The 67,598-nt window shown below is 43.3% G+C and overlaps 1 protein-coding gene and 1 pseudogene across 2 annotated transcripts; one reads left to right on the plus strand and one right to left on the minus strand.

The window, feature by feature from the left end:
• Positions 1-29,788: 29,788 nt before the first annotated feature.
• Positions 29,789-41,390, minus strand: dnajc15 (DnaJ (Hsp40) homolog, subfamily C, member 15). The gene is made up of 6 exons (XM_084309975.1): positions 41,252-41,390; positions 40,808-40,859; positions 39,241-39,314; positions 38,875-38,951; positions 34,188-34,258; positions 29,789-30,693 (listed from the first exon to the last, which is right to left on the minus strand). Exons 1-6 carry the CDS (start codon positions 41,342-41,344, stop codon positions 30,623-30,625), a joined length of 438 nt encoding a protein of 145 aa, XP_084166101.1. The 5' UTR covers positions 41,345-41,390; the 3' UTR covers positions 29,789-30,622.
• Positions 41,391-43,683: 2,293 nt separating this feature from the next.
• On the plus strand, positions 43,684-57,437 carry LOC311225976 (annotated as a pseudogene). The gene is made up of 7 exons: positions 43,684-43,694; positions 49,134-49,248; positions 49,754-50,245; positions 53,056-53,110; positions 55,023-55,194; positions 55,500-55,544; positions 57,305-57,437. The product of its transcript is annotated as an uncharacterized misc_RNA (transcript).
• The last annotated feature ends 10,161 nt before the right edge of the window (positions 57,438-67,598 follow it).

The following is a 67,598-nucleotide window of genomic DNA, read 5'->3' on the forward strand; positions in this document are numbered from 1 at the left end:
CCAGTAGTAGGCCTACAGCCAGTTCAGTAGTAGGCTACAGCCAGTCCAGTAGTAGGCTACAGCCAGTTCCCTTTATAAACAAGCATTCAAGTGCATAAATCAATGCTTAAGCATCAATGCAATGCAATGGGTCACAGGTCACTCCAGAGCTGAGCGACCAGACCACATTTATGGGAGCTGACGGCATTGAAGGTGGAGACTTGTTTTTTCAAAATTGTGTTCATTGTCATGGCCAATAGTCAATGTATTTATACATGCATTATAAATACAACAATTAGGTTGCTCAACACGTGGGATGTCCATTGGCAAGGCGTACCTCTAGGTGCTGACACCTCAAAGGCTCGATCTCCTCTGCTGACCATTTTTGAATTTATATAAATGTTTACACTACAGTTCAAATACAATATCATCTATTGCTCCATCTTTTTTCAGCTGTTTTAGCCAGAGAGAGGTATCGGTCCCAATTGGAGGAGTTCAAAGAGGAGTTCCACGAAATGCTGACCAATGAGGAATTTCAAGGGGGAGCGTCAGCCATGATAAAGATCTTCAATCAGCTGAAGGGGAATCCCTCCAAGCTGCTGTCAGCTCTACACATCTTCGGCCGCTGGGGTATCAGCCATGCATCAAAACGTGCACACGCGCTCAGGCGAGTCGCTAACCGTGCTGGGCCAAGCATAGCGGCTCAACCCACCTCTGTTGCCCGTCGTAAAATGAAGCTCGGGGGTCGACGCCGGCTCACTGCGGGGAGGCAGAAGAAAAGTGTGGTGAGCACAGACCATCGCTAGTTTCCCAACAGGAGTAAAGTCTGGAACGCGCCACAGCCTGTCACAAGCAGTAGAGATGTGTCGTAGCAATCCAAAGTGACATTGACCACCAATATAGCATGTACATAAAGACCCAGTGCCTCATCCGGAGCTAACAGTGTATTGCACTATCACAGGACCTAGCATGTCCTACCATGCTCTGTAAATAACTCATGTACATATACCGATATGCATGCCCTACTTTGTTTACTTGTTTTATTACCGATATGCATGCCCTACTCTGTTTACTTGTTTTATTGCACAATGTCGTTCTATTGACAGGACCTAAATAACTTATGTACATATACCGATATGCCCTACTCTGTTTACTTGTTTTATTGCACAATGTCGTTCTATTGGATTCTATTATATGTTATTACTATTGTATTATGCACATCGTTGCATAATCATTGTAAACTTGTATGCAAATAAACAACTTGTGACAAATAAAACTCTTGACTTGACTTGACCACCAGCCTCTCTCTCTTAAGGCATTAACTGGGTTAATTAATCTAAATGTTATATTGTAACTGTCTAGTTATTGATTGATTGAATTGATTGAAAACTGTATTAACAGATTGCAGAATGGGTACAGTAGTACAGCTCAATACATACAATTGTTAAGGCCAGGGGATGCAGACCAGAGAAAGACTTTCGTCTTGTTTACATCAGGGTCTCCCATTTTCAATTCATCGTAACATATGACATACAGATATACAGTACAGTTAGGCATTAACTGTGTTAATCTAAATGTTACATTGTAACTGTCTAAAGTATTAACTGGGTTAATCTAAATGTTACATTGTAACTGTCTAAAGCATTAACTGGGTTAATCTAAATGTTACATTGTACAGTAAGTGGGGAGTGTAAACAAGTTGAACGCTGGCTGTGTTGTGAAATGTGCATAACGTTATGAATAAACCGCGAAGTCGAAGCTATACAAACCAATTACATAATCCTATCCAACATATGTGTAAAGGCACACACAACATATTCCAGTTAACGGTATATTTTTTTAATGATTCGTTATGGCGTAATCAATACTTCCATGCGTATAAATTGCGTTCGAGACCTCCATGTTTTGGGGCTATTCATCAGAAAACTGGGATCCGGGATTCGGAGAGGGGCCAATCAGAGAGGGGCTTCGCTCAACCAATCAGAGAGGGGTCTGCAGAAATGGCCTCAACCAATCAGAGAGGGGTCTGCAGAAATGGCATCAACCAATCAGAGAGGGGTCTGCAGAAATGCGGCTACGAATTGTAGAGACGCACACACGAATCCCCGCCGGGGAAAACAGTGGAATATTTGTCTCAAAATTCTGTCCGTAACTTTTAATTCTGTCCGTAACTTTTAGAATTCCGTACGTAAATATAAACAAATCAAGCATGTTTTTATGATTTATGAAACACAAATTGAGAGGTGTGTTTGTGTGGATCATTTTTATGATTGTGGAATCTACTTCTGCGTTTGTTTATTTTTGATGGACCTCTAAGAAGAAGAAGCGTCACACACGAATCCCCACGGGGAAAACAGCGAAATATTTGTCTCAAAATTCCGTACGTAACTCCAAGTTGATCAAGTGTGTCCTTATAATTCCGTACGTAAATCTAAGCAGATCAAGCTGTTTTTAGAATTCCGTACGTAAATATAAACAAATCAAGCGTGTTTTTATGATTTATGAAACACAAATTGAGAGGTATGTTTGTGTGGATCGTTTTTATGATTGTGTGGATCGTTTTTACGATTGTGGATTCTACTTTACGATTGTGGATTCTACTTTTGCGTTTGTTTATTTTTGATAGAAATTTACCCCCATATTTGGTTGTCTCTGATCCCGGCCATATCCCTGGCCAGGGGAATCAACTTCTTCCGAATTAGATTCAGACAGTACCAGATCCAACAGTTGACGGAGCCCAAGCCGAGCAGCATGACAATTAGAAGATATACGTCCTCAACGTCGTTTATCTCCAACGGGAAGAAGCATATCGCGAGCCAGGTCCCGTATGAATTTATGGTGTATCCCGCCTGATAGCTCCCAAGAGGGCATAATGGGTCATCCGCATTCTGCCTCCTTGTCGAGAATATGCAATCAATTGCTGTAAAAGCCCAGCTTATTAGATCCATATTACGGTCAAAAGTCGAGTCGAGTTGAGGATTCTGCTGTAAAAAGAAAAAGAAGAAAAAGGTCAAAAACGTCCGAGCGTCTCCAGCGAGGGCAGATCCAGGCTCTAGGGAAAGGAGCTGTAGGGCTGGTACGGACGTCTCCAAGCGGATAAGAGAGAGGCCTTGAGGTGTTCTCTGGAGGGTGGGAGATGAGATAAAAATGCGACTGCTTCTGGGAAAATGCGACTGCTTCTGGGATTTCTAGAGTATCGATAGCAGTACCGATAACGTCGGAGCTTATCAATACTCCGGTTCTTTCTAATTTAGTACCGGTTCCCGTTTACAACCGGGTTTCGGGGGGCATCCCTAGGTACGGACCTCCACGAGCAGTATTTGGAATGGCGATCAGATAATTGGATTATTTCTTTTGCATTACATCAGATACAAGGTAAGAACACTATATATAAATTTGATCGTTGATCTGATATTTATTTCTACCGCGATTACAGCTATCTGTGTGTACGTGTATGATTAGATAATCAGCCGAAAAATTACAACGTGATGACTGGATTACAGTAAAATGTCTTTTTCTCGTCTTTTTCCTGGAATTACTCAAAAGCACCCAAACCATACTCTATTCAAAACGGTATAAAATGGAAATGTACGGATGAAAAAACAATCCGTTTCGGGCATGTTGACTGGAAGCAACTCACTGACTGCGTTATTAGACCCATAGATATAATATAAGATATATTTTAAGCACTCGCAAATGTCGCAGTCTAAAACTATATCCATTGAATAAAGACCTGGCGATGAAGGGGGATCAGCGCCCCCTGCTGCTGGCGGTCAATGTGTTAACTGCAAGCATCAATTGCCAATGTTAATCTCCCATATCAGACTGTCCCACTGGTCATATGAGTTTGTTTACATTTGAAAGCTTCCACTATTTTGAAGCTGACTTATCATTTCCTTCATTTTAGAGTAGGAATGGATGGACGTCTGACAAAGTCTGACATAATAAATACAAATGTTTTGCTACATAATTAGGTACTGTAAACATTCAAAAATATATAATATACAAATGACTAGTGGTAGGTTGGCCTGGTGGTTATAAAGTACCATTATCCATTCTATATTAATCGAATACATATAGAATGACTGAACCCCTACATACAGTATTCCAGACACTGAACCCCTACCTACTGTACTCCAGACACTGAACCCCTACCTACTGTACTCCAGACACTGAACCCCTACCTACAGTACTCCAGACACTGAACCCCTACCTACTGTACTCCAGACACTGAACCCCTACCTACTGTACTCCAGACACTGAACCCCTACCTACTGTACTCCAGACACTGAACCCCTACCTACTGTACTCCAGACACTGAATCCCTACCTACTCCAGGGCTAGTGTGAAAGCCCCCTAAACCTCTACCTACACCAGGGGTGCCTCAAATGGCTGACCATGTTATCTTCCCTCTCAGGTGAAATATGCATATACGCCTGAGTTTCTCAGAGAGATATGCAAATAAACTATTTCCAATTACACTGTACTTAAACCCTCATTAGCATAATACGGATTAGCAGCAGTTTATCTAGAATGTGACAGACAGACAAGGAGTTGACCAAAAAAAAAACATTTATACTCACCATGATACCTCCTTGACTATCAGCTCAACTTTCAATATATGTCTCTTCAATTGTCAATGAAGGCTGATGACAATCGTCATTTTAAGCGTCAAAGAGCTTCTGTTATGGTGATGACTAGGGTTGTCTTCGAGAAAGATTCTTAGAATGATAGTCATAGAATAGGGCGGCTTTATATGCCAGTGGAAGAATTACTGCCATTTGTTACTTAGTCACTTTAATATTTCATTCTGTAACTCAATGTGTAATTACTGTGTATTGTTGTGCAGGGTGTGCGTGGGTTCTCTCATATGCTAGTTCCAAAGACAAATTTCCATTTTATGTAAATTGTGAACAATAAAGTACATGTGAATATGAATATGAATCTCTGTTGAAGTGTGTTTGAGCAAGGCACAGAACCCCTACCTACTGTACTCCAGACATTGAACCCCTACCTACTGTACTGTACTGCAAGGGAGACCTGGTCAAGATAACAGCAATAACATGTGCGATACATCACACAAGAACATAATAAAAGTGCATGTATACAATATACAATACATCACATGAAAACACAAAAACTGAAAACACAAAACAGAACAGTCTACACATGATAGTAAAAGTATGTGGGGACGGCGACTACAGAAAGCAGCGACATTCTTCTTCTAAATAAATGTATTTGTTTGTAAAACGGTTTTATTTTTTCCTCCTTGACTGTCAGCTCAACTTTCAATATCCGTCTCTTCAATTGTCAATGAAGGCTGATGACAATCGTCATTTTAAGTGTCAAATAGCTTCCGTTTATGGTGAAGATTAGGGTTGTCTTCGAGAAAGATTCTTAGTATAATAGTTGTAACTGAGGGGTACAATTCCCTGACTGTATTGTTAGATATGATACTTACTACCACTACCTCTTGTACTTTAGACTCTGGCCACCCAGTACTAGGCATAAATAATTATGGTAAACACTCCCACGTAGATGAAACGATCCAACACAAATGTACCAAGTCGAAAGTCTGCGTTTAATAATAATTAATACATAGCAAAAGGTATGTAGAGCAATCACTTAATTACATTTATGATTTGAAATAGGATGCACTTTTATGGCAAATGAGTATTCGTTGGTATATCAATAGAGAACGTCCAATCTCTGGTGGCGCAGGCGGTAAATATACAACCTGGAATAGTTAAGGAATAATAGCAATGATACTTTAATGATTATAGAACTGGATACACTAGGGGGGAATTCCGGTCGCTTGTAAGACAACTGGAGAAGGGGGGGGGGGGGTAGAGTCTGGCTGTATCCGTCTGGCCGAGGGTATCCTGGGAGAACCCACGGTTGTGCGGCTCGGTGCCTCAGCGATCCTCGATCCACAGATGAAAGCAGTTGGACTCTCTGTGGGCCGGCTTCCTCCGGTCCACGATGGAGAGACGTGAAGCGACCTTGTCGTGTAGAGCGTCTCCTCACCTGTCGTCCTCTCCGGGGGGGGGGGTTTCCAACACACGGCAGTGTTGGTCTTTATCCATAGAATAATCACTGTATACAAAGCATAATCCGTGCCTGGGAAGGCGGGCTGTCGTCGGTAGAATAATCCGGTATGCAGGTCCACTCGCTCGTCGGCTCTGGGGCTCCTCGGGTGCAGCCTCACATGGGGTCGGCCACCCTGGATAAGCAGCCAGTTCTCTGCCCGAAACGATGGGGTACTGACTACGATAGTATTCTCACCGCACGAAGCACTACATATGAATAGACTATTATTAGCTTAATAGACTACGTCCAACTCGACGATATAGTGCCAAATATGACTATTCAAATATTAATATACACGATGTCTCAATACCGATGGTAGGCCGAACTTGGCCTTACTCCCACACGTGGCGTCGCGGGGAGGCTTTACGTCTGTCACTCTATTGGAGGGTAAGAAACTGGACTAAAAAGGAAGTCCTACTTTAGTAGCGCAGTATATATACGCACTATGAACAAATAGTACCGTTAGTGGTGCGGTAGCCAGATTCCTACGCGGAACTAGGACTTGTTCGTACATGTTGAGCGGTACGTTTGAACTGGGTCTGGGGGGTATGGCAGCCTGGCACCAAGGTCTCGACCAATAGTAGAATGGAGACTATTATGGGATGTTCAGTAGGCTAGAATGGATATTCAATGCATATTGTACAAGGAATATACAAGGGATATCAAGGAATATTAGAGAATATACAAATACAATTAAATATATATATATAATAAATATATATATTCGGTTTAATCTGGCCCTTCACAACAATAGTCATGGGATTTAGATTTATTCACCAAATCTGTCAAATTGTGTTTCCCACATTATTGATTAATGCAGTCATGCAGAGAGACCTATTAAAACCTATTGTTTAGGGAGCTCCCGTAGCTCACCGCATATCTCGGCGCTATTTCTGCGTCGGGGAAAACCGTGCTCGTCACGGATCTGGGGGACACGAGTTCGATTCCCGGACCCGCCGTCATTTCTCAGAATGTCTTCCCCTGCTCTACATCCCATTTCAACCTGTTTCTGTCGGTCATGCTTGACCAGAAAAGCGATAAACGCTAAAAAATAAAGTTTAAAACCTATTGTTTAAGGGGCGGTCAGGTGGCGTAGCGGAGATTGCGTTCGTCACCAACCCCGGAGACGCTAGGATTCACAGCTCCGGGGTTGTCACCAGCTTGGCTGGCTGTTCACACTAATACAATTGGCAGTATTAGAGGGTGGGAGAAGCTGGCGGGGTGGGTCCGGGTCGTTGTAAACAGCGACTCCTACAGTTCGGTCGGGGCGCCTGCTAAGCGCGGATAGGATCTAGGTGGGATAGTATGATCCTTCCACACGCTACGCCCTCTCAGTGAGAATCCGCGCTGCCAGGTGAAAAGAAGCGGTTGATTGGCTAGACGTGTGTCGGAGGAAGCACGTGATAGCCTCCACTCTCCCAGACCAACTGTGGGGGGTAAGTGCGCAGCGACCAGGAAGGGGATTGGGAATTGGCATAACGACTAACATTGGGATGGGAGAAAATCGGAGGAAAAAGGAGGGGGAAAAAGTAAAACAAACAACGCGTATTTGTGAATATTAGCGATGTGCTTATAATCTTCCATTAATGACTAATAACTCATTCAGCAGTGGAATGGAAACACTATAAATCAAAGAGATAATTCATAATTAATTTATATTTAAGTCAAATAATCATGTCATAATCATAATCACATTTTGTTTAAACAGTTGTACAAATTAATACATTGATTTTGATGTAGCCACATTTAAGCTATCTGTCTTATGGGGCTGGCATGTTTTTGTTGTCATGGATATGCATTGTGTCGCTGGTTTGATAAGCAAGGAAGTACATAGTGAACTGCCAGATGTAGTAACACACTGTGTATCCATGACAATGAAAAGCTTCAAAGTAGAATACTTTTAAATAAATGTATTTGTTTGTAAAACTGTTTTATTTTTTTAATTCCAAACCTTTATTTAAACTCAAAAGGCAAATGCGGTTTCCCTCGTTTAGTCATGTCGAGTGTACATACAGAAATAAGCACAAAAAAAAGGCATATCAAATCACACAGCATATAAAATGATAACAATAAGACAACAAGGCGAGGCAAAAGTAAAGATAATAAATCAATTAAAACAAGTATAAACTGATTGACAACGTTTTAAACTCTGCAACAGAGGGGAAAGTCTCAAGCTTTAAAAACTCTTAACACTTGGGGGCCCACATGTGGGCCCTCTTGAGGACGATTTGCCCACCGCAACTTTGCTGACCTCTAGCAGCTCGGGTGTGCATTTCTTTTAATACAATATATAGATAGAATTAAAGCCCTATTTGTTGCCTGTCGATTGCCGTTTCAGGCGACAAAAATCTAGTTACATGCTGATATGTGAGGCGTGCACCAAAGTACACGGCAGAGTCAGATTACCGGATGTACGAATCAGGGATCTAGGTGAAAAGTCACGAGCGAAAACAGGAAGAGAAAATACGCAGAATGAATTGAAGTCTATGAGGAAAAGGAAACCAGGAACACTACACAGTTTACCAAAATCGCTCCTAATCACTCATTTCTGAATGGATTTTTATGAAATTTGGACATGTACTACATAAGACTTCAGGATATGGACCAGCCATACCAATTTCTTGGGATATATACTTTTGGATATTGCAACTACTAAAGAAAAACGTGAGTAACACGTTTTTCTACATCTCAAGTTCAGACCTATGTTACTCTATTTCATTAACACTAAAAGTTATCTTTCTTTATTGTATCAGTAACTTCAGAATGTTATCTTTCAAAAGAGACCAGGCTTATGCATGCTATAAGTATAAAGTATAGTATTTTGGTTTGTAAAGAAAGTATGCAGTCGTCAAAAACGAAAACAAAAATCGCCACTTTTCTGCCCGCATGATAACTGTTGGAGTTCATTCCATGCAAATGCTGATTTACCCTGTTCCGAACAAACTCGGGGGACCTTAACACATTGGGTGCCACACCCCTTCTGGGAAGTGCAGTCTCCCGTAGGTGTTCTTTGAAAGTGCTTTTGAAAGTGGGTAGTGATTCACATTCCTTTACAGCTTTGGGTAGGGCGTTGCACATTGATGTGGCATAATTGCGAAACGTGTTTAGTCCCTTGTTTGAGCCGAATCTGGGTTTAACATGATTTGTGGAGCTCCCTCTGGTGTTGTGATCGTGGTATTCACTGACCTTTGGGAAGTATTTTGACATGTACATGGGTACCTTGGTCGTGTAGTGTATCTTGTAGACCAGGCCCATTGCAAGTTGCTGTACTCTGTTGTCTACTCTAAGCCATCCTAGGTTGTCAAAGTGGGCAGGGGTGAGGTGGGTTCTAGGAGTTTGTTTTGAGATGTTTGTAATTTGGTTTTTAGTGCCTTTGAGGTGCTTTGGTACCATGAGGTGCAAGCATAGTCGTAGTACCCTTGAATGAGTGCTCCTGCCAGAGTCTTCAGGGTATTCTTGTTTACCAGAGAGGAGATCCGGTACAAGAATCGAGTTCGTTGGTTGACTTTTTTTTATTACATTGGATGCCATTTTTTATTTATTTTTTTTATTTATCTTTTCCCCCCTCCTTTTTCCTCCGATTTTCTCCCATCCCAATGTTAGTCGTTATGCCAATTCCCAATCCCCTTCCTGGTCGCTGCGCACTTACCCCCCCACAGTCGGTCTGGGAGAGTGGAGGCTATCACGTGCTTCCTCCGACACACGTCTAGCCAATCAACCGCTTCTTTTCACCTGGCAGCGCGGACTCTCACTGAGAGGGCGTAGCGTGTGGAAGGATCACACTATCCCACTTAGATCCTATCCGCGCTTAGCAGGCGCCCCGACCGAACTGTAGGAGTCGCTGTTTACAACGACCCGGACCCACCCCGCCAGCTTCTCCCACCCTCTAATACTGCCAATTGTATTAGTGTGAACGGCCAGCCAAGCTGGTGACAACCCCGGAGCTGTGAGCTGGATTAGATCCAGCGTCTCCGGGGTTGGTGACGAACGCAATCTCCGCTACGCCACCTGACCGCCGACATTGGATGCCATTTTGTCACAGGAAAGATTAGCCTCTAGGATGGAACCCAGGTAGGTAATTTCATCTTTCCTTGTGACAATATTGTCACCCACTGTAACTGAGAAGCCGTCGGTCTTGCTGAGTTTGTTATTTGAACCGAAGAGAATGGACTCTGTTTTGCCCATGTGTAATGATAGTTTGTTATCGGTGAGCCATATGCAGATTTTGCCTAGTTCCGAGCTGAGGGTTTTTTCAACCTGTAACTTGTTCTTGTCAGAGACCAGCAGGGCTGAGTCGTCCGCGAACAGGAACAAGTTGCAGTCGCAAGCTGACGACATGTCATTTGCATAAATTAGGAACAGTAGCGGTCCTAGTATGCTTCCTTGTGGAACACCACAGCTCACTGGGAGGGGGTGGGATAGGGTACCGTTTACCTCCACCATCTGTTCTCTCCCCTCCAGGTAGGATTGTATCCAGTTCACTGATAGACTATCAAAACCAATTGCTTTTAGCTTGTCAATCAGAATGGTGTGATTGACAGTGTCGAAGGCCTTTTGTAGGTCCAGCATGACCATGCCGCAGTATTTGCCCGCGTCCACCTCTTGTTTGATGTGGTCGTTCAAATAGAAAAGCACAACACATTCCACACAGATAGCTTCGATCGCGGGAGAAAGAAATATCAGATCAACGCAAGATTAGTGTTCTTACCTTGTCTCTGATGTAATGCAAAAAAAAGTATCCAATTATCTGACGGCCATTTGATGTTCTGGGCATGGGAGTCCGTGCCACGTTATTCGGCATTGCATATGAACAAGGGGGCAGCCTTGTAGATGTATGATGGTGACCGCTTGGCTCGCTGGAGTATTTAAACCCCGCCCGCACGACTCAGCTCGGCCCAGATAACAAACCACATCGTTTCTAATGGAGTGCAGTAGCTGCCACAAGGCGGTAGGCGGCGGTATTGACCGTCTGCAATCTCAGACACACTCAGAACAGCATGCACAAGGTGCCCCGCTGAATTATGAATGGCAATAGCGAATAAAAGAAATACCGTGAGAAAAACGTCGATCTACGATTCCGGCACTCAACCGTCGGGCCACAGAAACGTAGATCTACGTGAACGGCACCCAAAGTGTTAAGGACCAGCCAGTCACTAGAATGGGTTCCATAGGTTCCAAAATGCCATTCCAATAATGATGTAGTATAAGGAGGTAGCTTACCAATAAGGGCCTTAAAATTAACAAATACCAGTGTTTGTTGCTCCTCTCCGTCAGAGAGGACCAACCAACCTTCTCATAAAGGACACAGTGATGAGTGTCGTATCTACAGTGTATCATTAGTGATGAATCTGAGGGCAGAGTGAGAGTCCAGGGATTTTAGGGTTGAGGCCGCAGAATGTCGATAAATTATATCAGCATAGTCCAAGACTGATAAGAAAACTGTTTTATGTAATGTGTTATTTATTTTACTTTCAATACATTTTGAATTATTCCTTTGATTTTTAGCGTTTCCATTCCGCTATAAAGAGAAAGAAAACATTCTATAATCCTAACAATAAATGTACTATCTCAAACCCCACCCTCTTCCCTTGATCCTCCAATCACAACTGTCCGATGTGTGATCAAAAAAAGAAGGCCGGGTTTCAGATCAGGGCCCTCATTTATCAACATGGCGTACGCATAGATATGTGCGTAACCCCTGCGTATGATCATTTCTAAGCAAAGTGTGGGACTTATCAATTTGAACTTGTGCTTGACTTTGTGCAATATATTCGCCCGTTGGTAGAATATATTATTACAACAAGGAAATAAGCTTCTGTGCATTAGTTTCAACACTGGCATGTTCTGTATGAACCGTAATTCATTATAGTTCATTGTAAAATAGCAACAGTAGTGTAATTATGGTCAAAACCCTATAAATAGCATTTGGAATAATAGGTCTTTATCCCCCGAATGAATGCAGCATGGTTTATATAGCGTTATCGGAATATACGGGGTGTACTGACTGACTGCGCTCCACGTAGCTCAACTCGTTATTATTTTGCGCACAGACCGCAGAAACACGGGAACGCTTTGATTATATTTAAAAGGCTTTACGTTAAACGAAACAAGTGGAATTTTGAAGCTGTAAGCAGAATACAAGTCATATGAACACCCACGATATAGTGTTCTTCCCCCTTCCTACTGTATAAGAAAGAATAAAAAACGCATTGCAATGAGAACAGAGGGTGTATGTGTATTACAAAACCCTTGCAATAATGTGTCTTAAATGAATGAAAAGCATACATGCTCTGGACACAGAGCATATATCGTGTGGGTGATATGACTTGTATTATGCTTACAGAATTCCACGTATTTAGTTTTACAATGTCAAAGCCTTTTAATATAAATCAAAACGTTCCCATATTTTTGCAATCTATGCGCAAAATAATAAGGAGTTGAGGTAGATACACACTCAGAATGTATTACATGCTTGTATGCTGATAGAGTAAACTATTATATGTGTAACTGAGGGGTACAATTCCCTGACTGTATTGATAAGTATGGTATCATTAAACCACTACCGCTTTATGTACTTTAATTACTGGCCATACAGTACATGATATCTAAATATAATGAACACTTCCCACAATTAACCGGTTCTACACAAAGTTGTCTTTAAGTATTTATTGCAGCAAAAGGTACATAATACTTCTCTATTATACTTTGAATGCACTTGTAAGGCAAAGGAATGTGCGTAGGCAAATCAACAATGAATGTCCATTCTCTGGTTACGCAGGAGGTAATTATACAACCTGAATCTTAGGGAATTATATCTATGGTACACTAGTAATATATAGCGGGAGATACTGGAAGGGTCCCCCTGGTTGTAAGCCAGCAGGGGTAGAGGATCTGTCGGTAGTAGAGAGTCTGGTCAACGATGACTAAGGAGACTCCAAGTACAGGAGACGGTGCAATAGCCTCTTGATCCACAGACGAATACAGCTGTTCTCCGTAGACTGTAGCTCCACAGTGAAGAAAGCTAGCCGGCCTCAGGCTCTCTGAGGCGCCGACTCGACTTGGCTCCTCGCGGGGTAAATCCAACACGTGTAAGCGTCGGCGATTCTCCGCTCCATAAATCACAGGACCAAAGCAAATATAATCCAGCCGCAAAGGGCTATGTAGTCGTCGGGTAGATTAATCCAGTGTACATGTCCACACGGTTCTCGTCTAGGTCTCCTCGGGTGAAAGCGCCATGAAAGCAGCCCAGCCTGGATAAGAACTCTAGCTAATACGAGGAAGCGTTGGTGATGCTGGTCACTGTAGAACTTTAGCCGCACGATACACTATACACAAATAGACTATTACTGACTTAATAGAAATATGTCGCACTCGACGGTATAGCGCCAAACTCTGACAATTCAGTTATTAATTCGCACGCGGTCTCAATGCTCTATTCTGGGGCCAAACAGGCCATACTTCACTGCACGTTGTATCGTGGGTGAGGCTTCAACTTATTGGGTAACTCTTGACTTCTGACTAAGTGCTTCTGTATTCACCTGCGCCATATTTATATGCACAGTGAACAAACTAGTGCCAGCCTCATTTCTGTCTCGTAGCCCTGGGCAAGGCCGGGCATGTTCAGACATGTCTTGACGGTGACTTTGAACCTGACTCTGGAGGCACGGCTCTGGCGCCTGTGGACCGCTGTCCAGTAGGAGAATGAAATATTATGGTCTGGGCTAAAGGGATATTCCGTGTATATGTACAAGGAATATACAAGGGATATCAAACGATATACAAATACTATGCAATATATATCAATCAATAAATATATGTATTCGGTTTAATCTCATCCTTTGTAACAGCCGCCCCCTAATTAGTCCCACCTAATTAGCTAAGCAGAGACAGATTAACCGCACTGTCCACTACTCAATGTCTGTTGTGAGGGGTCGGTCAGTTCACAAAGTCATGGGGTCATGGTCGTCATCGATAGTATCGGGGAGCCTTGGCAGTTCTATTAGCCTCGCCACGGGTCGGGTGTAGATCCGCCCTTGGACGAGCACTTCGGCTGCTCTGACCTTTCCGTCGGCACCGGTGATCACTTTGCTTACGCGGCCAGCCGGCCACATAGCTCGGGGTAGTGACTGGTCGATAATCATGACGACTGTTCCTTCTGTCAAATTGTCTCTCTCTTTCACCCATTTCTGGCGGGTCTGTAGAGACGGTAGATAGTGGAGTAGGAAGCTGTTCCAAAACTTGTCAGCCAATACTTGACTGTACCTCCACATTCTTCGGCCGTTCGCTTCTTCAGGCCTGTACATTGTCTGTGGTAGCGCGGGGTCCAGCCGCACCATCAAGAGTGTGTTGGGGGTGACTGGGTCGACATCTGCTACATCACTTGAGACGTAACCGAGGGGCTTTGAGTTCAATACTCCCTCGATCTCCGTGAGGACTGTCATTAGGACTTCTTCCGCCACGGTCTGGGCCCCAAGCACGGCGTACAGGGCTGTCTTTATTGAACGTACTTCTCGTTCCCAAGTTCCACCGAAGTGAGGTGCGTTCGGGGGATTAAACTGGAAGTCAATCTGGGATGGAGCGAGGTGGGTCTTAAGTTCTGGGCCCATAGCTTGGAAGCTCTCTCTCAGCTCTCTTTCTCCGCCTTTGAAGTTTGTCCCGTGATCAGACAATAGTATAGACGGTTTGCCTTTCCGCGATGTGAATCTTCGGAAGGCCATAAGGAATGAGTCTGTGCTCATGGTTGGAAGGAGTTCTATATGCATCGCTCGGGTGGTCATGCATTTGAATACAATACCCCACCGCTTCTCGGTTCCTCTTCCTTTCTTTATATACAGCGGGCCGAAACAGTCCATACCGGTGGAGTGAAAAGGCTTGTCGCCGAGTCGGAGGCGACAGGGAGGTAGGTCAGCCATCCGAGGTATACTGGGCTGCGCTCGCCACTTACGACAGTCTAGACAGGTTCGCTGGAAGCGCCGCACTGCTTCTCTCCCTTGCAGTATCCAATAACGACGTCTGATCTCCGCGAAGACTCTCTCTGCCCCGGCGTGATGCACATACTCGTCGTATTTCTTTATGATCAGCTCTGTGACCTTGTGTCGGCTGTTTAAGACTATCGGGTACTTGACGTCATCCGGTAAGTCTGGAGCTCTCCGCAGACGACCACCCACTCTGATGAGACCATGGGCGTCGCTCTCGGGGGCTAGGTGGAGCAGTCTGCTGTCTGATGGGACGGGCTTTGCTCCCTGTAGACAGTCTAGCTCATCGGGGAACAAGTCTCTCTGGGCTCGTTGTAGTAGAAGAAGTTCTGCTTCTTCGTAGTCAGCTGCAGTAATGTCAGTAGTGAGCTGAACCTCTGGGTGGTGCCACAGGAATGTCTTTAGCTGCGCACTCTCTAGGGTGAGGCAATCGTCTATGTCGGGGTCTGTGGAGACGAGTGTGTTCAATCCACAGAACATAGATTTCTTGTTTTCGGCCTCCTCTTTACTCGCTTCCCGTGGGGTGGGTGTAGGCCACTCTTCTTCCGGGAGCTTGAGGAACTCTGGCCCGTCACTGTATAGGTTGTGACGGGTGAGGTCATCCAGGGACATTCCCCGGGTGATGACGTCAGCTGGGTTGTGTTTTGTGTCCACATACCTCCAGCTTGCTACTTCTGTTAAATCTTGAATCTCTGTGACTCTGACTCCCACGAAGACCTTGTATCTGCACGAATCAGACCGGATCCATGTGAGTACTGTCGTGGAGTCTGACCACAAGATTGTTCTTTGCACCGGAATGGTGAGTTCACGTTGGATTAACGTGGCGAGTTGCGCTCCTGCTAGGGCTGCGCAGAGCTCTAGACGCGGGATAGATTGTTGCTTTCGTGGGGCTATTCTTGAGCGAGCCAGGATGAAAGCAGTATGTATTTCTCCTCCCTCCTCTCGGGCACGCAAGTAGGCCACCGAACCGTAGGCTACTTCGGAGGCGTCGCTGAAGACGTGCAGGTCCATCTGGCACGTCTCCGGCCTCACTGTGGGTGGGAAGTAGCTGCGGCATATGTTGACACCTGGGAGTGAGCTGAGTTCCGTCTCCCACTCTCTCCATGTGGATGCAAGGTGTTCGGGTATGGGGTCGTCCCAGCCCTGGTCCTTGTCCCATAACGCTCTTACAATCATCTTTGCCCTGGTGGTGTAAGGTAGAATACATCCCAACGGGTCATATTGTCTGGCGAGTGTTCTGTATACACTCCGTCTGGTGGTCGGTAGTGCAGTCGACCTTCCCTGCTCCTTGGTCAGGGGTGTGTGTTTATAATGGAGCGAGTCTGTTTTGAAGCGCCAGACTAGTCCTAATGTCATTTCTTGGGCTTCTCCTGGGATGGTCGCCATCCAGGTCTCGCTGCTTGCTGCCTTGTCCTCGGGGGAGAGGCTGCGCAATACTTGCGGGTCGCTGCTGGCCCACTGCCTGAGATCAAAGCCGCCTTTGATCAGGGAGGCGCGGAGCTTGAGTAGAAGGGCCTCGGCTTCTTCTGGCGTCGAGACGCCTTGCAGACAGTTGTCCACGTAGAAACTATTTCCTACACTTTGTCGGACCTCTTCATCAGCTGCTGGGTCCTCTGCGACGTGTTTTTGCAGTGCAAACGTAGCACAGCATGGGCTGCATGTGGTTCCGAAAGGGAGGACTTCTCATTGATAGATGACTGGTTGCTCATCCCCGATCCTCTCTCTCCATAGGAACCGCAGCAGGGGCTTGTCCTCTGGGGAGAGGCTGCGCAATACTGGGGGGTCGCTGCTGGCCCGCTGCCGGAGATCAAAGCCGCCTTTGATCAGGGAGGCGCGGAGCAGCGCACGACGTCGCCAGTCAGTTTTCTTTATGTGTCCCGCTGTGATTCGCTTGTTAATCTCAGCGCGGTACACAGTCTCTTGAGCGGGGTCTCTGGCTAGGCGCCGCTCTGTGTTCAATAGATACCGCTCCGTCGCTTCTTTTGGGGCGTGGAAGGTAGGCATACCCTCTCGCCTCAGGAGTGGAGTTGCGTATCTCATCACTCCGTTGACTTTGACTCTCTTTGTCCCTTGCTCGAGGAGGGCTATAGTGTAAATGTCTTCCTTGGAACTAATGTCTTTCTTTTCGTTCTTAAAGGGCATTGTCTCTAGTGTCCATAGCCTCTCGACATGCTGTAGGAGGGTGGTGTCTTCTTCTGTCACTCTGGAGTGGAGGCAGCTAGTGGCTGCTGTTCGGTTAAGAGACTTAGCGAGGGGGCCTTGTAATGTCCATCCTAGGCGGGTCTCGACTGCTGCAGGACAGCCTCTGGGCCCTGTGTGGACCCGGTCAATCGGGACTATGAGGTCTGCATGGTCGGAGCCTATCAGCAGGGTCGGGGTGGCACCGTCTATGAGCGGTATAGGTAGTTGACGCAGGTGCACATATTTATCCATCAGCTTGGCGATGGGGTAGGTGTACTGCGACAGGCCTATTTCTTGGCTGGTGAAAGCATTAGTAATCCTATACCGTCTCTCTGGCTGCCCGCTTGCTGCGATAGTGAAGGAGACATTCTCGCCCTTTATCGTCTTTAGATCTCTTCTTATTGTCCGAATCGTCATCTGGTTTTCGCTCCCCCGCAGCCCCAGCTGGGCCGCAGCGGACGCGAGGAGAAGGGTCTTCTCTGACCCGTCGTCAAGGACGGCGTAAGTGTCCATGACCTTATCTTGGTAACTCAGTGTTACGCGGACCACCTTTAAGAGCACCCGGGCGCCCCCGCTGCTGGCGGGGTCAATGTACATAACACTTGCCTTTGTGCTGCTTGAGGGTGCAGGCTTTCCTCTGTTACTGTCGTGTAGGACATCTAGGTGGGCTCCGTCACACCGATTACACCTCTTCTTTAAGCGGCAATCGGCTGCCATGTGACTGCGCGCACATCGGTAACAGCGTCGGTTGGACTTTATCCATTGACTCACCTCGTCGGCGGTCATCTTCTTGAACGTGTCACATTGTGACAACCAGTGTTCCTTTTTGCAGTACGGGCACACCATCTTCCACTTCTCTTTCATCGAGGGGGTACTGTGGTTCTTGCTGCTCGGTACTGATTCTGATTGGTGCATGACGGTCACCAATCTTCGGCCATCGTTTGCTCTCCTAGGTCCCTCTCTGGAGCTTGGGGTGCTCCGCATGAACGTATCCAACCGTAGGCTGTTGACTTCTCTCGCCAGGAAGTCGGCTAGGTCTAGGAGGGATGGCTCGGGACCGTTAGGATCACGGTGGTCTTTTTGCCGCCTGAAGCGCTCTTGTCGGGCGGGCGGAAGCTTCTCTAAAATCCTCTCGACATTAGAGTTCGCGTACAGTTCGTGCATACCCTTTTCTCTTTGCGCCCCCAGCATCCCTACCAGGGATTGTACCTTGATAGACAGGTCATCTAGTGAGCGATTGTCTGTGGCTGGGGGTAGGCGGTCAATATGCCTTATCTCTTGTATTACGTAGTCCCATATGCGTCCGTATCTTTGGTCGAGTGCTGCTAGAGCCGCTGTGTATGGGGTAGTAGAGGTGGCATAGGCCAGCGCTATATTGTGCGCTCGGGGCACCTTGAGGTGCTTCAGTAGGATAGCATACATGTACGGTTCATCAGCTACATCGGACATCATTGTCTCTAAGCACATTCGTAGCTCCGTGTACTGTGCTCTGTTCTCGTGGGTGAAGTCCGGAAACGTCGGTGTGCCAATGTATGATGCCATGGATGGCTGGCACATCGGTGAGCGTTGGAAGAGAGGCCTCCTAGGCGAGTCTCCTCTTACGCCTCTTGGTGGGCTGGTACCTGCTGGGTACCATGGCCCGCGTATCCAGGTGCTATTCCTCGGGGCTGGTCGTGCGTCAAGCTCACCCGTGAATTGAGTCGGGGGTCTGTAGCGCAGAGCCGCGGGGGTAGAGCCTGGGCTGTACTGGACCTCCTGGTCCTGTGGAGTACTGTGCTGCTGTCGGGCTTGACTCTCCTCCTCTCCCTCTTCTTCTTCCTCTGGCAGGTCCTCTAGATCCTGTAGTCGTCTATTTAGCCTCTCCGCGGTGTAGACCGTTTCTTCCTTGTAGCTGGGTCTCACTTGGACCGGTCGGGGAAGGGGTTCGGAGGGGGGTATAGGCTCTCTCTGGTGGTCGGGCTCAGGGTCGCTTGATCGGGTAGGGGAGGGTGCCCTTGACCCTTGTCTTGACGAGGCCCTGGAACCCCGTGCGGAGGGAGGGGGTGTTGCCCTGGTGATCAGCTGCTCCATTATCTGCGCTTGTAATCGGTCGCGCTCGGCTTCGCGCTTGGTGAGAGCGAGGTCGCGCTCTGCTTCTCTTTGGGCACCGGCGGCGGCGCGCTGGGCTTCGGCCCGGTCCCTTACCATATTCTCCTCCGTCTGAAGGCGTCTAATCTCTAGACGTATACGATCTTCGTCGCTCCGTTGCTGCGCTTGAAGGCGTTCTCTTTCCATGGAAGAATGTTCGCGCTCACTAAGCGTCTGTGCTTGGAGTCGATCGCGCTCTGTTGAGGCTGCTAGGCTGGCGAGGAATGCCTGTGCCAGCATCTTGTCCGCCTCGCTGGGGGAAGACGCTGGTTGAGGTGATCCGCTCCTGGCAGTACTCGTTGGAGATCTGTTCTCCTGTGGCGAGTCCTGGAGATCCATCTCCGGGGTGCTCTCCTCTTCTTGTAGCGGGTAGAGTTCCATCCCTGGAGAGCTGTCTTTATCCTGGAGCTCTCCGGGGACTACTTCTTCGGTCTTGGCGGGGGGTAAAGTCATGTCGGGTCCCTCCTGGTCCCTACCGTGAGCTTGGTCAGTTACGTTAGAACCCACTAGGGCCTCTATTGGCGGGGTAGCCTGGTCGATAGGGTCGGACATAATTTTACTATCTACTTTTTCCGCGTTTACCGTCTGTAGAAGGCTAGGTAGTATATTGGCAACGTAATCCTCTAAGTACTGAGGTGTCTGCCGTCTATGCTGCGGGCGATCTACTTTAGGAGAACCGTTTTGTGGAGTGTTCATCATAGGCCATGTCAATATTAATACCACTATATTAATATTACACTAGTTACATACAAACACTAACAGTATGCAAAGAACAGTTTTATATAGGGCTATTAGGGCATGGAATTATCTTCCAAGTGACATACGTGACATAAGAGGTGTAGCAAGCTTCAAAAATAAATTAAAATCTTACATGTAGCCAATATTGACAATGCTGAGATATGCAATATGTTACAGTTGATGTACATATTTAGATATAATATGTTTGTGTGTTAATGTTGTTGTGGTTCCTCAGTTGGTACGTCTTGCTATGTTGTGTTTCCTTATTTGGTATGTCTTGCTATGTTTTAATTGTATTATGTTTTAATTGCAATGTATATGTTGTAATGTTTTAATGTTGTCTTGGACCCCAGGAAGACTAGTTGACGTCTCGGCGTCAGCTAATGGGGATCCTTTGCTAATAAACAAATAATAAACCCTCCGGCTCGAAGGACCAATTGTAACTGAGGGGTACAATTCCCTGACTGTATTGATAAGTATGGTATCATTAAACCACTACCGCTTTATGTACTTTAATTACTGGCCATACAGTACATGATATCTAAATATAATGAACACCTCCCACAATGAACCGGTTCTACACAAAGTTGTCTTTAAGTATTTATTGCAGCAAAAGGTACATAATACTTCTCTATTATACTTTGAATGCACTTGTAAGGCAAAGGAATGTGCGTAGGCAAATCAACAATGAATGTCCATTCTCTGGTTACGCAGGAGGTAAAGATGGCGCCGCTACGACCGGCTGCCTGTCTGTGCGCTCCGTCGAGACTGTGCATACTTTTGTTAATATTTATAGTTTTAAGAGTTTTGTCTGTACCAACAGTAGGTGCATTTAATGTGTATGACCGTCAGTCACTTATAGACATTGGATTACGGGAAACTTACCGACTGGATTACTCTCTGGATCAGCTCTCTGAACCGCAACAATGGCCCGTTGAGATCTTGAGGACATCAGGACCGGATCTCGCCCCCAGGGACAAAGGACCCAGACGGCGAGGAAAGAGAGCTGGAGTCCGTAACAGGCTGAGAACCAGGCGGCACAGGACACCACTACCCAGTATATTGCTAGCCAATGTACAATCAATAGACAATAAACTAGACGACATCCGAGCAAGGATTCAATTCCAGAGAGACGTTAGGGACTGTAACGTTCTCTGCTTCATCGAGACGTGGCTGGCGCCAGAAGTCCCAGACCACGCCATCCAACCGGCTGATCATTTCTTCATTCACCGCAAGGATAGAACAGCAGAATCCGGTAAACAACGTGGAGGAGGTATTGCCTTCATGTTGAACAAAAATTGGAGTGACCCAACTAACGTGAAGGAATTATCCAACCACTGCTCCCCAGAACTGGAATATATAACCATCAAGTGTCGTCCTTTCTTCCTCCCGAGGGAGTTAACGGCGATCGTCCTGGTCGGAGTGTATATTCCACCGCAAGCCAGCAACAAGGTTGCGCTCTCCAGACTACACGACGAGGTAAATAGAATCCAAGAGGCGAATGTTAACGCCGCCATTTTAGTTCTGGGAGATTTCAATAGCGCCAATCTGAGAAAGGTATTGCCCGACTTCTATCAGCATGTGACTTGCAACACCAGAGGCGGTAACATCCTAGATCACTGTTACACGCAATTTAAAGGTGGCTGCCAGGCTCATTCTGATAGTGGCTTCGGTAAGTCAGATCACGCATCAATTTTTCTTTCACCGAAGTACAGACAGAGAATTAAAAGTACTCCCGTAGTCTCGCGAGAGGTGCAGAAATGGGATGTGACGTCAGAGGATACGATCCGGTCAGTGTTTCACAACACAGACTGGAATGTGTTCCGCGACACAGATAACATTAATGCCTACACGGAGACAGTGCTGGACTATGTTTGTACTAGGGTGAAAGAAACAATCCCCACTACCAAAATGAAAGTTTACCCAAATCAAAAACCCTGGGTAGACAAATCCGTCCGTGAAGCTCTGAGAGAGCGCACCAAAGCATACAACGACGGCCTAGAGGCAGGCAACATGAATGACCACAAGGTGGCGCGATACAACGTAAGGAGGACTGTGTCAGAGGCCAAACGACGCTACAGGGATAAAATTGAACTCCAGTTTGAACAAGCTGACTCTAGAGCTATGTGGCAGGGGCTCAAAACGATGACAGACTACAAAGGCGCCTCCCTCAAACTGAACAGTGACATCTCCTTAGCAAATGACCTCAATACCTTCTATGCGAGGTTTGATGCTGGTAATAACAACACCAGCTCACAAGCCTCGGCAATGGGGGGGGGGGGGGGTCGGCTGCTGATGGAGGGCGCAGTGTTCAGGGTAACAGAGCATGAGGTGAGGCGGACCTTTAAAAAAGTGAATATCAGGAAGGCAGCAGGTCCAGACGGCATCCCCGGCCGCGTCCTAATAGTCTGTGCCGACCAACTGGCCCCAGTATTCACTGACATATTTAACCTGTCCTTAGAACAGGCTGTCATCCCCACCTGCCTGAAGAAGTCCACTATTATCCCTGTACCCAAAAAATCCAAGCCTGCTTGCCTCAACGACTACCGCCCTGTAGCTCTCACCTCCATAGCCATGAAGTGCTTCGAGAAGCTAGTAAAGGGCTACATCTGCTCCTCCCTCCCCATCAACATGGACCCCCTGCAATTTGCATACCGCCCCAACAGGTCCACGGAGGACGCCATATCCCATGTGCTGCACACAGCAGCATCACACCTGGACAAGAGGCAGGGGAACTATGTGAGAATGCTATTCATCGACTACAGCTCGGCATTCAATACCATAGTCCCCTCCATACTCATAGCCAAGCTCAGGGACCTGGGCTTGGGCTATGACCTCTGCCAGTGGGTCTTGGACTTCCTGACTGGCAGACCCCAGGTGGTGAGAGCAGGCAACTGCACCTCCTCATCCATCACCCTCAACATAGGGGCCCCCCAGGGCTGTGTTCTGAGTCCCCTCCTCTACTCCCTGTACACACACGACTGTGTGGCTCAGCGGAGTAGCAATACAATCGTCAAATTTGCTGACGACACAGTGGTGGTGGGCCTGATCTCTGCCAACGACGAGAGGGCCTACCTGGAAGAGGTCAAGGTCCTGGCGGGATGGTGCCAGGAAAACAGCCTCTCCCTGAACGTCAGCAAAACAAAGGAGATGATTGTGGACTTCAGGAGGTCGGGGGTCAAGGACTACAGCCCCCTCAGCATCGACGGGGCACCGGTTGAGAGAGTCAACAGCTTTAAGTACCTCGGAGCCTACATATCCGAGGACTTGACATGGACCACACACATTAACAGTGTTGTGAAGAAGGCACGACAACGCCTCTACTTCCTCAGGCGCCTAAGGAAGTTCCAAGTCAGCCAGAAGATCCTTAAGAACTTCTACTCATGTACAATAGAGAGCATCTTGACCGGCAACATCACCTCCTGGTTTGGGAATAGCACTGCACAAGACCAAAGCAGACTACAAAGAGTGACACGTTCAGCCGAACGCACAATTGGAGGGGGGCTCCCCACCCTCCAGAACATTTACTACAAGCGTTGCAAGGGCAAGGCTAAGAGAATCATTAAAGACTCCAGTCACCCGAACAACTGCCTCTTTGAACTGCTGCGGTCAGGCAAGCGATACAGGAGTCTCAAGGCGAGCACAGAAAGACTCAGAAGAAGCTTCTATCCCCAGGCCATCAGGCTGCTAAACGAACAATGAATGAACACTACACAACAACAACCACCAAACGCACATAGCACACACATCCACACGCACACACTCACTTTAAACAAACACACTGTAGCACCCACTCCACACACTTATAGCACACACCCACTTTAAACAAACACACTGTAGCACCCACTCCCCACACTTTATATTTATGGATGAAGGATTGCACTACAACTCGTACACCTTACTGTAAATTGTACCTAAAATTGTACCTCATCCCATTTCTGCTTTGCACTAGATAGTACTGTACATTAGTACACTGCATAGTATTGTGTATTGTATATTATATGGTAACTCAGAACATTGTACATATGTCTATACCGAACACTGTGACCTCATTTTCTTCTTCTAAATTCATGCTATATTATGTTATTATGTTATTTGATACTATCTTGTCTAGCACAGTCTCTGGAGCGTAACAGTAAGAAGCATTTTGTATGAAAGTATTCTGTACTTCTGTATGACAACTATTAAAGAACTTGAACTATACAACCTGAATCTTAGGGAATTATATCTATGGTACACTAGTAATATATAGCGGGAGATACTGGAAGGGTGCCCCTGGTTGTAAGCCAGCAGGGGTAGAGGATCTGTCGGTAGTAGAGAGTCTGGTCAACGATGACTAAGGAGACTCCAAGTACAGGAGACGGTGCAATAGCCTCTTGATCCACAGACGAATACAGCTGTTCTCCGTAGACTGTAGCTCCACAGTGAAGAAAGCTAGCCGGCCTCAGGCTCTCTGAGGCGCCGACTCGACTTGGCTCCTCGCGGGGTAAATCCAACACGTGTAAGCGTCGGCGATTCTCCGCTCCATAAATCACAGGACCAAAGCAAATATAATCCAGCCGCAAAGGGCTATGTAGTCGTCGGGTAGATTAATCCAGTGTACATGTCCACACGGTTCTCGTCTAGGTCTCCTCGGGTGAAAGCGCCATGAAAGCAGCCCAGCCTGGATAAGAACTCTAGCTAATACGAGGAAGCGTTGGTGATGCTGGTCACTGTAGAACTTTAGCCGCACGATACACTATACACAAATAGACTATTACTGACTTAATAGAAATATGTCGCACTCGACGGTATAGCGCCAAACTCTGACAATTCAGTTATTAATTCGCACGCGGTCTCAATGCTCTATTCTGGGGCCAAACAGGCCATACTTCACCGCACGTTGTATCGTGGGTGAGGCTTCAACTTATTGGGTAACTCTTGACTTCTGACTAAGTGCTTCTGTATTCACCTGCGCCATATTTATATGCACGGTGAACAAACTAGTGCCAGCCTCATTTCTGTCTCGTAGCCCTGGGCAAGGCCGGGCATGTTCAGACATGTCTTGACGGTGACTTTGAACCTGACTCTGGAGGCACGGCTCTGGCGCCTGTGGACCGCTGTCCAATAGGAGAATGAAATATTATGGTCTGGGCTAAAGGGATATTCCGTGTATATGTACAAGGAATATACAAGGGATATCAAACGATATACAAATACTATGCAATATATATCAATCAATAAATATCTATATTCGGTTTAATCTGATCCTTTGTAACAATATGAATATGAATAGGAATATGATATAAGGTATACACTGGTCCGTCCGCGAGGATAGCGAGGAGGAGTCGGATAGCCATTAAATGCCATTTGAGAATATAGGCTATTAATGCAATGAAAACATATTATTTACCGTAATGTTTTCATAAGCGTAAAGATACAACAGCTAGATTAATGATCAAGTTAGTTTACTGTGCATTGTGCTATTATATATGCGCAAGTTACTGTTGCATAATGTAGGCTATGGCTGCTATTATATGTAATTCATATAGGCTACCTAATAGTATATGATTTTTAGAGGCATCTATTTTGTTGTCGGTATTAGGCTAATACCGACAACAAAATAGATGCCTCTAAAAATCATATTATAGCCAATCGAACACAACTAATAAAGGCATTCATATTACAGCACGGTTATAATGACACACCACCAACGCCAAACAGTGGTCAACGAACGGTCTTTATTAGTATTTTGAGCTGTCCAGGCAGAATTGCAGCAATGGTCTTAGGGAGCGGAGCCGTTGATATCTGACATCACGTGTACAAGTCAGCCTTTTATTTATCCCATAACACCGGTTGTGTCTTCTTGGTTCGACAGCGCCTCAGTGAACAATCTCCCGTGAAGTTTCTCAGAGTTCCACTAGGGTCAGTCCATTATTTCACATCCCATGGGGGGTGTTTCATGACCATATATGGATAATCATGCACGAGCATTGACGGTAGAACAAAGAGGTATTTATCAACACGGAGGAGCGTAGGACCGGTGTAAATCCCAATATTTCTGTGCGTGCACACATTCAAAATTCTGTGCTTACGTATGAAAATAGAACACTTTCTAAGAAGTGTTAATAAATGAGGGCTCAGGTCAATTGGTCTACTCACTAATTGGTTATTCGAGGGGCCAGTAGCCATAGTGAGCATGCATGCGTCACTAGAATGTTCTGTATCGACCACTGTCCTTTCTCTGTGTAGGACAGGATTAGGCTACATGCCATGGTCTACCTGCGTCCGCCAAGTCTCTCCGTCTTCTTCCTCGTTCCCAAGGCATTGGCGGGACGAATCTTGTGTTCAATAGACCTTTGTCATAGCGGCCATTTTGATGTGTCATAGCAGGGTAAACTGAGAAATTATGCACAGTACTAAGTTATAAGTACAAGTTATCCCAGTTTTATCCCTGCAAAAGTGTGGCGTGGCGGATCATTTTGTGTCCATGACTCCAATAGCTTTAATCAATCAAACTTTATTTGTATAGCACATTTCATAGAGTAAGTGCAACGCAGTGTGCTTCAAAGAAAATAATTAAAATTATTAAAAAGAAAGGCAAGAAACAAACTAATACAAATAATAATAATAAAAATATAAAGAAGCAATGCAAAGAAACCCTAGGTAAAAGCAATGCTAAAAAGGTGTCTCTTCAGTTTTCTTTAAAACATGTATACAGATTGAAAAACCCTGTAGTATAGATCCTCCAGCAGGCTGCTCCAAAGGCTGGGACCTAAGGGCCCGCGTCCACCTGGCTCACAAAAACACTGATAGTGCGCCGGCAGCGCTGGCATGAAGCGCATCGTGTAGATGACAGAAAGAAATCTACAGCCATCCTTTTATCGGTTTTTCATGCCGCGGTTTTTCACATATTATAGCATATTTTAATAACTTTATTGTATATGAATTATATATATAGTTATTGCCTGACACCACAGTTCGCCCTTTGCTTTTTATTAGCTTTTTAGTAGTGTATTCGTGTAGTTATTATTATTAGTGTATTTGTGTTTTGTCGCGAATCTCAATGGCCCGTCTACTGTGGGAGACAGCCAAGACAGGCAGGCAGCTCCGGTGTCAGGTTACAAACAGAGTGGTAGATATGAATGGCTGTGATTGGTTGTCTGAAAATGAGCTCAGCGCATCGCTCTGAAAAGTTAAGAAAGTTTCAACTTTTGGCCGCACAAAAAAGCTGAAAAAAGAAGCCGACTGCAGCGCACTTACTATAGGCGGCGCATGCGGCCGCATACGCTCTCTCCCCATTGGGATACATTGAAAAAAGACGCGTGCGGTCATAAATATGAGGCAGGTGGACGCGAGCCCTAAGGGTTCTTCCGGGCACGTACCTAAAAAGAACTTTTTCAAATCTGCTGTGAACATTCACACCCAGTAGAGGAAGAACCATATTGATTTTGGTGACCCTGTGACCTTTCCTCATCAGATCAAATGTTCAGTTTTCAAACAAGCGTATCTCCTGATTGGTTGGTCATACTGTCATGAGAAATACAACCACAGGTGCATCTCCTCATGGACAACTAGTTTGCCATAAAGATGAAGTGCGCCATATTGGATTTTACACCAATTCAAATGTTTCTCTAATAGCAAAGAGGCACTTGATGTTTGGAGTCATTTAGCCTCATGGTGGTGCTATTCTCACAAAAATGTTAACTACTCCTCCAAATCGTGATATTTGATGTGTTGTTACTTTGAGATATCCTAGCATTGTAGGACAAACTATATGACCACCATTTACATTCACCACAAAACATATTTCGCCCCTCGTAGGCTGTTCACATGATTCTTGCTAAATCACATGTGTGGCATGGCATCTAGTGATCACATTTCAATGTTGTATAAAGACAGTTGGTTGGCCAATGTTTGACCAGATTACGGCATGGAGGTCAAGAGGATTTGGGCTGTTTTGGGGATATACCTGCTGTCTAGTTATTAATTTCACCTATGACACATCAAAATGGCTGCTGTGAAAAAGATATATCCCACCCGGGCTGCTTTTTTCAATGCCTCTTCACACTAGGATGATCTCAGTTCCATCAACATGGAGTTTTAGTACAGTGGAGTTGTATGAAGCCCCGTCCTGGTGTTTGTCTCTACAGGCACCTGTAATTATCAGGCATTATTATGGTCGACTATATATAAGATATACAAATAGTTGGTGGTATACTGCATATGGGTCAAGATTTCTGAAAGGCAAAGCTGTTCATCAGTGTCCTACCTCACAGCTGGTTCCTGGAGATAACCTGTATGCACTGAAGTAATTTAGCATCCAAGGATATTATTTTGTATTTAAAATGAAAAGGATGTCATAGACTGCAGCATTGTCAACACATTGTCAAAAGCCTCCTCTGTGAGCAGTCAGTCAGTCCTCCAAACAGTCAAAGGGTCATACTTCCATCTAGTGGCTTCAGAGTGGAACTTCAGAACCGGGGGATGAGGTGCATGCATTTTCCTACACCTGGCTTGCTTGGTGTCTGTGTATGTGCAGAAGAGGTAATGGTGACGTTTGTCTCTCATTGTGGGTGCAGAATGCCTCGTGGATTTTACACTGCAGCAGAATACAGCAAGATGGAAGCTATGCTATCAACATTGCAGGCAGGTCTTGGCAGAGGATCAGGACAGAAGATTTAGAGTTTTTTTTTTATCCACTTTTTCTCCCACCCCAATTCCGCTGTGCCAATTCTCCCCTCCCCTGAACGTTGCTCGCATATGCCCCCCACTGGCCTGTTGTAGGGAGGATAGAAGCCTTGCATCACGTGTCCCCTCTGATACATGTGGAGGCAGCCTGTCACATCTTTTCACCGGCCAGCAGACTCATTGGCGAGGTGTAATGTGTGGGAGGCTCACACTACCCCCGCCATTTCCTGTCTCTGCTGTGCAGGCGTCCCCAACCGACCTGTAGGAGTCGCTGTCCACAACGTCCAGATTACCACCCATCAACTTCCACCCGCTAACTCTGCCAATTGAGTTAGTATGACGGGTGGCGCAAGCCGGAGGCAACGCCGACAGCCGGAGTCGAACTCGGTCTCTTGCGTTGGTGACGAGCGCAATGTCCGCTGCGCCACCCAGCCACCCTAAGATTTAGAGATTTTTATGATGAAATATATATATATATATTTTTTTTTTAAGGTACTTTACTTCCCATTACTTCGACTTTTGAATTATGGAGATTGACCATCACCGACTTTGTTCTAGCATAGTGTAAAGCCAAAAAAGGGATTCACTATGAAACACTTTTTGTATAGTATAAAATGACTGCAAAATACATCTATTGGTCTGAAATACAATCTCCGATTAGTTAACAGTGGGAAAAGAAATACCAAATTTAGCATCCGGTCCAGATGCCAAGCTTATGACCGTGTCCCGACCCCAGTTACCCTCTCCAGACTATTGATTCACGACTTTCAGTGAGAACAATTTAACTTGTTTTGAGGATTGCAGGAAATATGGCAAGTCCAAGTTGCACCAAAAACTGCGAAAACCATCAAACCCTCAGAGGAAGAGAAAGATTTTAGAAAAGAAAGTGTAATGAATACTATAAAGGCACAAAGTAATTTCCTTTGACAAGAGCGAGGTCGCCAGACCAGTGTGGTGCTGTTGTTCCCGCAATCAGCAGAGAGAGAGAAGATAAATATATCAGAATAAAGGAGAAGCGATTACAACTATTTCACTAGGTACATTTGATGCTTTATTGTGCAATACTGGATAAATAACCAATGTTTTGTACAGGCTGACTTGCATACATACTCAACACATATAATCAGACGCACCAACACACATTAGCTATACTTGCTCTCTCTCTCTTTATAATGGCCATCTCCACCAGCATCAACAGGGAATGCCAAATAAACATTGAGACACTTGAATTGGTTATTCTATGGTTCTATACCCAAGTTGGAGGGCATTATACTTTACATATGATGAGATTAACTACAAATTAGAGTTCTCAGTTTCAGCCAGAACCCGACGGTGCCCAGAAAAAGCCTATGTGCTGGTCGGTGTGTATTTACAGTAGGCTAATCTGCATTTTTACATGTGAACATAAATAGCTACATTTTAACAAGGAGAGAAAGTCTTGACAATTGACTCCAAAATTAGCAATAAAAAATAAAAAAGGTCTTGGTCGGACTTTGGTTTGAATGTCCGGCCCATTGAAAACTCTACTACAAATGCAGCATTGACTCAACTATAGAACTGGTCCTTGTTAAGTGCAAAGCATTAGGCAACAAGCTATGGACACATGGCATTCTCATGACATGTCCTGCCGTACAATATGTCACAATGCCACAGCTCACTGGCCCACGGTTCTAATCCGCTGTTGTCTGCGACCCAGATCGCCTGTGATTTCGAATTCTTTGCCGGATTCTACGGTTACGGCTGAGCTTAAGACGGCCTCATCGCGATGGGAGGGCAGGGCGAGGTACAGGCGTGGGGCTGAGGAAACTGGAGGACGATGGCATTGTTCTGAATTGTCCATCTTATTAATTCTGTGGTCCGACTCATCGTCTCGACTCCTTGTCCAAAAGGTCTTTGGCCTCGTTGATCTTAGCGGCAAGGTATGGAGATCCACCTGCATTTGCAACACACACACAGTTTTCATCACGCTATTCCAGTTTAATTTCTACTTGTAATGCATTGGAAGTGTATGACACGTACCGCATATTTTGAATGGCAGAACATGCACCAAAAGTGTTACGTGGCGTGTTAATCTGCCTCGACACTCCTAGCTCTATTAATGAGCTTTGTACTGTTATGTAAAGCTCTATAACGAACCGCCACAGATTCTGAGGGTTAAATCAAAACTTATCCTAACTAATAATTGCAAGTTCACATGTGTTTTCGAAAGGATCAACAGAAAGCCCAAAGAGTCTCAACAAAGGCCGGTGGGGTGAAAACGCAAACCGCTGCTCAAACACAGTATAAAATTACCCTTTTCTCTCCAAAGTCTCCTTTAAAATCCTCCAGTCTTCTTCTGTGGTTTTCTGGGGAAACTCAACAAACGCTCGGTGCTGCCACCACTGGTCACCAATAGAACATATTACTATCACTGTTAACCTGTCAGGTCAAGGTGCTGATCTTATTGGGACCAGTGGTGGCAGCACCGAGCATTTGTCGACTGGAGGATTTGAAAGGAGACTTCGGAGAGAAGCCTTTATCGAGACTCTGAGCTTTCCGTTGATGCCTTCAAAAACACAATGCAAACTTGCAATAATTTGTTTGGACGAGTTTTAACTTAACCCTCAAAATTGGCAACAGTTTGTTATAGAGCTTTGTATAATATGTAATGCCTACAAAGCTCGTCAATAGAGATACCCTACTCCGAACTTTGAGCATGAACAGAGGACCCACGGTTGCAAAATTACTAAATCACTTTTAGCCATTTAAAAAAAGAAGTCTGTAAATGTTTATTTAAAAAAATGTTAAGCACATGTATAGTCAATTGGTCCTGTTGTTCAGCCTCACAATGCTATTGGATAGTAGTAAATGTGTTTATATGTCCCACCCTCTGGCCTCTGAAGTGGCTAATGTCTTTTTAATTTGGGCCTCACAGGGTTAACCTCTTAAGCCCGAGATATACAGTAAAAGTGTATATTTTCAGCATTACGTTTGTTTACCAATGATTTTAACTGTTATTAGTGAAATATAAGATTATAGAAATCTCAGGGTATTGAGTCGGAAACCGGCGCATATTGACAGGAGGAAGTGGCACAGCCAAAAGTGAGTGTAGTCTTTTGAAGGAAGAGACTCAGGGCTTTCGAATTTCGAAAAACTACCCTACCCAGCTCACACCAGCCCTTGTCAATCATCTGACTTCTGGATTTACTTTTTTATTTCTCTTATTTTTTGGGATTCTCTCCCACAAACCTGAATGTTATTGCCATAAAACAGAACGCAGTTAGTTTCTCTACCTTTCTGTGAATGTCTAGCAAAAAACGGTGTTGCAATATGATAAAATGGTGGAGAAATGTACATTATAAAAAAGATGGCAGAATTCAGTACTGTATCTACAAAACCTTCTGTTTAATCATCTTCCCTTTATTCATTTGCTTAGATTTTTCAGGTCTGGTCAATTTTAGCATGGTGTTATTCACAGTGAAATTATTTTATTATTATTATTATTTTATTTTTTAAATAGAATTGATATTCTTCTTTGGTTCATTACAATTTACTCAAGCCTAGTAACAGACACAATATTTCTGACACTGGGAATACATTCCCTGAGATCCATAGATGTCCCTAGATTCAGATACCAAGAACATGCAAATGGTCCATTAAAAAAAAATCTGTAAATGTGTATTCTACGTTCTTATGGAATGAGTGACATAAAAAAAAAAAAAATTAAAAGAAAAGAAAAATATATATTTTTTTATTTTTTATGGATGGATGGAAGAGCCACACATTGACGGACAAAGAGCCACATGTGGCTTGCGAGCTGCGGGTTGGCCACCCCTGGTGTACACGATCATTCTGTTAATTTAAAAAAGGCTGGTTGAGGCTGCAGTAATCACTGACCTTTGTATGTTATTTATTCAGGGACTGGAACTTCGTTCTGTTATAGTATAGCAGCACCTTTCCCCAAAGGACTGCAAGTCCTGTAATGTTGGCATTTCATATCCGATACCTGCCGTGCGCCACAGAAGCATCAAATGAGGCGTAGCAAACGATGCACATCAATTACCTCTTCAGTGTGTCTGGGTCTTCAGGCTATTCCTGCATTTCACCACCGATGTCATCCTACATTATTGTGATTCCCACGGTTATTACTGCTCCATTGAAGTTATAGTTTACAATTAGTAGTATGAGATTGATGCGAGTTACACGAATATAAGGTTTGAGGAAACAAAGCAAAAAGTACTATTCTGAAAAAACATTAATTTAATACATTAGTTTATAATTTAACCAACCTTTTATTTGATCACTGCATCACTGTGCACACCTATGCTATTTGAGAACTAAACACCCTAATGATGATAAATCGACTAATGGTTATTGAAATCTAGAATATTCCATGATAGACTCTGTAAATGCCTGAAAGAAACCTGCACCTCAAATAATTAAAAACACAATGATAAATGAAATGGTGGTTTCCATTATGTTATGCTGCTGGCCAAAATGTCTTCAAAGTTGAAATATTAAACGTTTTTCATTTATTGTGTGCTGCTGGCTACATGGCTGCCTCACTGAGTGCTGCTGGTTACATGCCTTAACACAAGGTTCAGAATGTCCCAGTAAGATACCAGGTAGCTCACCAACTGGCTAGATAATGTTATTAAAACTCTGGCCGTTTCTTTGGTTTACTGCCCTGGTTTAACGCTCCTGAAGGTTGTCCAATATCCTCTCCAAATTGCTGGTCTTCAGGCAGTTATTTTCATTGTGCTGTATGTTGAAAAAAGCCTCCCGACTAGAAGTGACATTTCGGCGTCCTGACAATCCTTTTCCAGGCTCTGTTGGCTATGGCTCGCGTATCCCCAAGAGGCGAACTTGCACTCGTTTTGGATGCTGGTGTTATTGCGCAAACTGGGAAGCTGGGTTCCCCCTTTATTGGTTTCATATTTGGGAGTGAGAAAGGCCACCGATTTAAATCGCAAACTTGAAAATTATGTTTTATATCAATAGACTACAATCCTTTAGTTTTTTTTTAATGCCGATTACTCCATGTACTCTCATGATGAGGAAGGGATGTCTTTTTGCCATACAATATGGTGCAATGCCACACATTATATATTATTCACAATGAATAAATAAGTATATAGGCCTACATCATTTTGAACTAAACAAAGTTGTTCTTTGTTTATTGTGCTAAACATCCCGATTGAAACCGGTAATAAAATGTATCCTGCCATTGCGGTTAAGTTTCCCCGCACATTGCTCTGATGCAATAGGATGGTTTTTCCCTATAAATAGCCTACGCAAAAAGTATCTTCTGAAGGAATACATTTCAGCTTGCCTTTATCCGAGTGGTTTAGGAATAAACATGAAAATATGGAAGGATGTCTTTAGTTCGTCTTTATCTGGGTGGTTTAGGATTAAACATGTACACATGGAAGGAAATATTTAGCTCGCCTTTATCTGGGTGGTTTAGGATCATGATCCTCCGATGCGCCTCTCGTACCTTGGCCTTATTGCCGACTGGGCTGGAAAGAACAGACGGAACACATAATGGTCTCAATCAGGGCAGCCCAAAGTAGGGCCTGCAGGCCAAATTCAGACCATCATGACATTATTTCTGGCCCTCCAAAAGGTTCCAGTTTTCTACCGAGAGTGAACGGTTTTCTGATTTATTTGGTCTATTATTTTGTCTATTTTCTTTATGCGTCAGTGGTGATTTTGAAATAACCTGATCATGGTATTAAAAAAGGAAAATAAATGTTGTTGAAAATAAGACTTATGGCAATGGTTCTCGTACTGTGGGGCGCTGGGAGAAGGGATGGAGGGAGAAGAAAAGACGCCGTGTAGTGGTTACGTCATTGTTGTTTTCGGCCGGTCCACCTCGCTTGAAATTGCAATGTATTTCCAATGGACACATTTCTAAATCGTCTCGATTTAAAGCATGAACATTGGCATGGTGTACCTTTCTGTGTGTATTCATCCACAATCTATAGCTCAACATGAAACAATTCAGAATTAATCGTAAAATAATTACGTATAATTTTATTTCAACCAAAAATGCTTAACAATAATGTTAGTGATAGAAGGTAACTCATTTTGTGCAAAAATGGAAAGCTTGCCAATGTTCATGAGGCAGAATTATTACAATAGCCAATAATAAATGGTAACTCCAGGGTAGATGGCAAATAAGCTAATTTCCCAAAATGTTGGAGTTTTCCCTTTAAGACATGTTTTTATATGGGTCGGGACACTATAAAAAATACTATAGGGAATTGTTAGTGCTGTAAAGTTTAAACCTTTTTAAATCTTAGACAAACGAAACACATTGCTTTTATGAAATATTGTAAGCAGTCATTTGAGGCTTTATAAAAGCAGCATAATGAACACAAATCTGTCAGTGCAGAGTCCAACCTCATCTTAAATAACAAACTGCATTGCTTGTTGTAATTAACAAAGAGGCAGAGTTAATGAGGCATATGACGTTCGTTGCATTGGAGGCGCAAGATTTTGCAGGTGGGCGGGGGGGGAATAAAAAAAAATGTATTCGAATTTTATTTTCCCACTCGAATCCCGTGCCCATCGAACGGAGCTTTGAAGTATTTAAGACAGCCCTACGTGGCACACCTCCTTTTAATACGATTTGCGGTTATCCAACTATGAGACCTAATAAACTCAGTTTTTCCTGTATTTACATTTTACATTTAGCTGACGCTTTTATCCAAAGCGACTTACAAGTTCTGTACGACAAGTCATAAGGAAGGGTACAACTCTATCAGCTGAGTAACAATATTCATCAAAGTGTTACGCGTTACAGTGTAGGTTAGTTTATTAGGACAAGTGCATGACAGTAAGGTTAGTTAGGGTTAGATTTCTATTTTATTTTATTTTTTTATTATTTCAGATAATGGTTGAAGAAGTGCGTCTTTAGTCGACGGCGAAAGATTGGACGGGTTTCGGCTGTCCTAACTGGGGTGGGTAGTTATGGGGCAAGGACTGAGAATAGGCGACTTCTCTTTGATGACCCTCCCGGAGCTCGGATAGGAGTAGGTCTGAGGTGGCCAGAAGATGCAGAGCGTAGGGGTCTTGAGGGTGTGTAGTTAGAGACCATTGACCGGAGGTAGGCGGGAGCGGTTCCCTTTGCCGCACGGTATATGTGTGGACACGGTGGGACACGGTGTGGACACGGTATATGTGTGGACGCGGTGGGACACGGTGTGGACACGGTATATGTGTGGACACGGTATGTGTGTGGACACGGTGTGGACACGGTATATGTGTGGACACGGTATGGACACGGTATATGTGTGGACACGGTGTGGACACGGTATATGTGTGGACACGGTATGGACACGGTATATGTGTGTACACGTATATGTGTGGACACGGTATGGACTAGGGATGCCCCGATCACGTTTTTTGCCACCGATACCGATCACCGATCGTCATGAGCCATATCGGCCGATACCGATCGTTTTTGATTAAAAGAAATTAAAATTTATTTTATATAATTTTTTTTAATAAAATATATACATTATATAATTAGACTTGTACTTGTATCATCTGCGAGACATCGCCACCACGCAACAAGCTCCACTGTCTGTGTGTACTCTAGTAGCCTCCAGATACGGCCAGGATTCTCCGGAGCTGCAGCTGGACCTATACTCGAGTAGCCTCGAGCTACGGCCAGGATTCTCCGGCGCTGCACCTGGACCCTATTGGTATAACGTTACTCAATTGTGCTCAGCAAGCCCTCAGCTCGAATACGCATCGAATCAGTGTTATAAGACATTGATATCAGGAGCTATCTGTAGCTACTGCTAGCCGGATATATAACGTTAATACAACGCCTCAGTGAATTATTTAGTTCAATGGGACATTTCGTTTTGAACAGTGAACTAACTTGCGCTAACGCGAGCTAACGGGTATCATACACGTCTCTACTATACTTGCTGGAGAGTTTGTTGATGTCAGGAGCTATCGGTAGCTGGCCGGCTAGATACCGTTCGGTTAGACAATGCCTCATCATGTATTAAACTAAAAGTGAATAGTTGACTGGGTCATTTTGTAACGGTAGCTAAGCTAAAGTTAGCTCAGGGAGACGCCGTCCTCCCGTGTCCCATCTCACTAGACTAGACCCGTGTTTACATGCGTGCGGGAGGGGCTGGAGGGATGAGCAGACGCCGCACCACCCGGTGTCTGAGACAGAACTCAGCGACAGCGAGTGAGATCGGGTTTGACGATCGGCGAAAATAACGGGTGATACCAGTGCATACATTTAAAAAAATAAAATGTTAAATATATAAATTATACTTATTTTTTTTTATATACAGCTACTGTTTTATATATACTGTTTTTTAGTAATAACTAGAAAGTAATGGTATTTATTCAACAACAGGTGATTGCTTAATGATACTAATACAAATCTATATATGGGGCTGCAGCACTGCAGATATACCCTACTCCAATGATCCACACACGGACATTACACTCGCTACCCAGTGGCTCTGCAGATATACCCTACTCAGTCTACAAGGCTCCCGTGAAGTAGCACAGAGGATCTGTTGTGATTTTTGCACAATAAATATTCAACATTCTCTTTTGAGACTCCGCCTCAGACTCTTATCATTTGGCACTAAAAGCTAAACATTGTCACCGATATGGCTGTCCGCAACATGTCATTAATTGTGTACGCGAGGTGGTTCAGTGACGACTCTAACGTGAGCTAGGTTAGCTAGCATGAGCTACCGAGAGATGAAAAGACTAACTTTACTGGTGAAAATGTGATTTACGTTGGAATACTCCTTTGCCAACTTGCTGTACTTTGCTTGCAGGTCTGCAGCCATTATTGCTGGATTATGAATAGCCCCAACTTTAGCCAAGGTAACGTTATGGCTAAACCTTTAACGGTCGGTTAAACACCTTTTGTTTTATAATGCTCAAAGCAGACCGCAGTGTTGTTGATAAATACGTGGGGCCGGGGGGATTTAAGTTCTGCAAAAAAAGGTTCTGCACCGTTGCAATCGTACGGTGCACAGCCCGTACTGTACCGGAGGACCACATTGACGCGGTACAGTACGTATCCGCGTACCGTTACACCCCTAGTGGACACGGTATATGTGTGGACACGGTATATGTGTGGACACGGTATATGTGTGGACTGGACACGGTATATGTGTGGACTGGACACGGTATATGTGTGGACACGGTATATGTGTGGACACGGTATATGTGTGGACTGGACACGGTATGTGTGTGGACAGGACACGGTATGTGTGTGGACAGGACACGGTATATGTGTGGACTGGACACGGTATATGTGTGGACACGGTATATGTGTGGACACGGTATATGTGTGGACAGGTGAAACAGAGCTTTTGGAAAACGTTAACACCATGGGCTCCTGTCCACATGAATATGGATATTTTTTTTTAAACTGAGTATTTTTTTCTGCAATCAGGTCCATGGAGAGATCCCTGCAGCTTGCCATCAGGTTCATGTGAGCATTTTTGCATTGTTGTGTGGACGGAAATATTTTCTAAAACACCATTGGTGTGGACAGATTTATTTTGGTAGTTGGAAGTCTTCTAAAGTTTCTAGAAATATCGGTGTACATGTGGACATAGCCTAAGAAGAGGAACCTCAAGTTTAATTAAGTTAAGGCCAGTAGGAAAAAAAGGATGGTTTTGAAACGCTTTAATACATTTGGCCATTTTCAAAGCTCTAAAAAAAGACATGTGTATGTGTGTGTGTGTCTGTGTGTGTGTGGGGGGGGGGGGGGGGGTTCCAATGACTGAAAATGTTTGAGAAACCATTGTTGTTTATTTAGTAAGATTTAAGTAATTTAATCCTAGAACCTCCTCTACTGTCTTCCTTTCATTCCTACAGTTTCAATAAATAAACAACAGTATAGGGATAGTGGGCCACTCACTCTCCTTTAACAAATATTAAAACAGAAAGCATCCTCCAAACTGAGCAATGCCAGAGACACAAGTGTGCACACAGACACACACACGCATATATGATTGTACTGCCATCCAGTGGCCCCAGCATGAAATTACAGCCATGCACAGGGAATAAAATATGCACTACAAAAGACTGTATATTTTACAAATATATGCACACATATATCAGATTCCATTACCTGATGCCAAGGATGAGACTGGCCTCACGTTTAGTCATCTTTTGGTCAAAGCCACCTTTGTAATATGATGAGAACGCCTTGAGAAACAAGGCAGTACACACATATTAAGCAGTTTAGTTTGTATGTTGCATTTTTTTATAATAATAATAACAAACATTTAAATTGAAGTGCGTCTTACTTTCATATTGCCATAGCCTACTTGGTAACGGTTTTATAAAAGCAATAGCTCACTTCAGGCCATGGCATATGGTTATAATATCACAGATAAGGGGCGTAGTTCAGCCCGATGCGAAGCCTGTTGTGAGTTATTGCTTAAATTTATGCATGCGCATCATCATGTGTATGTGTGGTCAATTCTTTACTTACTGATGTGGGCATCTTCTTAACAGTATCAGAGAAGAGTTGTCCTAGAGGTTTCCATAACTGGAATGCATAGCGGCCTATGAATGAAACAGATATTAACAAGGTGTCAGAATTCTGGGAACTCGTCTGTCAGCACTATTCTTTGGTGCCATCTCAACACCATCTTTCTCCATTAAAAACACATATCAAATCCTGGCTACCAGGGAAACTTTGGCACTAGCGAGGACAGTAAAATACTGCAGGTACAATACATCATGCTACAAATGTTTCAATCCCCGAATAGTACAACAAGCCTGAAGCCACAAGTCCTGATGACCCAACAGCCTTTCTCTGCTTTCTGTTACATATCTGCCTCCTCTTTGTCGATTAGTTGTTTTGGCCTTAGTCAATTAGATTACTGCTTTTATTAGTATTATTTGCCTAATTCTACATTATGCTGGTCCCTAAACAGTCTTGGGATGGCATAAATTGGCTGTAAAGCTGAGACTTTATATTTATTGATAAAGGATTTGCACTACAACTTGTACACCTACTGTGAATTGTACCTAAATTGCACCTCGTCCCATTTCTCCATTTCTGCCTTGCACTATATAGTATTGTATATTAGTACACTGCACAGTATTGTATATTGTATGATAACTATGTCTATTCTGCATCGAACATTGTACATATGTCTAAACTGAACACTGTGACCTCATTTTTTACTTCTAATTTTACTATGTTATTTTATTTCATACTTATCTTGTCTTGCACAGTCTCTGGAGCGCAACAGTAAGAAGCATTTTGTATAAAAGTATTCTGTACTTCTGTATGACAACTATTAAAGAAACTTGAAACTTGTGTGATGATGCAAGTCCCCATAGTAGCCCTTTCCATGTGGTGACGCCATTTTATTAATGTTTTTTTTCTTTTACTTGACCTCACTGTATTTGACATATTGTGACCTCTAGGACAATCACAGCCTTATGAAACTTTAAAAGAGACCGTGGTCATTTAAATGATGTATGGCGGTATATTGACAATAAGCAGGATTTTCTGAGACATTTTCAGAATAGATTACTCGCCATCCAATTGTTGAAATGGCCAGATTTTTCAGGAATCTCATGATATCAAAGGTTAATGATACCACCCCCTTTTCTAAAGTGTTCAAGGTCTTGAGGTCTTAATTCTACCTTTGGAGGAATTTATTTCATTTCTTGAGTGGTCAGAAAATATTTGATAGTATCAAATATGTGTAACTAATGGTATTGCTGCAGTAACACAATTTACCATGATAATAGTCATTATAGATATACATTATGTCTTACACTCCTTCCATAATGCCATTATGTTTATTAGAGTACATAGTGTGTCTGTGAATGGCTTATGAATGAAGTTAAATCAACAATCCAGTTAGTTTTATAGTGTAACGTTTATAGTTATATCAACACAGTATTGGGCTGCATGTCAAGATTATTTAGGGTTCAGCTGTCTGAGATGATGCATGGCACTTGTATGTGGCACTTATTGCCCCCCCCCCCAATTATAAGTCTGTCAAATAGGACAGTACATGTATGACCTCTAATCTTACCTGCAAAGCCTGCAGCTGCCACACCAAGTCCCACTGCGATCAAAGTCCCACCCTTTGACCAAAACGAGACATGGATGGTGTTGGCATATCATATTAATTTGGATCGATTACGTTAGATAGATACACAAGTATTTGGGTAACGTTACCGTAATCGGTGGCTACCAAGCTAACTGTAGCTAGGTTATCGTTACATAATAGCATGTTGTGGCTATCGTTAACTAAGGCGAACTCACTTCACATTACACGATTGCAAATCAAAACAGGATTGAATGTTAACCTCTCCATTAGTGTCGACCATGCTCTCTTCACCCGGTATGCAGGTTAGCAACCAAGCAAGTACATTTTAATTTTATGAGCTAGCGTTAGCTTGCTAGCCAACTGTCTGGAATTGGCTGTTCTGACGATTTAAAACAAAATTGTTAAGCAAATCATGCATATATTTACCAGCCGTCTGTCTATTTCTGCTCCACTTCTAACGGTTGAATTCGGTGTATATTCGGCATATCGCATCGTTTCTCCACCGGCGTCCGCCGCCATGCTGCTTGTTGTCACGTGACTTCAAGGGCACAACTACTGATCGGCCACTGGGACAAACAGTACCGACTGAAAAGGTCATTTCAAAGAGGCGAGACACTGAAAACATGATTAGATCTTTAATGCAGGTAGGTGCCGGGGTTCGTTTGATGTAGCCTAGTGTCTATGTAGGCTACCACAATACATTGGTGGGATGATAAGGGTTTCACGGACGACTCAGCCCTGCTGGTCTCTGACAAGAACAAGTTACAGGTTGAAAAAGCCCTCAGCTCGGAACTAGGCAAAATCTGCATATGGCTCGCCGACAACAAACTATCATTACACATGGGCAAAACAGAGTCCATTCTCTTCGGTTCAAATAACAAACTCAGCAAGACCGACGGCTTCTCGGTTACAGTGGGTGACAATATTATCACAAGGAAAGATGAAATTATCTACCTGGGTTCCATCCTAGAGGCTAATCTTTCCTGTGACAAAATGGCATCCAATGTAATAAAAAAAGTCAACCAACGAACAAGATTCTTGTACCGGATCTCCTCTCTGGTAAACAAGAATACCCTGAAGACTCTAGCAGGAGCACTCATTCAAGGGTACTACGACTATGCTTGCACCTCATGGTACCAAAGCACCTCAAAGGCACTAAAAAACAAATTACAAACATCTCAAAACAAGCTAGTCAGACTACTACTTGACCTGACTCCTAGAACCCACCTCACCCCTGCCCACTTTGACAACCTAGGATGGCTTAGAGTAGACGACAGAGTACAGCAACTTGCAATGGGCCTGGTCTACAAGATACACTACGTGACCAAGGTACCCATGTACATGTCAAAATACTTCCCAAAGGTCAGTGAATACCACGATCACAACACCAGAGGGAGCTCCACAAATCATGTAAAACCCAGATTCGGCTCAAACAAGGGACTAAATACGTTTCGCAATTATGCCACATCAATGTGGAACGCCCTACCCAAAGCTGTAAAGGAATGTGAATCACTACCCACTTTCAAAAACACTCTCAAAAAACACCTACGTGAGACTGCAATTCGAAACTGGCCCCTACAAATGTCCTAACCTAGTTGTACAGTAAATGACCAAGTAAGGCTTTGTCAGTATTCCAATGTACAGTGTAAAATGTGTGTGTCCCCTACATAGCTGTCAACATTGGGATTTGAAAAAACTGGATATTTCGCCCCGCCCCCCTTCCCCCCGGCCCCGCCCCCTCCCAATGTAGTCTCCTCCCCCTCGTATGTATATTATATAATATATATATATATTGTCTGCACTGCGCAGCCGTGGAATCGCGAGGCCATAGATTTAGAATAGATAGAAAGGGCACATTGTGGTGTATCATAATTAATTTGTTGAATACAATAGGATTTTTATAACGTTGACACAAATGAAAGAATATTTACACTATGTTCTCGTTTACCTCTTATTTAATTCATTCATTAATTTAATTGTAGGCACTGTTTATATTGTACATAGTCCTGTGTGTTGTATATTGTGTCCTATGTTACGTTTGTGTTTATTGTCTCTTTCTATATACACCATGGGAAGGGGGGCACGTAATTTTAAAAACGGATACTGCTGTAATATAAAGTGAAATTCTACCATGCCTCAATGTATCAACTTTAAACATACACTAAATGTTAATGTTAGAAATGTTCATTTCCATTATTTCCACCATGTGCAACATTTCCTAAGAACAGCAATGTCCATTCTATCAACTCCAAATCTGCGCTATGAGCTCAATTCTCCCGGTGCATGCAGAAGTAGAATTGCTGTCTTGTTTTGGATGAATGAGTAGAAATGAAAAACGGAAATCTTGTTTTATTAAAGTAGTTTTGACATGTGATATAGATAAAGATATTGTTTCATTGTGTATTGATTAACTTTACATTTGCTCTTCATTACTTTACAAAAGTTATACTGGCAGTCTAATACAGCAATGGATTATGGGTAAATGCAACATTAAAGCAGTGCCAATGTAAGACTGACTTTATATTAAACGAATGACAATAATATAGTATAAAGTAGGGTATTATTTAGACTAAAGAATGGTGTTGTCTCACCCTACTCTCATGTTGAGGGAGAGCACCACACATACACTGAGAAACCACGGCCGAGAGTGAGCTCTCCGAGAACGACCCCACTTTGCCCGACAATTTAATGGCAACCGTCTTCCGGTCTGACTTCCTGTGCTAATGTTCTAATCTACACCGCTGCCACCTGTCGTCACGGAGGGGAATTGCAGCCATATTGTAAACATTTTAAAAAACGGGGACGGGATGATGGCCGGAAGGAAGGTTGAAATACGGGACAATCCCGGGAAAAACGGGATGGTTGACAGGTATGCTATGCATAGTGACATTTTGGGAGAGCTGTAGGCTCCACTTGGCTGCTTGGCCTATGACGCCAGGACCGGAAACACCTCCAGCAGAGCTCCTTTCATCATCAGTAACTATTTTACCATCTACAAGTAATCATTAGTGCTCAAAATACTGTTGTGGATGACTACAGAGTTTGTGGGTTTGGGGTCTCCCCTCCCTCAACATCTACCATTTGAGGTGCCCTTGAACAAGGCACTCAACCCAACTCAGCAACCAACAAAAAACTGTGGTTGCACTGGGCAGCTCCCAGGTGTGAATGTGTGTAACCATGAGTCTGAAGCAGGGCGTTGCTGAAATGGAGCATCTGTGTTCTTCAGTGAATCTAGCCTGGGTAAAATGAAGGTTAAACAAGCACATAATTTGTGATAACCTGCGACCATTTTGGCTACACACCATTTCTTGCTGCTTTGACATGTGCTTTACAGTGGCGAATCCTTGTGGAAGCCAACGGAAGCCATGCCTCCCTATAAATTCATATCAAATTATGAAATATGAAAAAAAAAAAAAAAAAAAAAAAAAAAAAATTTAATATAGTTTACATTCTTTTTCATCTGTGCATTTTTTCATCTGTGTGTTTTTTTTTTTTTTTTTTTTTTTATGTCTCCCTCTTCTCCTTCTCACTCCCTCTAACACACTGTCAGACTGTGCTCACTACTGCAGCTAGTATAGGAGAGAGGCAGTGGGTAGGTCTCTTTCTCCAGGCTTCCAGCATTATAGAGTGAGTCCAAACTCCAAATCCGATCCTAGCCAATCAGATTCGAGCTGACTGCCACTGTGCCACACCCTAAAAGTTTAAAACGGAGCTGGGAGGAAGACGTTCAGCATATTTTCCACCTGGAGGCGGGGCACTCAGAAGTTCACGTTTCCACCTAACTACCTAACGTGACATCCCAGTACAGTACTGAGGACCAGCAGAGCACACCACTGTGGATATTATGATTTAACAAATCTATCTGGCAAGAGGAGGACCACGTTATTGACCAGGTAAGAACTGAGCAGCCTGACTAAGGACTAACTAACGTTATCAGGCAAGCTTGTATACCCTTTCATGACTGCAATGCAAGCCAGGGGCTGGAATACGCAGTAACTTATTCCTCCGTAGTAGCCAGGTTAATGTGCACCATCAAGCACTGCTTAAAAGCTAGCGGTGGGTCCAAAATATATTGGATATAAATGTCAAAGGTACCCAGCGTTCCATTAGGGTTTCACACACAGATGCGGCGGGGTTTGAAAGCTTGGCGTTGCTAATAAACATTTTAAATCATTTTTATAAACGAGTAAAACTGAGGCTGAAATGACTGCTTCCGCATTTTACAGTAGGAGCGCTCTGATGGCTGGGCGCGCGGCGCAACAGACACGTGAATGAATGAATGAATGAATGAATGAAAACTTTATTTAACAGATTGCAGAATGGGTACAATACAGTACGGCTCAATACACACAATTGTTAAGGGGATGCAGACCAGAGAAATACGTTTGTCTTGTCACGTTTGTCTAATAGACATTTTTATAAACGAGTAAAACTGAGGCTGAAATGACTGCTTCCGCATTTTACAGTAGGAGCGCTCTGATGGCTGGGCGCGCGGCGCAACAGACACGTGAATGAATGAATGAATGAATGAATGAAAACTTTATTTAACAGATTGCAGAATGGGTACAATACAGTACGGCTCAATACACACAATTGTTAAGGGGATGCAGACCAGAGAAATACGTTTGTCTTGTCACCTTTGTCTAATAGACAGTCATATTCTCTCCCGGTGTTCTGCGGAATCCTACTCCCTCCTCGAAAACAACACCGGCCGTATGTATATTTCTCTCCCACCCACCCACCCCCTCCTAATGTACAGTCCCCTACCCATCATATGTATATACTCTGTCAGGATCTAGGGGTAACAGTACTGTATATTTGATGTCATGATGTCTTGTATGTCATAAATGTCACTATGAATTGAAAATGGGGGACCCTGATGTAAACAAGACAAACGTCTTTCTCTAGATAGATAGATAGATAGATAGATAGATACTTTATTAATCCCCTTGGGGAAATTCAGGGTATCTCGCAGCTCACATAGTATACAGACATTGACCATTCCCATACAGTAGTTACACGTTATGTCTGCATCATGAATTAAAATAAGTACATGATAAAATTCAATTAAATCATACCCATCAATATTACAATTAAAATTAAAATAGTAGCGTGATTAGATAAAAGCAGGTGTATAAAAACAGGTGTAAAAACAGATGTAAAAACAGGTGTAAAAACAGGTGTAACTATAATACGCTGTTGTACAGTCTGATGGCTGTGGGGACAAAGGACCTCCTTATAGGACCTCTGGTCTGCATCCCCTTATACAATTGTGTGTATTGAGCCGTACTGTATTGTACCCATTCTGCAATCTGTTAAGAAAGTTTGACTGGCCGCCGAGCCATACTGTAGTGTACATGGTGACTACTTGACTAAAAAAAAAAAAAACAAAAAAAAAAAATATTAATAAAAATATTTAATAAAATGTTTTTAATAATTTTTTTTGGCTTCCCCTGTTATTTTACCCACGCGACGCCACTGGTGCTTTAACCTGAGCTCTATAGCCATTATTAATTATTTTGTGGCCAAGTTGTAGACCATTGCCACTTGAATCCGCTTCAAGGTCCTTGACCTAGCATATCGTGCAGCAAAGGGAACGGCTCCCGCCTACCTCTGGTCAATGGTCTCTAACTACAGACCCTCAAGACCCCCACGCTCTACATCTTCTGGCCGCCTCAGACCCACTCCTATCCAAGCTCCGGGGGGGGTCATCAAAGAGAAGCCAGCTATTCTCGGTCCTTGTTCCACAATGGTGGAACGAATTTCCCACCACAGTCGGCACAGCCTAAACCCAGCCAATTTTCCGCCGTCGACTAAAAACACACTTCTTCAATCAATATACGAAATTAAAACATTATATAATGGTATAATTAAATGTTTTTATAAAAAAAAAATGAAAAAACAACCTTTGTACTGTCTTTTACTATCCATGCACTTTCCTACTAAATAATCGTCCTTGCCTATATTACTACCTACTATGCTAATATGTCTTTACTACTATGCACTCAAGATTGCACCCACGTTCAACACTGTTTGACGAACATTGCTACTTAGCTGAAAGAGTACCCTTCCTGCTGACCTGTTGTACAGAACTTGTAAGTCACTTTGGATAAAAGCATCAGCTAAATGACTACATTTAAAAATGTATATGTAGACCTGCTGGATATGTGTATGTGTCATGTCAGTTGGACTGACCGTGTACAAGTTATGGCTTTTCAAATGTGTACATCTTACCTTTGATTATAGCCTCACCATCTGGCAGATTGGGGTGAGATTTGTTGTGAGGCACTGGCACACTAGTATTGATCATTGTCTGCCATGTGATTTTTGTGAATAGTGCCACCATGTGGCCAAAAGAAGATTTTGCAGACCTCTTGCCCATGATGAAGTAAACACTTCAAATTTGGTATAAATTGGTGTAAAGAGATTCACGATGAACACGGAACATCCTGTTTACGACATGATTTCCTAAATTTGATTGAGTGTGCTGGTCATGTGGTTAGACATAGCAACTTTTTGAATTACACAATGGAAGATGTAGGTCCCTAGATGCCACATAGCAAGATGGGTGAGAATCGGGTGAACAGCCAAGGAGTATTAGGGGTAAAAGTGATACAAATAGTGTGGAATCCAATATGTCGGACATGGCTGGTCCTATTGGCACACAGGCACTGGGGAGTTCTGCATTTACTCTGGGTTGCCAGGTTGTGCAGGAATATTAAAACATACGGTATGTAGGAGATCTTTCAATCTAATTTGGCAAAGCATTATCCCCCAGACAAAGCCAGATTTAATTTGTGTCACTATATAAGTTAAATACGTTTTGTGGGTAAACAGAACATTCACGGGAGGCAGGTTATGGAATCCTAACAAACATACCGGTATATGTGGAGAAAAATTATCTCCAGCTTGGCGTGTTGCACAAATGTTATGAAATACTATACGTTTTCAAATTCATCATCAGTAATTAATTATGCGCCACTGGTTAGGCTACTATCACCTGAATTTACTTTTCTTGCTTTTGGGCCTGTTGCTCTATTCGATTACTCTATTCACACCAACCCAAACAAACTACACCATGGGGCTAGATGCTCTAGGGCAGTGTTTCTCAACTGGTGGGTCGCGACCCAAAAGTGGGCCGCAGGGCCATTTTGAGTGGGTCGTGGATGTGTGTAAAAAAAATAAAAGATAAAATTTTTTATTTTTATTTTTTGCACTACATATCTTTGTGAAAGTGGCTTCTCAGCTCTGGTCCAGCTGAAGACAGCAGTGGAACAGATTGGACATTGAGCATGACCTCAGAGTTGCTTTGTCTACCATCACCCCAGACTCTGAGACTCTTGTCGGGAGCAAACAACATCCCCAGTTATCCCATTAGTTCCCTGGAGTCTGCTAAGAAGCATAATTATTTATTATTATTATTATTATTATTATTATTATTATTATTATTATTATTATTATTATTATTATTATTATTATTATTATTATTATTATTATTATTTAATTTCATTGGGTTTTTAGCCCTAGTTGCACTTTTGTTGCAACCCCAGTTATCCCATTAGTTCCCCCAAACTTAGGTATGTTATGTTAAGCTAAGAAATCTGCTAAGAAGCATATTATTTATTATTTTATTTCATTGGGTTTTTAGCCCTAGTTGCACTTTTGTTGCAACCCCAGTTATCCCATTAGTTCCCCCAAATTTAGGTCTGTTATGTTAAGCTAAGAAATCTGCTAAGAAGCATATATTATTTATTATTATATTTCATTGGGTTTTTAGCAATAGTTGCACTTTTGTTGCACTTTTTTGTGTTTATTTCATGTTTTGAAAGATTGCGTATTACTGCAATTTTTTTTTTACATAAATCATAGTGGTTTACGACTTAATGACTAAGGAAAATGTTGGGTCCCGAGGCTAGACCAGTTGAGAACCAATGCTCTAGGGTTCGATTCAACTGGACTAAACAAGGCAGGTGTGAAAGCAGCCTACAGATGGACCCACTGACTGACTTATACTAGCTGCTTGGTTGCAGCTAAAGACAGCATACACACGCACACTATCTCTTTCTCTCTCTGTCTCTCTCTTCAGGTGTTACCCACCTCTAATAACAAACAGAGCCTGTCCGAACCTGCGGGCAGAAAGTAGCCTTTGCCTGTTTACGTTTACTATGGCTACCTCTCTTGTAAAGCCTCATACCTCGCAGTGACAGTAATTACAATGGCCGTTTAAATGGTACTTGACATATCAATTTGTCTGATCTCCTAAGTGGCATTTTCTTCCCTCTTCTTGAACTGCCCCCCCCCCCCTCAGGAAATTGCAACTGCACAACGGTAGCCAATCAAAGGGTCTCCAGGTAAACCCGTCGCTCCACAAGACCCCAGAGGATTCTCTGATGCACCACGGCTCAGTCAAGAACCCTGCTGTGGTAAATGCAATGCCTTCCTGTCTTTGTGTTTTGGAATACTTTTGTAATCTGTGAACATACCCGTAAAAGTGATTTGAATAGTTTGAACTTTGGAATAATATCTTTTCAGTTCAATTTCTAATCAGTAAAATTAATAGATTTTCCAAGTGACTGTAGCAAGTTGTTGTTACAGTATTGTCCGGTAAACAATCAATCAGATTTTTTTTATATAGCACATTTAACATGACACATGTCAACCAAAGTGCTGTACAGAGGGTAGATACACATAGATACATCTAGACAACATATAGACAATCACATCTCCGTTTTACGGGAGGGCACACAGGCAAACACACAGGAGAAGAGGGCACGAGTCAGTGAATATCGGGAAAAGCTAATAGGTAGAAGTGGGTTTTGAGTCTAGATCTAGATGTATTCTGTAGCGTACTGGAAGCCAATGAAGGTAAGATAAACATTTTGTTAAAGATTTAGCAATGTTATTTTTCTGGTTTCGTTCCTCTCTCAGAAACGCCCAGTGCCTTCGGACCCGCTGGATAACTTGGCTATAAAACGACAAAGACTAGTGGACCAGAGGTTGCAACCTCTGCCCCCCTTAAATGGACTGTCCAACAGCAAAGGAGGGCAAGACCACACACCCCCCCTCTCAACCCCCACCTCCACGCAAAGACAGAGTTTCAAAGGACGACACCGGTGAACCACGTCGGGAACCAAAATGACTTCCCTGTGAGCCAAAATGGCCTCCTGCCTATGCACAAACTGTCGAGCTCTTCTGATGCCCGTGTGTCGGAGCGAGGGGAGCTAGGGCCCGACACGAGCGTCCAACAGAAGGTGCAGGACGACTTGGCGGACTGTAAGCACCAGCAGGTCGCCAACTGCCTGCACAGAAAGAAGAAGTCAAAAAAGCATAAAGACAAGGAGAGAGAGCGGTTAAAAGAGGAAGGCGTTGAGTTACTGGAGACCAGCCCAGATCTAAAGCAGAACCCAGACAAACTTGATGGTAAATATTTATTCATCTATTTTTAATAAGGATTCCACCTAAATGCACTTTTAGGAGGTTGATATTGTGCCTTAGGTGTTCAAAGATCTTGTTTTCTTTTTTTTTATCAATCTTTGAATTATCAGCTGACATCATTGCATTGCCTGATTTGGTTGAAGGAACATTTAATGGGCAGTTATGATCCCGTATGTACCTACAGTACTGTATATTAAACAGTACTGTATATTATTACAAGGTACCATCACCAGGCGGTTAGGTGGCCGAGCGGAGATTGCGTTCGTCACCAGCCCCGGAGCTGTGAGCTCGATTCGCCTGTTCGAATCCAGCTCACAGCTCCGGGGTTGTCACCAGCTTGGCTGGCCGTCTGCACTGATACAATTGGCTGTATCAGAGGGTGGGAGAAGCTGGCGGGGTGGGTCCGGGTCGTTGTAAACAGCGACTCCTACAGTTCGGTTGGGGCGCCTGCTAAGCGCGGATTGGACTTGAGGGGGATAGTGTGGTCCTCCCACACGCTACGCCCTCTCAATGAGAATCCGCGCTGCCAGGTGAAAAGAAGCGGTGATTGGCTGGACGTGTGTCGGAGGAAGCACGTGGTAGCCTCCACTCTCCCAGATGATCTGACTGTGGGGGGTAAGTGCGCAGCGACCAGGAAGGGACTGGGAATTGGCATACGACTAACATTGGGATGGGAGAAAATCGGAGGAAAATGGAGGGGGAAAAAGACAAAAAAAAAAAAAAAAAAACAAGGTACCATCACAGCATTATGGCTTTTACAGCACATACAGGGTCCATCTCAATGACCGTGAACTCCACCAAACACCATTCCACAATCTTACTCGCAAATTAGTGTGCTGTTGATGGACATGTGAAGATTTCAGCATAGAAGGTCATTCCTACTCAAATGTACATTATTGTAAAAAGAAAAAGAAAAAAAGTATAATGTTACCATGCAAAATAGGATTAGTTTGATGCGTGAGAGTTAAAGGCTGGTGTTACCAGTACAAAAGAGGATTAGTTTGATGCGTGAGAGTTAAAGGCTGGTGTTACCAGTACAAAATAGGATTAGTTTGATGCGTGAGAGTTAAAGGCTGGTGTTACCAGTACAAAAGAGGATTAGTTTGATGCGTGAGAGTTAAAGGCTGGTGTTACCAGTACAAAAGAGGATTAGTTTGATGCATGAGAGTTAAAGGCTGGTGTTACCAGTACAAAAGAGGATTACTTCTCCTTGCATCTCTTCAACAATTGACGTTTCACTGAGGAATCGAGGATGAGACGCATCGTTATTTATATTTACTTTCCCATATGTTTGATCGGTTTGCATGAGACAAAATACAATACAATTTGATGATGTCATCGTATTGCATTTTCTTTACTTCGTGACCTTGTGAACATTTCTGGGGAAATGTCCATTTATGCAGTATTGCAAGTGTAACAGTCATTTAGATAGAATTCCCCTTTTGACATACCACGTGAATGCAGCTCTGCATCCTCTCCTCTCATATTTAGCACCGGATAAGGGAAACACAATGCTGCTAGAATAGGGCTGGCACTTTTCAAAATCTGTGCCATTATTATTGCATTTCCTGTTCAGGGCTGCATTCTTTCCCCTCTCTGTGTATTATAGTGACTCCCAAGTGGAGGTCCTGCTTGGTAAAGATCGGCGATAACACTTTGTTGCATCCGGACTGGGACTGTTCTCATGTGAATTTCATATTCTGTATTGTGTATCATAGGGCCGCAGGGCGTTCTTCCCGCATGCCTCGACGTCTTATCATCTGGCTGCGAGATGACTTGTTTCTTGGATGACTCTCATACGCACACAGCAAGGCTACGAAATAACATATGACCGCAGACTTTTGGAATTGACCGATGATAATTCTGTGTGCATGGGCTCTCCATGCAAGTGTTTATTTGACTTGCCAGCGGTGCACTTATCTCGTGTGCGTGTGTGTGTGTGTGTGTGTGTGTGTGTGTGGGGGTGTGTGTGTGTGTACTGTCTCCCATCCCTTAAGCCCACATCTCTAGAGTGATGTGTGTGTTATGTGCAGATGATTGACTCAATAACAGCTCGAGCTGCTGGGCTTTAGGTCTCCTGAGGCCTACGGTCTCTTAGCTAGTCTGCATACAGACAGACAGACAGACATGCTCACGACATGACCCACAGCCAAACAAAACCACACTACTCATTTACATTTGTATTACGGTGCCGCCATTAAACCAACACTTTAATACGATGCCGGTTCCTAATTAGTGCAGAAATCAATATTATTATAATTATTTTCATGCAAACACCAAATCACCAAATTAAACTTGGTGAATGCGATCTCTTGTTCTATCAGAGCTGTTGTTACATGCTTAACTATTGCTATGTTCCCTCTGACCTGCCTCTGAAAACCAGCATCTCAGATCCAACATATGGCTGCGCCACACTGTTTGGTAAATGGTAAATGGCTGCATTTATATAGCGCTTTTATCCAAAGCGCTTTACAATTAGTTCCTCACATTTGACCCATTCACGCACACATTCACTCACACATTCACACACCGACGGCGGAGGCAACCATGCAAGGTGCCAACCTTCTCATCGGGAGCAGTTAGGGGTTAAGTGTCTTGTCATGGCTGCACCACACTGTTCACAGTATAATTACATGGATCCTCACGGTTTTAGCCATGTTGGAACTGGTACCACTCGATACCCAACCCTATGCTACTAAACATTGAGCCTATGACAATGTGCAGTGGGGGACGGGCCCTTTTGAGTTTTCCTCAGGTTAATATAATTATAAATAATAGCCTTGTCTCATTTGCAGATCCTGACATCGAAAAGGCTGTTTCCTGTGTTGAGGAGAAGCCAGATTACATACTGTGAGTATAAACCCACGGTTTATGATGATCTTGTTTGTTTCTGTATGCAGTGTCAGGGCTGCCGTTGCATTTTTGCACATCTGAATTCTGTCTAGTTGTAACTGAGTTGATGGCGGAGATCACACCATCATCAGCATCATCTTAGATCACACCATCATCATCTTAGATCACACCATCATCACCATCAGCACGTTATTGGGTGTCACTTTTCGGTTAAGCTGCGAAGCCGCAACTCGTCATAATTCTCATAATCGATCCCTTATCTCAACGCCAACCATAACCACTCCTATGACCTAAAAGTTGCATTTAAAAACATCTTTCCCGGACCATGGGATCTAGTATTTACCTTGGCAGGACGCAGCATCTAGGCTTACCCCATCAAGGTAGTATAGGAAGCACTATGGTGCAATACTGCCACCATGAGGAAAAGGCAGCAACAACAACAGATGAATATAACTGAATATAAGGGACATTTTTGCAGCTCTGGACCTCATGATTTGAAAAAGGAATGCTAACAACAAACTATTTTAGAGGAACCGAAGAACAGATGTAAAACAAAATATATTTTTGAAGGACAATGGAAGAACTGTTGGTGATGACCAGGCCGTGTGCTTGGCCGAGAGGTATTCCACTCTTAACATAATGTCATCAAGGATAGTAAAATAGTAAAGAGAATATGGATAAGAATAACCACACACAGGTAGAATCAGCACAATCCAGTCTTTATTTATTATCACGCAGACGAACACACACATGCGAGATGGGCGACATGCGGGAGCACACGGACTGCGGCGGGGACCAAGCCAAGTGCTCCTGTCCGTCTCCGTCAGGGACGCAACAGTGTCAGCGATATGTTTAGCATGTTTTTCCATTGGGTTTATCTCTTTTTCTGGAGGGGAAAACCCTTGCGAGCACAGGGAGAACATGCAAACTCCACACAGAAAGGCCCGGGAGATACCCCACTTGGGTACCTGGCAACCTGGTCCCAAAGTGGGAATCGAACCCATGACCTTCTGGCTGTGAGGCGACAGACAGTGTTTATTCATTATTCATCCACGGACCTCCGTGTTACCATAGGAAATCATTCGGAAATCCCAAAAGTGCAATACCGGCTGCATCCTGCTAGGTGGCAGTATCGCCCACCCTTTGAAACCTTATTTCACACCGTGTGTTACATTTAAACCCCGCAGAATTTAGATGGAGCCAAGTAAATCGCTTCATCCGACCATTTCGAAACGCATTTAGCACACTCGATCCATAAGTTGTGCCAAGTTATGTCCGGGACCAGATGGACATCAATACTGGAAATCGCGATCAGACAATTGGAATATTCTTTTTGGAATAAGCTTGATCAAAGGTAAGGACTATATGACATAAATTTCACCTTGATCCTACAATGTTTTCATATCGATCCGGCCGATCAACGTATGTAGTATTCAAAACGAATGCCGTTACTAGCAATCAAAGTATGAAAAAACGACCCCCCCCCCCCCTTTCATGCATTCATGATGAAACATAATACCTATTATATACCTTTGAATTGGAAATAGTAGCGTGTACAGGCGAGCAACGTCAACGCTATTAGCAGAATTCACATATTGCTCCATAACACAGTTACCAGGAATTAGCCAGGATCACTCTGAAACTATACAATATTCACCACGGTATAACACGCAAACGTATACATGAAGAAAATTATTATTTTTCACATGTTGAACGATGGATAGTTGATGTCAAATGAGCCATAGTATTGTCTCCATAGCTATAATATAGAATATAGATATAGCCCCGCAAACACCGCAACGCACAGTGAAAATCCCTATACTTTACAGCGCTGGCCAACTAAGTACAAAGATGGGGAAACAGCGTGGCAGTCAATGTGTTAACAGCCGCGTCTTGTGTTTGTTTCTAGGACGTACAGCGCCATTACCAGCACAGAGCAGCGCCACAGGTACCAGGACGACTTCACCGCAGAGTACAGCGAGTACAAGGACATCCACTTCAGGATCGCCACCATCACTCACATGTTCGTCCTGCTCGGCTCCAAGATCAAGAGCCTGTCTCCGGGCACACAGGAGTATAAGGTACACATGATCATCATTCTACTTTAATACATCTACCAAAATAAACTCCTCCTCCACAACTCTACAGAGGGCACCCCTATAATCCCAAATCTTTCCAAACACCTCCAAATCCTTAATTACCAGATGTCTTGAAAATCCTTTGCACCGCTCTGGTTGCCATGGTAACCAAGGACTCTGTGGCAGAGGTGGTCCATGCGTAGAAGCTAGTTTAAGTGGATAAGGGGGTTGTCTGTCATTCTGTGGCAATAATAATAGGTATCATATACAGATGACTAGCGTAACCCTGTTTGTTTTGCACCCTGTAGATAATGGAAGACCAAATACTGGAGAAATACAAGAAGTATAGAAAGGTAAGCCATGATAACAGTCGCTGTCTTTAAAGTATTTAGGTCCTTGAAGTGCTTAAAGTGCATGATTTTTTTTAAACAGCCCATTTTTTAACAAGGTGCTTAAAAAGTCCTTGAAATTCAAATCAACCATTTGCATTGAATGTTTTGTTCGTCCATGATCAAACTGTTCTGAATCAAGAAATCTCTTTTCTTTGTTCTGTTTTAATCAAATCTGACCAGTCGCTGTCCCGCGCGCTACCAACTGCTTTTCCTCATTTCTTCGCTTGCTCTAGCTGGCAAGCAGGCCAAGAAGATGCTTAAAAAAACAGCATTTAAAAGAGAATTGTATCCTTCGAGTGACATCCTTGAAAATGAAAAATAGTGCTTGGAAAAGTACATAAAAGTCCTTGAATTTAATTTAGCAATGTCTGTGGGAACCCTGGGTTTTGTTTTTGTTCAGCTACAATGTTTTTTTGAGATACAGCCATTCAGCACCTTTTCCCCAAAAGGTTGTATCTGAATCAGGCCAACATTTCAATAAATAAACGAAACTAAACATTTCTATTACAGAAAATAGTGAATAACTTTGCCACGGATCATGGTTGGCTTGCTTGCGCTAACGGCCACAGTGAATATTTTTTATAGATTTCAAGGTAACATAAACCTACCATTATGGTTCAACTAAAACTAAAATAAAAGTGTGCCATCATTATTAGTCAAGTAAACAGTAGCTATATGGCAGAAAGCAAAGTGATATAGCTTGTTAATAAAAGGCATGAATATTGGCAAGAGGAGGGACAAACCACCTGAACTGGACGGACAGAGAAAAGCACCAGTGAAACCAGTCCGTAAAACAACTTCAACCAATCATTAACAGGGCATACAAATTATATTATCAAATCATCTTGGACATGAACGTGACTTTATCAATAAGCAGTTATTTCACATTACAGCCCCTTTAAAATACCTCTTTGATAATTTTGTATCATGGAATATCCCTTTAAGCTGATGAGATTGTGCTAGAATATGAACCTCATTTTGGTGTAAGAGCTCAAACATTGTATGGATCATAAAGTCAGATTCATTGTTTATGGAGCAGCCCTAGATCTTTCATCACCGATTGGATGGTTCTGACTGAACTGACCTGGGGGGGGGGGGGGGGGGGCACAGTAAGAACATGTCTGAATTCTTTAAATGGGTGACATCCTCCTTTAAGGCTTCAATTATAGATACTTCTAGGATTGTCCTCAACTAAAGACATTCTGACTGTCAAATAATTTGTCAAAGTAATCAATTTGTTGATTTAATTGACAAATGTATTGACAAATTTGGGCATCATAGCAGCATGGGGGAGGGGAGGTACAGGTATGGACATGGTAATAGTACAAACTAGGGATGCTCGATATTTGCTTTTTTACCGATACCGATATACCGATATTGTCCAACTCTTAATTTCCGAAACCGATATCAACCGATATCGACCGATACCGATATATGCAGGGTTTCCCCCCCCAAAAAACGGAATAATTTCAGGTAATTAACATTACATATCTCTTGTTGTGGAATTAACACAACATTATGCATACTTTTGACAATAAATAAAATCAGAATTTGTTCTTACTTGCTTGCCTGGTTAAATAAAGGTTATAGAAATGTAAAAAATAAAAATAAAAAATATTTCTTTTGAAAACCGATACCGATATTTTAATGCCGAAATCGGCCGATAATATATCGGACATCCCTAATTATAACATAAATAACGCCCTCTCCCATCTCCGCAGAAGTTCCCAGATTACCGGGAAGAGAAGAAGCGCTGTGAATATCTCCATCAGAAACTGTCCCACATCAAGCAGCTCCTCACAGACTACGACCTGGAGCAGCCCTCTTCATAGCAGCAGCTCCTGGAGCAGCCCTCTTCATAGTATCAGCTCCGGCTGCTGTGCTGCGTGGGACCAGTGATATCTTCAGACCGGTGACTCTTCTTTGCATAAAGAACACTGGCTTAAAAGAAAACGCATTTTCACTTCAGGCTCTCTCTCTCTCTCTCTCTCTGGAAGTTTTTGATTGACGACTCAAAGTGCGGTAAAACACAGCCTGTGATGGTCGATTGATGTCGATGGTTAAAAAAACAACACGACTCATCTCCCGTGGTTTCTATGAGCCTATACACTGTAATCACTGCAGAGAGATGCCGCCTGTATATCAACATACAAAGTCCAAGTGAAAAACAAAAGGCTATTTTGTTATTGCATTTTGGCGATTCCACTTTATTTATTTATTTTTGTTGTAAAATGGATTTGTTTGGAGGTTAATGTACCATGAACATACAATTTTAGTTTTTTTGTTCATACCCTTTTCAAACTAATGTCACTGTCGGCCATTTTGTTGATGATTTTAACTTATTCCCTTTTATGTTCCTATATGTCTGGGCTAACTCGGATCGCCCACCGTTGAGGAAGTACAACTGGTATTTGACTGGCAAGGCAAGTGTATCGTTTGAAGATTAATTGTTCCAGCACCACATGTGGCACCACACATTCACCTTCTAGAACTGATTGAGGACCGTTTGAAAGCAACTGGATCTGCAGAGCAGTGCGGCTGTTAGGAAATATACAGCTGGACAGTTGAGAGTTATTGTCACACTGGATCATTCATAAGCACACTTAGGCCGAGAGACTCTGCTTTACATTTTAAGCAGCTATATGAAGGATTTTAACATCAATATAATATATATATATATAATCTCACAATCACATTCATTTTTATCGCTTGGTACAATACTGCATACAGCATACCTGTACCTTGATGGGGTCTTCTCTGTCATTTTTCTTTGTCACTGGACTCAGATATAAACAAACACACTAGGGGAGATGCAACAGTGGCAACGTCCTTTTTTTGCGACCGGAAGCAACAGGGTTCATGGGAAATGATTATGGCCTTAGTTTTTAGAAACATGACCACAATATTGCGGTCGTTACATAAAGACTGCCCGTCTTCTCGCCATTAGTCTCATCTTCTTAAGGTGATTATACCGAGCTGTCCAAATACATTTGAACAATGATATATTGATGTTAGAAACACTACACTTCAAGTTAATCACAACGATACAAAGTATTTATTGCGCTCACCTCTTCTTACACTTTAATGGCAATGAGGGGACCAACAAGGCCAATGTCAATGACTGGTGCATGGATCTGGGGGGGAAATCTGCCTCATTCACTTATTGTCCCCATTTCCAATCTAGTGCAAAGTATTGTCCAAATGACAAACAGTCACAGTCGCTGTCTTTTATCTCACTTTCGTAATGCTTTGAACTACTGATATATTTATTTTAAGCCTTTTCTTCTTCTCCCCTGGGTTTTTAGATGTGTGTGCCCCCTCCCCCGCCCCCCCCCTCTGAACCTCTGCGCATTAGATCCAAGTGTTTAGTTTAAAAGCAGCTACTAGAACAAGGAGCAAGAGCTTGTAGACGACACACAAACTGTAAACCAAACACCATGTATCGTACGATGTCTCCGTCTCTTCATCCGTCACACATCACCAAAGACCAAAGACACGCAGAGATGACGAGCCCCTGACCCCCTTCACCCCAACGTTGACATTAAGTACGTCGACTGTTGATCTGGGACCAGCCATAGTGAGGTTTATATGGACCTGAGAAGTCAGATCCTATAGGTCAGTACCTTACTGTTCTTAATGTTTGATAAATACAGGCCTCGGGATCGGCCTGGCCTGCACCTAGACAGTCGGCCATCAGGGAGCCACACTTTGGGTCTGGAATCTGACATGTGGGATTTGATTTTTGAGAATTTAAACATTCTAATAATGAAACCTGTACGGTTCATTCTATGATGGAAGACATTCCACAAAGCATACACACATGAAAGGGTTAATGTTATTACCAGGTTCAGATCTTGAGTGGTGGGTTTAGTAACCTTTGGTCTCCATTATGTTCTACATTCACACTCGCAGACAAAGAACCATATAAGTCCGTTTGAAGTTTTCAGAGGAACAATATTTCCAAACTTTATTATGATCTAAATTGTGTTTATTGAACACAAGTGTTGTGTTCACACTCATAATTGAAGACATAATTGAAGACAGACTCAGGAAATGATCAGGATAGCTAAGAGAGAATACTTTGCAGAAACCATCAAGGAGAACAGCAATGACCCAACTAAACTGTGGAAAACCCTCAAGCAGCTAGGCTGTGGGGGCGATGCCAACCAAAGGACTACTGAGTCCAACATAGGCCTGTCCACAGACAAGGGAATGGAGTTTGATAAAAAGAATGTAGCCACAATCTTTAATAACTTCTTTACATCGGTAGCAGGTAAGCTTGTCTCTAACCTACCTCCCAAGACAGAGCAGTTTGGTGATGACTTTGTTTCCAACTACTATAGCCAACGAGGGGTTAAGGCAAACTCGTTCTCCTTAAGCAAGGTGTCAGTAGTCAAAGTGGCTGCGATGCTGGGTGAGCTCAAAATCAAGAAGGCCACAGGTGTAGATGGCATCAGTGCCAGGTTTCTGAGGGATGCAGCCGGAGTTATAGCTCCACCAGTAACCCATATTATTAACCTCTCCCTGGAACTAGGCAAGGTACCCACCGACTTCAAGAATGCCAAAGTCATCCCTATATATAAAAAAGGGAGCAAATCTGACCCCAGCAATTATAGACCAGTCTCAATTTTAAGTGTGTTATCCAAAGTCCTAGAGAAGATAGTCCATGAACAAGTCCAGGAATATGCAAGCAGCCATGACCTCCTGTACGACCTCCAATCCGGCTTTAGGAAGTCTTACTCTACTGAAACATGTCTTCTTTATCTTACAGACAGTATCAGGAGGGAGATAGATTCAGGTAAGCTGTGTGGGCTAGTTCTTCTAGACCTACAGAAGGCTTTCGACACAGTGAACCATGACATACTGCTCTCCAAGCTTAAGGCCTTGGGTATGTCTGAGACAGTGGTCAGATGGTTCTCTTCCTACCTTGCTGATAGGGTGCAGCGGGTTGAGGTCAGTGGCACTATGTCAGAGGCCAAGCCCATTGTATGTGGGGTCCCACAAGGAAGCGTGCTAGGACCTCTCCTTTTTTTACTGTACATAAATGACATGTCAGCAGCATGCTCATGTAACTTGTTTTTATTTGCAGACGACTCAGCCCTGCTAGTCTCACACAAGGATCAGAACACACTAGAACAGATGCTAGGTGAAGAAATTGCAGGGGTCAGCAGGTGGCTTTCGGACAACAGGCTTTCTCTTCACCTAGGTAAAACAGAGGCAGTACTATTAGCCTCCAAGCCCAAGCTCAGGAAAGCACGGGAGTTTAATATCCAGCTAGGAGCTGTAACCCTAAAACAGCAAAAAAAAGCGAAGTATCTAGGCTGTATGATAGACGGGAGCCTAGATGGGGAGGCTATGGCCTCCCAAGTACTGGGCAAAGTCAACGCCCGCACCAGGTACCTAGCTAGGAAAGCCAACCTCCTTGGCAGAGATAGCCTCAGGCTATTAGCAAATAGCCTAGTACTCTGCCACTTTGACTATGGTAGCGTATCGTGGTTCGAGGGCCTGTCAGTGAACATAAAAAAGAAGCTTCAGGTTTCCCAAAATAAGCTAGTAAGGGTGGTAATGGGTCTTGGCCCTCGCACCCACATAGGGAGGAGTCACTTCCAGGAGCTAAACTGGCTTCCTATAGAGGCCAGAGTTACCCAGCTCAGACTGAACATAGTGCACAATATTATAAACCAAAGGTCCCCTAGATACCTCCAAAACTACTTCACCCCGGTCAACGAATCCCACAACCACAGAACTAGAGCAAGCATAGCAAACCTGAAGCCTGCTTCTTTCCGATCGAAACTGGGCCAATGCTCCCTTACTTTCTCTGGAGCCCAGGATTGGAACAAGCTGCCTCTCCCCATCAAGCAGAGCTTGAGCCTCCACAGCTTCAAGAGAAGCGTCAGGAAGTGGCTCATGGACAGAATAGAAGAATAGCCCCCTATAGTTTGAATGGGTTTCCAATCAGTTTTTAGTTATTGTGGGGTATACAATTTTAGCGATAGGTTAGTCTTATAATGTTTTAAATGTATGAGTGTTGTGTTATTGTCGTGTATTTTGTTGTGGCCTAACAGCCCTGGGACCATGACGGAAATAAGGGTTTTACTCTTTCTCATGTTATCCTTTGGATCCTTGTTGTGTGTTTTTAATCCATCAATAAAATCAAATCAAATCAAATCAGTCAAGGTTGAGTGGTTCATTGTAATCTGAAACATCACATTCACACTCCCAAGTGATTTCAATTAATTTTCACAACTGCAAATACATGGGCTGTCCAAAAATGTTCAAAACAGACTTATATGGTTCTTGAGTGCAAGGGTTACATTTTTGCACTAACCCAAACTGAAAAATATTCATCCCAATAGCTACCCTATTAGAACTGCTCATTGTGGTTGTACATTTTGTACTGAATGTTCATACGCAGTCAATAACATCGATGCCTTAAGGGAAGTTGACTTTTATATCTTTTATTTCTATTTATATAAATACACTGCCAATATTATGTAAGACATGTTATCTGCCTTGCATTACTCATAGGTGTTTCACAGGTTCAAAATGTCTTCACCATTCCACTGTTCAAAAACGAATGCATCGTTCATGAAGGCATGAGTTGCACACAGATTACACATTTCAATGATGTTCTTGACTTTTTCTATCTAGTCCTTTGCTTTCCACACAAGGTTTTTCCGCACACAGGCTGATGCAAGACTGGCGCTAACCACAGCCTACTATCGATTGCATCTATAATCTTGGTTTATACTCATTATTTGACAGTACCATTCTTGGATTAAGACAAACAATCTGGTTGGCTTATCATCAGGATATTATTATCATCATATAAATCATATAATAATGCAGTTATACCTCGGCACCATTCCTAACCAAATCCTTGCTGTCAATGCAATTAAAATGAATGAATATGGCTCTGATATCAGAGCATTTGTCTGTTCCATGCGCATGCACAAAATAATTGGCCCATTTCAAAATGAGAGGACTCAGTCACATTCCCGTTCAGGTAAAACCTAAATGGTGAAATGGTGCGATAGTGTTTATTACAGTCAGATGCCACAGCGTTTGATTGAAGACCATAATTAACGGTGGTTTGGAAGTACAGTAGGTCAATTAATCATTGGTCTTTCAGTCTTTGGACAGCTGTTCTACAAAAAATACTAAATGGAATTAATTGATCTGTGATTTTTTTTTTTTATCACATAGTAATAATAACTGGACCGTGAGACACAACCCCTCCACTCCCTGTACTAGTGTGAATCGTTGAGAAGCTTACCCACTGTACTGCACAATGTACATGTTTTTATTACCAAGTATAGCTACCTGCTCTGAGGGGAATCCAAACTCCATTTCATTCACAGCAGGTAGCACGAGAGGTGAGAATATGCATTAAATTGCATTGTTTATAAATTGCATTTTACAAATGTGTACTTTCTCTTGTCCTGTTGTTGAAGTGCAATGGAATAAAAAAAGGTTATTTTAAGATGGTTTGGTTCTAGAGTTTTCTATGATAACGTTACAACTCCTTTCTTCTCTTGCAGACAGTCCGCCACGGATAGATGATGAATAATTTATTTGCATTTTGTTGATGGAAAAGACTATTTCATCTTATCTTAATTTCAATCATACACAATGTACAGTACAGTGGCAAATGTTTTGGGGAAATTCTATAATACTTTTGTAATTTTAAGGTAACAGGTAAGGGTTTCATTTTACTTTAAAATCACAAGATTTTTATTTCAGATCAAAAGATAAATATTGTTTTTCAACAATGACTGATGATGTAACCAGCCCCCCTGGATGAGTAGACTAACTCCTGAAGTGATCTCTGAAGTCATTTTGATTTGGCTAAATGCTAAATCCAATAAATGTATGATTATAATATTGGTAACAGCGGTGCAAAGACATTTTACAACTGGACCTCACATACGGCAGATAAAAACAGCACCACAAACAATAGACAGAAATACAGTACATATCACAATACACAGTAGACTACATGTAATCACTCCATACATTTAGTAATTACATCAAACAATAGACAGTAGACTATATATCACTCCCCATACATTTAGTAATATGTACATCAAATAATAGACAAGTTTCAAGTTTCAAGTTTCTTTAATAGTTGTCATACAGAAGTACAGAATACTTTTATACAAAATGCTTCTTACTGTTACGCTCCAGAGACTGTGCAAGACAAGATAAGTATGAAATAAGATAACATAGTATAGCATGTAAATTAGAAGTAAAAAAATGAGGTCACAGTGTTCAGTATAGACATATGTACAATGTTCGATGCAGAGTAGACGTAACTGAGTTACCATATAATATACAGTACTGTGTAGTGTACTAATATACAATACTATATAGTGCAAGGCAGAAATAGGATGAGGTGCAATTTAGGTACAATTTACAGTAGGTGTACGAGTTGTAGTGCAAATCCTTTATCAATAAATATAAAGTGTTTGTGTGATCTAAAGTGTGGAGAGTGGGTGCTGCAGTGTGTTGTTTGTTTAAGTGAGTGTGCGTGTGGGTGTGTGTGCTGTGTGCATTTGATGGTTGTTGCATAGTGTTTATTGTTCGTTTAGCAGCCTGATGGCCTGGGGATAGAAGCTTCTTCTGAGTCTTTCTGTGCTCGCCTTAGGACTCCGGTATCGCTTGCCTGACCGCAGCAGTTCAAAGAGGCAGTTCGGGTGGCTCGAGTCCTTAATAATTCTCTTAGCCTTCCCCTTGCACCGCTTGTTGTAAATGTTCTGGAGGGTGGGAAGCCCCCCTCCAATTGTGCGTTCGGCTGAACGTGTCACTCTTTGTAGTCTGCTACGGTCTTGTGCAGTGCTATTCCCAAACCAGGAGGTGATGTTGCCAGTCAGGATGCTCTCTATTGTACATGAGTAGAAGTTCCTAAGGATCTTCTGACTGACTTGGAACTTCCTTAGGCGCCTGAGGAAGTAGAGGCGTTGTCGTGCCTTCTTCACAACACTGTCAATGTGTGTGGTCCATGTCAAATCCTCGGATATGTGGGCTCCGAGGTACTTGAAACTGTTCACTCTCTCAACCGGTGCCCCGTCGATGCTGAGGGGGCTGTAGTCCTTGACCCCCGACCTCCTGAAGTCCACAATCATCTCTTTTGTTTTGCTGACGTTCAGGGAGAGGCAGTTCTCCTGACACCACTGTGACAGGTTCTCTACCTCTTCCAGGTAGGCCCTTTCGTCGTTGGCAGAGATCAGGCCCACCACTACTGTCATCAGCAAATTTGATGATGGTGTTGTTGTTCCGCTGTGCTACGCAGTCATGTGTGTACAGGGAGTAGAGGAGGGGGCTCAGAACACAGCCCTGGGGGGCCCCTATGTTGAGCGTGATGGATGAGGAGGTGCAGTTGCCTGCTCTTACCACCTGGGGTCTGCCCGTCAGGAAGTCCAAGACCCACTGGCAGAGGTCATAGTTCAAGCCCAGGTCCCTGAGCTTGGCTATGAGTTTGGAGGGGACTATGGTATTGAATGCTGAGCTGTAGTCGATGAACAGCATTCTCACATAGTTCCCCTGCCTCTTGTCCAGGTGTGATGCTGCTGTGTGCAGCACATGGGCTATGGCGTCCTCCGTGGACCTGTTGGGGCGATATGCAAATTGCAGAGGGTCCAGGTTGATGGGGAGGGAGGAACAGATGTAGCCCTTCACTAGCCCTTCACTAGCTTCTCAAAGTAACAGTAACTATATGTATCACTCCATACATTTAGTACTATGTACATCAAACAATAGTACATTGACTGAAAAGGTACAGACTGAAGCATACATGCCTGTCCTATATTCTTAACAAAATTAAGACTCCAAAACTGTATTCTAAACTGTTCTTAACTGACAGACATAGTGAGACAGACTGATGGAGATGAAAGCAGAGACAACAAAAATCTGGTATTTTGTAAGAGGTAAGAATAAGAATCTAACATTTTATAAAGAAATCTGGGAAAGCACTCAAAGGGTTAGCGAAACTGACTGATGCTGAGAGAAAGTGCTCCGTTCATTGAAGGCGCTCTTCAGAGAAGGAAAAGTGATATCGACATGTTCTAAATGTAGATTAAAAAGCCTTTATTGTATTGGCTACACTATAGAGAAAGGTTTAAAACATGAGGCTTGTATGCATAAAACATAAAGTACTCCTGTACCGAGTCCCAGGCTGTTTCCATTTCATCCAGCCTTTCTCCTGCTCACTGCTCTGGCAGTAAGGACATAACGTGTCTGATCTACTAATGTTTCAGTCTTCGCAGACCTTCATCAGAGTACAGTACTGTATGAGTGGGAGTGGAGAGGAAACGTCAGATATGGGAGCTTTATGGCGTAATTAGTTTTGTGCCAAGGCCACTGTATAAAGTCATAATATGAATGACTTAGGCCATTCATGAAACCATGGATGTGCTCACTCACTGCATTAGTAGAAGACTAAAACAGGATGTCATAGCTCCCATCTTGGTGCCAGAGGAACGGTACTGTAGGATTAGTGATGTGCTAGCTAGTGGTATCTCGTTGCAGTGAATATTTTGTATGTATTCATACCACCGTTCGCGTTCCGTTGTAATTCACCAAACAAAGTGAAGCTAAAAAGATGGACCCAAACTCTTGGGTAGATGATGTTTGTTGTACTGTATGCATAACCCCAAAAAACCAAGCGGTCTGGCTCCTGACACAGCTATCAGATTGTGTAACCGAAGGCTCAGATAAGTCTCACGTGTTGATAGTGGGGGGGGGGGAAGAGTCCCAATTTAACGGCATCTCCCCCTAAAGAACAGTAGTAGTTCAATTGGCTCCTAATTTTTACCAAGAAACTGCTTAAAATAGTTCAGATCATCATCAGTAGAGTCCTTTCTCAGCGCAATCCATGCAGTTCATAGGAGGGAGTTTTTGGTAGAAGGCAACTGTTAGGTAGGGGGGGTCATGTGAAGGCTTTGATGATGGTGCCCGATGGGGATTTAAAAATAATGAAATTAAGCTGATTCCTTCATAATATACTATAGCACCAATAGCATCCTGTTGGTGTGTATTTATTTCCCATAAGCCATTTTAAGAAGACTAAAATGGAGCGTGAAATATTATGTAGGCACTCCAAGCTCAGTCCATCTTCAACTAGCACTATTCCCTCAAGCCACTCCTGATTGCAGACTGATATGTGTGCAGATGCACTCCATTTTATTTATTAGAATTATAATGCCAGACCCCCCCCCAAGGGATTTCTTGGGACATCTTGAACAGATAACAGATAACTTGGTTATCTGCCTGCGTGTGCTGTCTGTCTCTGCATAAAACAGCATGTTTCATTTTTGTTTTGTTTCATTTCATTTCACAATCTTGAGGGAAAGTGGCAGCAGCCCATGTCTGAACATTCCCAGGAGATGCAATCTGGACCATGGATTTGTCCATTCTGGAACACAGTGCCACTGACATGATTGATTGATTGATTGATTGAAAAGTTTATTAACAGATTGCAGAATGGGTACAGTACAGTACAGCTCAATACATACAATTGTTAAGGAGATGCAGACCAGAGAAAGACTTTCGTCTTGTTTACATTAGGGTCCCCCATCATGATCATCCCTTTACAGGCTAATGCTATGATGATATTGGCCCCATATCAATATCCCTCATAAGTGGCCATTCATTTGATCGGTCATAAAAAAAACTCTGTAAAAAATATGGTGATTTAAATAAAAAAAATTATTAAACACAGTTTACCTCGATCATGGAGGTACTATTTACCTCGACACTGCGGCTACGAGGCAGTGTGGGCGGGGCGTGGAGACTCCGTTGCCATGACGACCCATCACCGCTGAACTCACAGGGACGAGAGACGAAGGTAATAAGAAAAGTTATTAAGTTATTACCAAGGTTGGATAGCTAATGTAACGTCACGTTGTTAGCCACTGAAAACATTTAGTTTCGGTGTCTTCTAGACTAAAGTTTGGCTGAGAGAGCGAGATAACATAATAAACACTTCCGCAATTCCTATAACGTTATTCACTTTTC

Source organism: Notolepis coatsorum, assembly GCF_963971535.1.
Source record: "Notolepis coatsorum genome assembly, chromosome: 3".
Taxonomy (NCBI): domain Eukaryota; kingdom Metazoa; phylum Chordata; class Actinopteri; order Aulopiformes; family Paralepididae; genus Notolepis; species Notolepis coatsorum.

Coding starts and splice junctions, on each gene's coding strand:
- dnajc15 (XM_084309975.1), bottom strand. CDS start 41,344: ATGGCGGCGGACGCCGGTGGAGAAACGATGCGATATGCCGAATATACA. Junction 40,860..41,251: donor CAGAAATAGACAGACGGCTG/GTAAATATATGC, acceptor TTTTGGTCAAAG/GGTGGGACTTTGATCGCAGT. Junction 39,315..40,807: donor GGCAGCTGCAGGCTTTGCAG/GTAAGATTAGAG, acceptor TTTCATTCATAG/GCCGCTATGCATTCCAGTTA.